The sequence below is a fragment of the Phyllobates terribilis genome, unplaced genomic scaffold, assembly GCF_046119375.1.
Source record: "Phyllobates terribilis strain yellow unplaced genomic scaffold, ASM4611937v1 Scaffold_3__8_contigs__length_932513732, whole genome shotgun sequence".
Classification (NCBI taxonomy): domain Eukaryota; kingdom Metazoa; phylum Chordata; class Amphibia; order Anura; family Dendrobatidae; genus Phyllobates; species Phyllobates terribilis.
The window spans coordinates 25,551,061-25,623,149 of NW_027362763.1; the positions used below are offsets into that span (position 1 = coordinate 25,551,061).

Below are 72,089 nucleotides of genomic sequence, written 5' to 3' on the forward strand. Positions count from 1 at the left end.
TTGTTATGTGGGGGCACAGTGGTGAAATTATTATGTGAGGGCACAGTGGTGACATTATGTGGGGGCACAGTGGTAGCATTATTATGTGGGGGCACAGTGGTGACATTATTATGTGGGGCATAGAGGTGGTCATTATTATGTGGAGGCACAGTGGTGACATTATTATGTGGGGGCACAGTGGTGAAATTATGTATGGCACTGTGGGGGCATTATTATGTGGGGGCGCAGTGGTGACATTATGTGGTGGCACAGTGGTGACATTATTATGTGGGGGCACAGTGATGGCATTATTATGTGGGGGGAACAGTGGTGGCATTATTATGTGGGGGGCACAGTGGTGACATTATTATGTGGGAGCACAGTGGGGACATTATGTGGGGGCACAGTGATGGCATTATTATGTGGGGACACAGTGGTGGCATTATTATGTGGGGGCACAGTGGGGACATTATTATGTGGGGGCACAGTGGTAGCATTACTATTTGGGGGGCACAGTGGGGGCATTATTATGTGGGGCACAGTGGTGACATTATTATGTGGGGGCACAGTGGTGAAATTATGTTGGGGCACAATGGTGACATTATTATGTGGGGGCACAGTGGTGAAATTATTATGTGGGGGGCACAGTGGGGGCATTATTATGTGGGGGTACAGTGGAGTCATTATTATGTGGAGGCACAGTGGTGACATTATTATGTGGGGGCACAGTGGTGACATTATTATGTGGGGGGCACAGTGGTAACATTATTATGTGGGGGCACAGTGGTGACATTATTATGTGGGAGCGCAGTGGTGAAATTATTATGTGGGGGCATAGTGGTGACATTATTGTGTGGGAGCACAGTGGTGACATTATGTGGGGGCACAGTGGTGAAATTATTATGTGGGGGCACAGTGGTGGCATTATTATGTGGGGGCACAGTGGTGGCATTATTATGTGGGGGGCACAGTGGTGAAATTATTATGTGGGGGGCACAGTGTTGAAATTGTTATGTGGGGGCACAGTGGTGAAATTATTATGTGAGGGCACAGTGGTGACATTATGTGGGGGCACAGTGGTAGCATTATTATGTGGGGGCACAGTGGTGACATTATTATGTGGGGCATAGAGGTGGTCATTATTATGTGGAGGCACAGTGGTGACATTATTATGTGGGGGCACAGTGGTGAAATTATGTATGGCACTGTGGGGGCATTATTATGTGGGGGCGCAGTGGTGACATTATGTGGTGGCACAGTGGTGACATTATTATGTGGGGGCACAGTGATGGCATTATTATGTGGGGGGAACAGTGGTGGCATTATTATGTGGGGGGCACAGTGGTGACATTATTATGTGGGAGCACAGTGGGGACATTATTATGTGGGGGCACAGTGATGGCATTATTATGTGGGGACACAGTGGTGGCATTATTATGTGGGGGCACAGTGGGAACATTATTATGTGGGGGCACAGTGGTAGCATTACTATTTGGGGGGCACAGTGGGGGCATTATTATGTGGGGGCACAGTGGTGACATTATTATGTGGGGGCACAATGGTGGCATTATTATGTGGGGGTACAGTGGTGACATTATTATGTGGGGGCACAGTGGTGACATTATTATGTGGGAGCACAGTTGTGGCATTATTATGTGGGGGGCACAGTGGTGGCATTATGTGGGAGCACATTGGTGACATTATTATGTGGGGGCACAGTGGTGACATTATGTGGGGGCACAGTGGTGACATTATTATGTGGGGGCACAGTGGTGACATTATGTGGGGGCACAGTGGGGGCATTACTATGTGGGGGTACAGTGGTGACATTATTATGTGGGGGCACAGTGGTGACATTATGTGGGGGCACAGTGGGGGCATTACTATGTGGGGGCACAGTGGGGGCATTATGTGGGAGCACATTGGTGACATTATGTGGGTGCACAGTGGGGGCATTACTATGTGGGGGCACAGTGGGGGCATTACTATGTGGGGGCACAGTGGGGACATTATTATGTGGGGGGCACAGTGGTGGCATAATGTGGGAGCACATTGTTGACATTATTATGTGGGGGCACAGTGGTGACATTATGTGGTGGCACAGTGGTGACATTATGTGGGGGCACAGTGGGGTCATTATTATGTGGGGGCATTATTATGTGGGGGCACAGTGGTGACATTATTATGTGGGGGCACAGTGGTGGCATTATTATGTGGGGGCACAGTGGTGACATTATTATGTGGGAGCACAGTGGTGGCATTATTATGTGGGGGGCACAGTGGTGGCATTATGTGGGAGCACATTGGTGACATTATTATGTGGGGGCACAGTGGTGACATTATGTGGGGGCACAGTGGTGACATTATTATGTGGGGGCACAGTGGTGACATTATGTGGGGGCACAGTGGGGGCATTACTATGTGGGGGCACAGTGGTGACATTATTATGTGGGGGCACAGTGGTGACATTATGTGGGGGCACAGTGGGGGCATTACTATGTGGGGGCACAGTGGGGGCATTACTATGTGGGGGCACAGTGGGGACATTATTATGTGGGGGCACAGTGGTGGCATTATGTGGGAGCACATTGGTGACATTATGTGGGTGCACAGTGGGGGCATTACTATGTGGGGGCACAGTGGGGGCATTACTATGTGGGGGCACAGTGGTGGCATTATGTGGGAGCACATTGTTGACATTATTATGCGGGGGCACAGTGGGGACATTATTATGTGGTGGCACAGTGGGGACATTATTATGCGGGGGCACAGTGGGGACATTATTATGTGGGGGCACAGTGGGGACATTACTATGTGGGGGCACAGTGGGGACATTATTATGTGGAGGCACAGTGGTGGCATTATTATGTGGGGGCATAGTGGTGACATTATGTGGGGGCACAGTGGGGGCATTACTATGTGGGGGCACAGTGGGGGCATTACTATGTGGGGGCACAGTGGGGACATTATTATGTGGGGGCACAGTGGTGGCATTATGTGGGAGCACATTGGTGACATTATGTGGGTGCACAGTGGGGGCATTACTATGTGGGGGCACAGTGGGGGCATTACTATGTGGGGGCACAGTGGTGGCATTATGTGGGAGCACATTGTTGACATTATTATGCGGGGGCACAGTGGGGACATTATTATGTGGTGGCACAGTGGGGACATTATTATGCGGGGGCACAGTGGGGACATTATTATGTGGGGGCACAGTGGGGACATTATTATGTGGGGGCACAGTGGGGACATTACTATGTGGGGGCACAGTGGGGACATTATTATGTGGAGGCACAGTGGTGGCATTATTATGTGGGGGCACAGTGGGGACATTATTATGTGGGGGCACAGTGGGGACATTACTATGTGGGGGCACAGTGGGGACATTATTATGTGGGGGCACAGTGGGGACATTATTATGCGGGGGCACAGTGGGGACATTATTATGTGGTGGCACAGTGGGGACATTATTATGTGGAGGCACAGTGGTGACATTATTATGTGGAGGCACAGTGGGGACATTATTATGTGGTGGCACAGTGGGGACATTATTATGTGGTGGCACAGTGGGGACATTATTATGTGGAGGCACAGTGGGGACATTATTATGTGGGGGCACAGTGGGGACATTATTATGTGGTGGCACAGTGGGGACATTATTATGTGGAGGCACAGTGGTGACAGTATTATGTGGTGGCACAGTGGTGACATTATTATGTGGAGGCACAGTGGGGACATTATTATGTGGTGGCACAGTGGGGACATTATTATGTGGTGGCACAGTGGGGACATTATTATGTGGAGGCACAGTGGGGACATTATTATGTGGGGGCACAGTGGGGACATTATTATGTGGGGGCACAGTGGTGACATTATTATGTGGTGGCACAGTGGTGACATTATTATGTGGAGGCACAGTGGGGACATTATTATGTGGTGGCACAGTGGGGACATTATTATGTGGAGGCACAGTGGTGACATTATTATGTGGTGGCACAGTGGGGACATTATTATGTGGAGGCACAGTGGTGACATTATTATGTGGGGGGCACAGTGGTGACAGTATTATGTGGTGGCACAGTGGTGACATTATTATGTGGGGGCACAGTGGGGACATTATTATGTGGAGGCACAGTGGGGACATTATTATGTGGGGGCACAGTGGTGACATTATTATGTGGTGGCACAGTGGTGACATTATTATGTGGGGGCACAGTGGGGACATTATTATGTGGAGGCACAGTGGGGACATTATTATGTGGGGGCACAGTGGGGACATTATTATGTGGGGGCACAGTGGGGACATTATTATGTGGAGGCACAGTGGTGACATTATTATGTGGGGGCACAGTGGTGACAGTATTATGTGGAGGCACAGTGGGGACATTATTATGTGGGGGCACAGTGGGGACATTATTATGTGGAGGCACAGTGGGGACATTATTATGTGGAGGCACAGTGGGGACATTATTATGTGTGGGCACAGTGGGGACATTATTATGTGGGGGCACAGTGGGGACATTATTATGTGGTGGCACAGTGGGGACATTATTATGTGGAGGCACAGTGGTGATATCACTATGTGGGGCAGTTATTGTACCACACAGTATACAGCAGGTGCAGTTATATGGGCACATACGGCAGCGGCGGCTCAGTATCGGGGTGTCAGTAGGTTCCCATATACCCGTCACTAGGCTGCACCCTGGTAGTTGTGCACACGTTTAGCCTTTACTTGTTTCCCGTTAATGACTGAATAAATCCAGCTGCCCAGCACAGAGATGTAATGACTCCCAATATAAAGATGGCGCCTCACAGCGTTAATTCTTACTGCGCCTGCGCAATTCTAGTTCCCCTCGTTACATAGGTTGTTTAATTTCGAGCTCGCTGATTGGCTGTCGTGCCTGGTACCATGAATGGATATGCACATGCGCATTCATCCTCTACGCTATATTGTCATTACACGGCGCGTGTAGTAGCCGGAGCTCGGTGATTGGCTGGCTGGGTGACATGTTTCCGCCCCTTTTAGCGGCTTCATGCTCATGGACGGTGACGCAAGAGAGAAGCCGCTTGTCCTTGTGTGAGGAGGATCGTCGGCGGCGGTCAGGAGAGCACACGTGCGGGGACCCAGGCAGGTAACTTCTGCGTGCCGCCCCGACTGCATGTCCCAGCATTCTCTGCGCGGTCATACGTGTGCTGCAGCCATAGGAACTCCGCGTGTGATGAACTCCAGGGGTCGAGCGACTCGGGGCAGGCTGGGAGTTGTAGTTCCCGGCTCTGTAGAAGTCACTTGTGTATAAAAATGTGTCAGAGATACAGTGTGAGCTGTTAGCCCCGGGGTGATACAGGGGGGTGCAAAGACCGGCCGAATACCGGGGGTCAGAGGGGCAGAGACCGGCCAGATACAGGGGGCACGGGGGCAGAGACCGGCCAGATACCAGGGGGCACGGGGGCAGGGACCGGCCAGATACCAGGGGGCACGGGGGCAGGGACCGGCCGCATACAGGGGGCACGGGGGCAGGGACCGGCCAGATACAGGGGGCACGGGGGCAGAGACCGGCCGCATACAGGGGGCAGGGACTGGCCGGATACAGGGGGCAGGGACCGGCCGCATACAGGGGGCACGGGGGCAGGGACCGGCCGCATACAGGGGGCACGGGGGCAGGGACCGGCCGCATACAGGGGGCACGGGGGCAGGGACCGGCCGGATACAGGGGGCACGGGGGCAGGGACCGGCCAGATACAGGGGGCACGGGGGCAGAGACCGGCCAGATACAGGGGGCACGGGGGCAGAGACCGGCCGCATACAGGGGGCAGGGACTGGCCGGATACAGGGGGCAGGGACCGGCCGCATACAGGGGGCACGGGGGCAGGGACCGGCCGCATACAGGGGGCACGGGGGCAGAGACCGGCCGCATACAGGGGGCAGGGACTGGCCGGATACAGGGGGCAGGGACCGGCCGCATACAGGGGGCACGAGGGCAGGGACCGGCCGGATACAGGGGGCACGGGGGCAGGGACCGGCCGGATACAGGGGGCACGGGGGCAGATACCAGGGGGCACGGGGGCAGGGACCGGCTGCATACAGGGGGCACGGGGGCAGGGATCGGCTGCATACAGGGGGCACGGGGGCAGAGACCAGCCAGATACCAGGGGGCACGGGGGCAGGGATCGGCCGCATACAGGGGGCACGGGGGCAGAGACCAGCCAGATACCAGGGGGCACGGGGGCAGGGACCGGCCGCATACAGGGGGCACGGGGGCAGGGATCGGCCGGATACAAGGGGCAGGGACCGGCCAGATACAGGGGGCACGGGGGCAGAGACCGGCCAGATACCGGGGGTCAGAGGGGCAGAGACCGGCCGCATACAGGGGGCACGGGGGCAGGGACCGGCCACATACGGGGGGCAGAGGCCGGCCGGAGGCACGGGGGGCAGAGGGGCAGGGACCGGCCGGATGAGGAAAGGGGGGGTGGGGCAGAGGGGCTGGGTCCTCCCAGTATATACCATATATTGCCCCGATCCTGGAGTTACTGTGCAGTGATAGATGACGGATGTGTGTATACTGCAGGACCACCGGACTATATCTGTGCACTCAGCGATGCCCCCTAGCAGTCTCCTGTCTTTCTGCTCTGATGGCCTGCAGGTGGCGCTGTCCTGCTCTTTCTTTGCTGCCCGGATCTTCTCATTTTCATAATTTCTGTTTTTTGTATAAAATCTAATTAACTCGTGATTAATCCTCGGAGCAGCTCAGCGCATCATGTGACCGCGGAGTTAACCCTTTATGTTCCGCCCTCGTGAGGCCGTATAGTAAGGAAACCTCAGAGCTGCAGGCTTGTTACTGCTTGTTATGTAATGTGTGATCCAGAGCCAGGGCAGAGTGCAGAAGTCCCCACCCCTGACCTCGCCCCGACCTGAACTTTACCCCCCAAACATCAGCCGCCACGACCTGTAAACCTACCGCAGCACTGCAGTCCTATGTAACACCACTGATACTACAGCGATAGCGATCTGTGGTGTTACATAGGACTGCGGGTGACATCTACTTTATCTGTGGTGTTACATAGGACTGCGGGTGACAGCTACCTTATCTGTGGTGTTACACAGGACTGCGGGTGACAGCTACCTTATCTGTGGTGTTACACAGGACTGCGGGTGACAGCTACCTTATCTGTGGTGTTACACAGGACTGCGGGTGACAGCTACCTTATCTGTGGTGTTACACAGGACTGCGGGTGACAGCTACCTTATCTGTGGTGTTACACAGGACTGCGGGTGACAGCTACCTTATCTGTGGTGTTACATAGGACTGCGGGTGACAGCTACCTTATCTGTGGTGTTACACAGGACTGCGGGTGACAGCTACCTTATCTGTGGTGTGACATAGGACTGCGGGTGACATCTACTTTATCTGTGGTGTGACATAGGACTGCGGGTGACAGCTACCTTATCTGTGGTGTTACATAGGACTGCGGGTGACAGCTACCTTATCTGCGGTGTTACATAGGACTGCGGGTGACATTTACTATTGTTTCTCCTCCAGGACCTGTGTGCTCCTCCTCTCCGGGGGTCCGTCTCCGCTGTAGCTCGGGGGTCTCTGCCGGGATGCGCGGCTGGTGACAGGTGAGAGCTGCTGCCTTTCTCGCACTTCTTGCTCTCAGTGAATGAGGTTTCTGTTTCCTGCAGCGTCCAGTCTGTGAGCTGCAGCCCGACACATTGTAACAAACCCTCAGCAGTGATGGGTATGCGATTTTTTTTTTTTTTGCTGACGGCCAGCAGCGCTATTACACTGGTGAGCCCCTGGCTGTGCCCCCCCCCGGCTGTGCCCGCCGCTGCACTACACCCCGCTGCTCCTGGAGCTCAGCTCTGCTTCATCTGCGTACCGCAGCTCTGATGATGATTACCCCTTGTGGGTTTCCCTGGTAACAGCCGGCTGGGGGGTCTCGTCAGTCGGGGGGACGCTGTGGTTTCTCTGCGGCACATGATGGCAGCGCTGTCACTGTAATGATGGCGGTGACGCAGCGGCGCTCTGCTCTCCTCCATTGTACGGCGTCTCCTCGGCCCCCGTGTACAGCCGCCATGCTCGGGGCACACAGGGTGACGCCCCACAGGGCAGGGCCGGTATTGCAGCCCGGTGTCTGGAGCAGAGCCGCCATGTGTCTCCCCCCTCAGGGGCGGATGTTTCTTCGTCCTGTCCCTTTAATGCCCCATCGTGCGGTGCGTTAATGAATACGGGAGCTGTTGGGGTCCTGGCTGTACATTGACCACCATATAACCATCGGCGTTAATGAGTGATCACGGGCGGCGCTGCGGAGGTGACGATACCGGGGGATGGGTCGCCGGGTTCAGGGCGTATTATCCTGGCAGGGCCCCGAGCAGTGAGCTGCCCCATATATATCGCTGCTCGCTCAGGGCCCCTTTATGGCTGCTGGGGCTCTGCAGACTATCGCACTTCACAGCGGGGTTTTGCTTCGCTTGCAGAGTATTGGATTCCAGCGCTAATCCTGGATTATATGATATTAAGGGGATTATCGCCCCCGGTTTTATCTACGCTCCATAGAATTCCTCATATCTCAGATGGGCGGTGGCGCCCCCCTCTGGCCGTGTGTGGAGGGTGTCAGAGGTCTGCTGTCCATTCCTGTAGGAAATCGCTGAACAGGTAACTGCGAGGACGGAAACTTTATATCCAGGTGGACACGACCGTCCATTGTGGCCGTATAGCGGACCGGACGCACTCAGACCCGGTGTCTGCTCAGGGATGTCTGATGATAAGCGGCTCCAGGGGGCGGTAGCTGGAGGTTTCTCAATGTGCTGGGATGATGGGGATCGCAGTGATTGGTGGAAGTGGTGGGCCGGGGAGATCGGAGACTGTCTATCACTTTCTTCTCTGACTTCTTGGACTTCGCTCCTCACTGGGGTGAAGCATTAACTCTTAACGGCCCTCCGGTTACATCCAGACTTGTCTTCCCAGGTTTCCGTTTGGCAGTGAGGGCTCGGACCCCCCACATCCATGGAGAGCTGCGCGCAGACCCCCACCATGACAGGTCTGGGGCGACGGAGCGATCTGTGAGTGTCAGCACCCCGCCGTCCGGCCGCCATGCGCTTCTCTACGGTGGACTACGTCATCTTCGCGCTGCTGCTTGTCCTGTCCTCGGCCATCGGTCTGTACTATGCCCTGAGCGGGGGGAAGCAGCGCACCACCCAGGAGTTCCTGCTGGCTAATCGCAGCATGGGCTTCTTCCCTGTGGCACTCTCCCTCCTGGCCACCTTCCAGTCGGCAGTGGCCATCTTGGGCGTCCCTTCGGAGATATACCGGTTTGGCACGGAGTACTGGTTCCTGGGCTGCTCCTACATCATCGGGCTGCTGGTCCCGGCGTACATCTTCATACCAGTCTTCTACCGGCTGCGGCTCACCAGCACCTACGAGGTCAGTCACTAACCGGCGTGTGTCCTGCTGCTACCGGGAAAGCTGGGTGATGAGCCGCTCCTGCACAGGCCGTCGCCCAGCTTTCCCAGTCTCAGATATCACCTGCAGGATGGGATCTGATTATAGGCTCTGCAGGTTATTACGCTCGGCCTCCAGTCGAGGAGCGGAGCTGTCTCTTGCCGTTATCAGCCCCACGTGGCGTCAGGGTCTAGAGACGGAGCAGAGTCTACAGTAATCACCTGATCAGCTCTGATCGCAGGGTAAAGGGCTGCTCTCTGCTGCCCCACATGGAGGCTGGGGTAACTGCGCTCTGATGTCCGTTTTACCCTTCTAATCGTTTCCTCTCTTTCGCAGTACCTGGAGTTGCGGTTTAGTAAAACAGTGAGGATCTGTGGCACCATTACCTTCATATTCCAGATGGTAAGTTCAGACCTCCGCCACAGGAGGCGCCATCATCTGTCTCCAAATACACTGGAAAGATGTGAGCAGCAGGGTTCACACGGGTCTCATTGAGATCCTCTGATACAATTGCAACAAACCTGCACCTGTGAAAGGTATTAGACAACTACAGTATCTCCTGCCCCTGTGTTCCCTTTGTCGGAGCTGGTGCAGTCCTGGCTCCTCATCGCCTCTGCACGTTGTCTGTGAGGCTCTGCAACGTTCTGCTGCAGTTCCGATCTCGCCATTAGCCAATGTTTCCCTTTCCTCAGTTGCCTGCCGCTTTTTTTTCCACTTTTGGAAGTCAGCGCCTCTATATACAGCCCCATCCTCCAGTTCATTGTTCCTCTCAGCCTCATCTATGTAGAGCCCCATCCCCCAGTACATGGCTGCTCTCAGCCACATCCTACAGCATATCACTCCTCTCTTTATCCAGTTCTGGGGTGAGCACACGGCTATTTTCAACCCCCTATACACAACTTCATTCTGCAGTACAGCTCTCTTCTCAGCCCCTGTATTTACACCGTTCTATTCTGCAGCACATTGCGTCTCTCGACCACTGTATACACAGTTCTATTCTGCAGCACATTGCTCCTCTCGGCCCCTTTATATACAGCCCCATTTTGCACTACAATTCTCCTACTGCAGTGTATCGCTCTTCCCAGCCCACTGTATATACTGCCCCATCCTGCGGTACAGCTCTCCTCTCAGCCCCTCTATACACTGCCCCATCCTGCGGTACAGCTCTCCTCTCAGCCTCTCTATACACTGCCCCCTCTTGCAGTACAGCTCTCCTCTCGGCCCCTCTATACACTGCCCCCTCTTGCAGTACAGCTCTCCTCTCAGCCTCTCTATACACTGCCCCATCCTGCGGTACAGCTCTCCTCTCAGCCTCTCTATACACTGCCCCCTCTTGCAGTACAGCTCTCCTCTCGGCCCCTCTATACACTGCCCCCTCTTGCAGTACAGCTCTCCTCTGTCCTCTCTATACACTGCCCCCTCTTGCAGTACAGCTCTCCTCTCGGCCCCTCTATACACTGCCCCCTCTTGCGGTACAGCTCTCCTCTCGGCCCCTCTATACACTGCCCCCTCTTGCGGTACAGCTCTCCTCTCAGCCCCTCTATACACGGGGCCCCATCCTGCGGTACAGCTCTCCTCTCGGCCCCTCTATACACTGCCCCCTCTTGCGGTACAGCTCTCCTCTCAGCCCCTCTATACACGGGGCCCCATCCTGCAGTACAGCTCTCCTCTCGGCCCCTCTATACACGGGGCCCCATCCTGCGGTACAGCTCTCCTCTCAGCCCCTCTATACACGGGGCCCCATCCTGCGGTACAGCTCTCCTCTATACACGGGCCCATCCTGCGGTACAGCTCTCCTCTCAGCTCCTCTATACACGGGCCCATCCTGCGGTACAGCTCTCCTCTCGGCCCCTCTATACACTGCCCCCTCTTGCAGTACAGCTCTCCTCTCGGCCCCTCTATACACGGGGCCCCATCCTGCGGTACAGCTCTCCTCTCAGCCCCTCTATACACGGGGCCCCATCCTGCGGTACAGCTCTCCTCTCGGCCCCTCCATACACTGCCCCCTCTTGCGGTACAGCTCTCCTCTCGGCCCCTCTATACACGGGGCCCCATCCTGCGGTACAGCTCTCCTCTCGGCCCCTCCATACACTGCCCCCTCTTGCGGTACAGCTCTCCTCTCGGCCCCTCCATACACTGCCCCCTCTTGCGGTACAGCTCTCCTCTCGGCCCCTCTATACACGGGGCCTCATCCTGCGGTACAGCTCTCCTCTCGGCCCCTCTATACACGGGGCCCCATCCTGCGGTACAGCTCTCCTCTCGGCCCCTCCATACACTGCCCCCTCTTGCGGTACAGCTCTCCTTTCAGCCCCTCCATACACTGCCCCCTCTTGCGGTACAGCTCTCCTCTCAGCCCCTCTATACACGGGGCCCCATCCTGCGGTACAGCTCTCCTCTCGGCCCCTCTATACACGGGGCCCCATCCTGCGGTACAGCTCTCCTCTCGGCCCCTCTATACACGGGGCCCCATCCTGCGGTACAGCTCTCCTCTCGGCCCCTCTATACACGGGGCCCCATCCCGCGGTACAGCTCTCCTCTCGGCCCCTCTATACACGGGGCCCCATCCCGCGGTACAGCTCTCCTCTCGGCCCCTCTATACACGGGGCCCCATCCTGCGGTACAGCTCTCCTCTCGGCCCCTCTATACACGGGGCCCCATCCTGCGGTACAGCTCTCCTCTCGGCCCCTCTATACACGGGGCCCCATCCTGCGGTACAGCTCTCCTCTCGGCCCCTCTATACACGGGGCCCCATCCTGCGGTACAGCTCTCCTCTCGGCCCCTCTATACACGGGGCCCCATCCTGCGGTACAGCTCTCCTCTCGGCCCCTCTATACACGGGGCCCCATCCTGCGGTACAGCTCTCCTCTCGGCCCCTCTATACACGGGGCCCCATCCTGCGGTACAGCTCTCCTCTCGGCCCCTCTATACACGGGGCCCCATCCTGCGGTACAGCTCTCCTCTCGGCCCCTCTATACACGGGGCCCCATCCTGCGGTACAGCTCTCCTCGGGGCCCCATCCTGCGGTACAGCTCTCCTCTCGGCCCCTCTATACACGGGGCCCCATCCTGCGGTACAGCTCTCCTCTCGGCCCCTCTATACACGGGGCCCCATCCTGCGGTACAGCTCTCCTCTCGGCCCCTCTATACACGGGGCCCCATCCTGCGGTACAGCTCTCCTCTCGGCCCCTCTATACACGGGGCCCCATCCTGCGGTACAGCTCTCCTCTCGGCCCCTCTATACACGGGGCCCCATCCTGCGGTACAGCTCTCCTCTCGGCCCCTCTATACACGGGGCCCCATCCTGCGGTACAGCTCTCCTCTCGGCCCCTCTATACACGGGGCCCCATCCTGCGGTACAGCTCTCCTCTCGGCCCCTCTATACACGGGGCCCCATCCTGCGGTACAGCTCTCCTCTCGGCCCCTCTATACACGGGGCCCCATCCTGCGGTACAGCTCTCCTCTCGGCCCCTCTATACACGGGGCCCCATCCTGCGGTACAGCTCTCCTCTCGGCCCCTCTATACACGGGGCCCCATCCTGCGGTACAGCTCTCCTCTCGGCCCCTCCATACACTGCCCCCTCTTGCGGTACAGCTCTCCTCTCGGCCCCTCCATACACTGCCCCCTCTTGCGGTACAGCTCTCCTTTCAGCCCCTCCATACACTGCCCCCTCTTGCGGTACAGCTCTCCTCTCGGCCCCTCTATACACGGGGCCCCATCCTGCGGTACAGCTCTCCTCTCGGCCCCTCTATACACGGGGCCCCATCCTGCGGTACAGCTCTCCTCTCGGCCCCTCTATACACGGGGCCCCATCCTGCGGTACAGCTCTCCTCTCGGCCCCTCTATACACGGGGCCCCATCCTGCGGTACAGCTCTCCTCTCGGCCCCTCTATACACGGGGCCCCATCCTGCGGTACAGCTCTCCTCTCGGCCCCTCTATACACGGGGCCCCATCCTGCGGTACAGCTCTCCTCTCGGCCCCTCTATACACGGGGCCCCATCCTGCGGTACAGCTCTCCTCTCGGCCCCTCTATACACGGGGCCCCATCCTGCGGTACAGCTCTCCTCTCGGCCCCTCTATACACGGGGCCCCATCCTGCGGTACAGCTCTCCTCGGGGCCCCATCCTGCGGTACAGCTCTCCTCTCGGCCCCTCTATACACGGGGCCCCATCCTGCGGTACAGCTCTCCTCTCGGCCCCTCTATACACGGGGCCCCATCCTGCGGTACAGCTCTCCTCTCGGCCCCTCTATACACGGGGCCCCATCCTGCGGTACAGCTCTCCTCTCGGCCCCTCTATACACGGGGCCCCATCCTGCGGTACAGCTCTCCTCTCGGCCCCTCTATACACGGGGCCCCATCCTGCGGTACAGCTCTCCTCTCGGCCCCTCTATACACGGGGCCCCATCCTGCGGTACAGCTCTCCTCTCGGCCCCTCTATACACGGGGCCCCATCCTGCGGTACAGCTCTCCTCTCGGCCCCTCTATACACGGGGCCCCATCCTGCGGTACAGCTCTCCTCTCGGCCCCTCTATACACGGGGCCCCATCCTGCGGTACAGCTCTCCTCTCGGCCCCTCTATACACGGGGCCCCATCCTGCGGTACAGCTCTCCTCTCGGCCCCTCTATACACGGGGCCCCATCCTGCGGTACAGCTCTCCTCTCGGCCCCTCTATACACGGGGCCCCATCCTGCGGTACAGCTCTCCTCTCGGCCCCTCCATACACTGCCCCCTCTTGCGGTACAGCTCTCCTTTCAGCCCCTCCATACACTGCCCCCTCTTGCGGTACAGCTCTCCTCTCGGCCCCTCTATACACGGGGCCCCATCCTGCGGTACAGCTCTCCTCTCGGCCCCTCTATACACGGGGCCCCATCCTGCGGTACAGCTCTCCTCTCGGCCCCTCTATACACGGGGCCCCATCCTGCGGTACAGCTCTCCTCTCGGCCCCTCTATACACGGGGCCCCATCCTGCGGTACAGCTCTCCTCTCGGCCCCTCTATACACGGGGCCCCATCCTGCGGTACAGCTCTCCTCTCGGCCCCTCTATACACGGGGCCCCATCCTGCGGTACAGCTCTCCTCTCGGCCCCTCTATACACGGGGCCCCATCCTGCGGTACAGCTCTCCTCTCGGCCCCTCTATACACGGGGCCCCATCCTGCGGTACAGCTCTCCTCTCGGCCCCTCTATACACGGGGCCCCATCCTGCGGTACAGCTCTCCTCTCGGCCCCTCTATACACGGGGCCCCATCCTGCGGTACAGCTCTCCTCTCGGCCCCTCTATACACGGGGCCCCATCCTGCGGTACAGCTCTCCTCTCGGCCCCTCTATACACGGGGCCCCATCCTGCGGTACAGCTCTCCTCTCGGCCCCTCTATACACGGGGCCCCATCCTGCGGTACAGCTCTCCTCTCGGCCCCTCTATACACGGGGCCCCATCCTGCGGTACAGCTCTCCTCTCGGCCCCTCTATACACGGGGCCCCATCCTGCGGTACAGCTCTCCTCTCGGCCCCTCTATACACGGGGCCCCATCCTGCGGTACAGCTCTCCTCTCGGCCCCTCTATACACGGGGCCCCATCCTGCGGTACAGCTCTCCTCTCGGCCCCTCTATACACGGGGCCCCATCCTGCGGTACAGCTCTCCTCTCGGCCCCTCTATACACGGGGCCCCATCCTGCGGTACAGCTCTCCTCTCGGCCCCTCTATACACGGGGCCCCATCCTGCGGTACAGCTCTCCTCTCGGCCCCTCTATACACGGGGCCCCATCCTGCGGTACAGCTCTCCTCTCGGCCCCTCTATACACGGGGCCCCATCCTGCGGTACAGCTCTCCTCTCGGCCCCTCTATACACGGGGCCCCATCCTGCGGTACAGCTCTCCTCTCGGCCCCTCTATACACGGGGCCCCATCCTGCGGTACAGCTCTCCTCTCGGCCCCTCTATACACGGGGCCCCATCCTGCGGTACAGCTCTCCTCTCGGCCCCTCTATACACGGGGCCCCATCCTGCGGTACAGCTCTCCTCTCGGCCCCTCTATACACGGGGCCCCATCCTGCGGTACAGCTCTCCTCTCGGCCCCTCTATACACGGGGCCCCATCCTGCGGTACAGCTCTCCTCTCGGCCCCTCTATACACGGGGCCCCATCCTGCGGTACAGCTCTCCTCTCGGCCCCTCTATACACGGGGCCCCATCCCGCGGTACAGCTCTCCTCTCGGCCCCTCTATACACGGGGCCCCATCCCGCGGTACAGCTCTCCTCTCGGCCCCTCTATACACGGGGCCCCATCCCGCGGTACAGCTCTCCTCTCGGCCCCTCTATACACGGGGCCCCATCCCGCGGTACAGCTCTCCTCTCGGCCCCTCTATACACGGGGCCCCATCCCGCGGTACAGCTCTCCTCTCGGCCCCTCTATACACGGGGCCCCATCCCGCGGTACAGCTCTCCTCTCGGCCCCTCTATACACGGGGCCCCATCCCGCGGTACAGCTCTCCTCTCGGCCCCTCTATACACGGGGCCCCATCCCGCGGTACAGCTCTCCTCTCGGCCCCTCTATACACGGGGCCCCATCCCGCGGTACAGCTCTCCTCTCGGCCCCTCTATACACGGGGCCCCATCCCGCGGTACAGCTCTCCTCTCGGCCCCTCTATACACGGGGCCCCATCCCGCGGTACAGCTCTCCTCTCGGCCCCTCTATACACGGGGCCCCATCCCGCGGTACAGCTCTCCTCTCGGCCCCTCTATACACGGGGCCCCATCCCGCGGTACAGCTCTCCTCTCGGCCCCTCTATACACGGGGCCCCATCCCGCGGTACAGCTCTCCTCTCGGCCCCTCTATACACGGGGCCCCATCCCGCGGTACAGCTCTCCTCTCGGCCCCTCTATACACGGGGCCCCATCCCGCGGTACAGCTCTCCTCTCGGCCCCTCTATACACGGGGCCCCATCCCGCGGTACAGCTCTCCTCTCGGCCCCTCTATACATGGGGCCCCATCCTATAAGTCTGTATAACTTGAGGAGAAATAATAAAATCTGGACAAACCCTTTAATATCACTGTAGGTTATTGTCTCATCTCCAGGTTGCGGTGAGATCATGACAACACTTCCTGTTCAGTGTTCATTGAGACAATGGGGGAGGGGATATGGAGCAGATCATCCCGACTATTAGACATCTCTCCAGTCTATGCAGGAGCTTCAGTACGCTAAACGGAGGGGTCAGTGCTGTCTCCAACCGACATTAACCTGTTACATGCTGTAGATTATTGTGCAGAGGATGCACGCAGAGCACAAACCTCAGACGTGGCTGACCTGTCGTCCTCCGCTCTCCACAGGTGATCTACATGGGGGTGGTCCTGTACGCGCCGGCGCTGGCCTTCAATGCAGGTAAGTATTCCATAGTGCCGTATCCATCTACAGACCAATTAGTGGCCCGGGCCCCGGCAGACACCGGGCTGTATGGCGCTCACCGCCGATCCTCTAATGGGCGATCACAGGAGCTGCTTTCTCCCGTATGTGTCGGCCATCACTGGTCACCCAGGGCAAGGGCCTGGCACGTGCATGGTCACATGGAGGGGAAGGACGAGGATACCAGGACCTTTGACCTCCGGCACGTACAGGAGGGGGGACGTGCGGTGGCTCCTGACAGTCCAGGACCACGTGACCACCCTGCGATCAGGGCGTCTCTGTGGGATTACGCCTCTGGAGAATCCCTTTAAATCAGCGGCTTATCCCTAGGCTATGCCGTCAGCTTATGATTGGGGGTCTGGTCTCTGAGAATAAGGGTCTGCAGTGGTCGTTCAGGGCTGTGCCCCCTTCACTGCTGTGCATATGCCCCTTTCTATAACTGTTTTCTTCTTGTGGTTGCAGTGACCGGATTCAGCCTCTGGGGGGTGGTACTGACCATGGGCCTGGTCTGCACCTTGTACACCACGCTGGTAAGCTCTGCAGGTTTGCGCTCGTTGCACCGGTGACCTTTGTGCGCTATATTGGCTCACGCCGTACGTGTGCCGGGATATTTTGGCTGTAGATAAAGCCGCCGTTTAACCCTTTGGCGACCATGCACCCCAGTGTGACAGGTGGGGTCCTCTGCTGTCAGAGATGATGCACCTACTAGAGCCGCCAATCACGTGATCACCTGGTGTCTGCGCGGAGTAACAGCTACGGGATCCTAGAAGGCCCAGATCTGTTCGTGCCCCCCTCTCTTCTGGCAGCGCCCCCTATCGGTCACCATTACCTCCCCTTCTCTCCGTGCAGGGTGGGCTGAAGGCGGTCATCTGGACAGACGTCATCCAGACCCTGGTGATGTTCGCGGGGCAGCTGGCGGTCATCATTGTCGGCACGGTGAAGGTGGGCAGCATCCAGGAGGTGTGGGACGTCGCCCTGCAGAATAACAAGATCTCCGGGATAAAGTGAGTTCTGCAATCTGCACTGACACACTGTAACGAGACGCCCGGGGGTCACTGCCAGGTGGGTGTGCGTGCTGCTGTCAGGAGGGACAAGGTGGATGGACAAGACACCGATGTGCCCACCCTACAGCCCCCGACCGTCACATGGAGGGTGTGTGTGTATATATAGGAAAGGTGGGATAGCGACCCCTAGAGGCTGCGGTCAGGACCGGGGCTCACACCTCGGAGTACTGACCAGTGGGGTAACACATCTTTTATGAGACAATGAGGTAGAAGTCAATATCCAAAGCTCCGATCTGGTAGGAAGGTCCATAGCATCGGGGGGTCTGACAACCCAGGTGGGCAGAGGTTGTCAGCAGACCCTCTGGGTGCAGACTGGAGGAGTTCACCAGCCCGATTCTCACTGCTTCTTCCGTTCTTATTGCAGCTTTAACCCCGATCCTTTTGTGCGTCATTCTATATGGTCTCTGGGGATCGGGGGCATTTTCCTAATGTTGTCCTTGTACGGAGTGAACCAGGCGCAAGTGCAGAGATACCTCAGCTCCCGAACAGAGAAGGAAGCCATACTGTAAGTAGGGAAGGCTCGGAGGAAGCTCCAGAGCTGCACTCACTGTTCTGCTGCTGCAGTCACTGTGTACATACATTACATTACTGATCCTGAGTTACATCCTGTACTATACTCCAGAGCTGCGCTCACTATTCTGCTGGTGCAGTCACTGTGTACATACATTACATTACTGATCCTGAGTTACATCCAATATTATACTCCAGAGCTGCACTCACTATTCTGCTGGTGCAGTCACTGTGTACATACATTACATTACTGATCCTGAGTTACATCCTGTATTATACTCCAGAGCTGCACTCCCTATTCTGCTGGTGCAGTCACTGTGTACATACATTACATTACTGATCCTGAGTTACATCCTGTATTATACTCCAGAGCTGCACTCACTATTCTGCTGGTGCAGTCACTGTGTACATACATTACATTACTGATCCTGAGTTACATCCTGTATTATACTCCAGAGCTGCACTCACTATTCTGCTGGTGCAGTCACTGTGTACATACATTACAGTACTGATCCTGAGTTACATCCTGTATTATACTCCAGAGCTGCGCTCACTATTCTGCTGCTGTAGTCACTGTGTACATACATTACAGTACTGATCCTGAGTTACATCCTGTATTATACTCCAGAGCTGCACTCACTATTCTGCTGGTGCAGTCACTGTGTACATACATTACATTACTGATCCTGAGTTACATCCTGTATTATACTCCAGAGCTGCACTCACTATTCTGCTGGTGCAGTCACTGTGTACATACATTACTGATCCTGAGTTACATCCTGTACTATACTCCAGAGCTGCACTCACTATTCTGCTGGTGCAGTCACTGTGTACATACATTACATTACTGATCCTGAGTTACCTCCTGTATTATACTCCAGAGCTGCACTCACTATTCTGCTGGTGCAGTCACTGTGTACATACATTACATTACTGATCCTGAGTTACCTCCTGTATTATACTCCAGAGCTGCGCTCGCTGTTCTGCCGGTCATGTAGGGTCTGGCTTCCTCCCTCAGGTCCTGTTACGTGGTGTTCCCCTGCCAGCAGTTGGTCTTGGCTCTGGGTTGTCTCACCGGTCTGGTGATGTTCGCCTATTACCAGAAGCACGAGATCCAGGACCCAGAGATGATCGCCAATCCTGACCAGGTGAGCCGCCTCCCTGCCGCTCCGTCCAAGTGAGGGACAGCGTGGCTTCCCAGGTGGTGATCGGCTCGCTGACTGGTTTTGTGCTCTCCCTGGTGTAGATGGTGCTGTACTTTGTCATGGACATCCTGCACGACTTCCCCGGTCTTCCGGGACTGTTTGTGGCCTGTCTGTTCAGCGGAGCCCTCAGGTGAGTGCAGCTGGATGCGGCAGTGCCAAGTGTGGCGGGATGTAGTGGTATGTTTTTCTGCTGGATCCGGGTGTGGCGGGATGTAGCGGTGTGGCGGGATGTAGCGGTATGTTTTTCTGCTGGATCCGGGTGTGGCGGGATGTGGCGCTGCCGGATTGGAATATTTTTCTGCTTGGTGTGGCGGCACTAACCATGGCTCGTTCTGCTCTCCTCCTCCTCCTCTTCATCAGCACAATCTCCTCCGCTTTTAACTCTCTGGCGACGGTGACGATGGAGGACCTGATAAAACCGCACTTCCCCAACATTACCGAGTCACGGGCAACGCTGCTCTCCAAGTGTCTGGGTGAGTACGGAGCGGGCCGGCGGCCCGACCATCAGGTCACAGATGAATGAACACGCGCCTTAGTTTTTTAGTTACTTGCTGTGAAGTGCATAAAGCCGATGCTTGGAAACCATCAGCAAGTAGGCCGACTGTAGTTCATGGATCGGCCGTATATTATCCGTCGTTTTCAGTGTGTAGGTGTCATACACTATTTTGAGTTGCTCAGATCTGTGAACAGCATCTATCCTGCTTGTTGATGGTTTCCAGGTTGTAAAAGATTTATTCAAAGAATAGGAAAAGAAGGGAGAGAAAAAAAAAAATTAAGGGCCCCTACCCATCAGCGTGAATAAAATCACTCCGATGTGGCTCCTATAAATTCAGACGAGTGTCATGCGGGCACAATGCGGTTTTTAACATCGACTTTTACTTACAGGAGTTCTGTCGTTTAAGGATATTCTTCATAGTAAATATTATTAAAGACCTGTGGAGATAGAAATATGTGAGAGATATCATCATTGCTTGTTTGTATCTTACTGTACATGGTTTTAAAGTAATAAATTAACATAGGATCCTTCATAATTTTAATAACCAGCTGAGGGAAAGCCGACAGCTGGAGGCCGATGTCTGTAGTGTGGGAACATCAAGCTTCCCAAGTTATTATCAGCGCACAGCTGTATACTTGACCTTTTAATGGTTATTAAAATAGGGAACCCCCCCCCCCCCCCCAAAAAAAATGAGGTCCCCCTATAATAACCAGCAAAGGCTAAACAGACAGCTGCAGACTGATATTAATGGGCTACGAAAGAGCCATGGATATTGGCCCAAATCTCAGCGGCCCCAGAAATGGCGCATCGATAAAATGTGCCCTGGTGCCGTGGCAGTGGTGTTATAGGGTTGGGGTTGATGTCAGCCTTGTATTGGGGTTAATAATGGAGAGCCGTCTATAAGACGCCCCCACTACTAACCCCATAATCAGATTGTAAGTAATAAAGTCCCATATTTGAAATAATGACACAGACTCCTTTATTGAAAAGAACACTCCTCGTCTCTTTTACCCATTTATTATGGAAAAATAAAAAAGAAACACCACCTGTCCGAGAAGATAATCCATTAGTCCCACGACTTAAATCCACCTCTGCTCCATTACTAATCTGGGCCAGTGCAAGGCTGCCATCAACCCCAATACTATTACCCCACTGTCCAGGGCAAGTGGGAAGCGCAATGCGCTAGTTCTGAGGCAGCTGAGAGCTGATGTTTTTAGTCTGGAAGAGGGTCAATAAACATGGTCCCTTCCCTGGTTATTAATATCAGCCCGCAGCTGTCTGTTTAGCCTTTGCTGGTTATTGAATATAGGGGGGGGGACGCCATTTCATTATTTTTTTTTCTGGGGGGGAGGGTGTTACCCTCTGTAGTAACCAGTAAAGTCTTAAGTATACAGCTGTGTGCTGGTATTAGAAGCTCCATGGATATTCCTCCCTTTCCAGGCTGTAGACCTCAGCCGCAGCTGTCTGCTTTCCCTCGGCTTGTTAATAAAATTCAGGGGACCCCTCGCATGCTTCATGTGGTGGTTTTTTTTTTTTCTTATGGGATTGCACTTTTTTTCCTCACAGATGAGTATGAGCCCTAAGATGCAGAAACTGACAATCCCCCAACATAGGAGTGCGAGGTGGTCTGTCCCTTTTGGGGTCTGTTGGGGGACAGTGGTTGCCTAGTAGCCGGTGTTACATGTCGGCTCTCCACGTTCTGCCCACTTGGTGGCGCTCTTCCGTTGCACTCCAGCTCCTTGTTCTCCATATTTTGGTGGCACCCCGCTGGACCCTGCTGTGTGCGGATCCCTTGCATCGTGTGTGATCCATCCCCTCCCCCCATGTGTCGGTCGCGCTCTTCTCCGCCCCCCGCCCATCCCGCGTGATGTAACGTACAGCGCATACTTTACAACTGTGCGGTAAACGCTCATGTCCTGCGCAGGTGCCCCGCCCACCGCGGACATGGCCACCACACACAGTTTGAGGTATCCTGACTGACGCCCCACTGGATTCTGGGTATGAGAGCTCCATGTGGCGCCTGATGTCACTGTTACGTTTCCACCATTCATAGTCTCCATCACTGCACCCTCAGACCAGCGTCTCCCGCACGTATCTGCCCTCTGTCACCAAGGTCATCGGGCCATCCTGCTTGTGGGGCAATAGAGGTTGGATGCTGGGGGTTGTAGTGCTCCTGTAGCTCCCCCCCCCCCCCCCCCCCCTGCCCTCTCCATCCCGTTATCCATCCTTATCCTATATTCTGGTGACGGCGCCCCCCACAGCCGGGTCTAACATCCCCTCTCATTACAGCCCTGATGTACGGCCTCCTCTGCCTGGGCATGGCCTACCTCTCCTCTCTGATGGGCTCCGTCCTGCAGGTGAGTGCCTCGTCCACCCCCGGGGCAGGGCCCCCAGCAGCACAGAGGACTTCAGGAGAGCACGGAGGACCTTGTAGGGGTGTGACATTAGAAAGGAGCGCGGCCCCCAGCAGCACAGAGGACTTCAGGAGAGCACGGAGGACCTTGTAGGGGTGTGACATTAGAAAGGAGAGCGGCCCCCAGCAGCACAGAGGACTTCAGGAGAGCACGGAGGACCTTGTAGGGGTGTGACATTAGAAAGGAGCGCGGCCCCCAGCAGCACAGAGGACTTCAGGAGAGCACGGAGGACCTTGTAGGGGTGTGACATTAGAAAGGAGCGCGGCCCCCAGCAGCACAGAGGACTTCAGGAGAGCACGGAGGACCTTGTAGGGGTGTGACATTAGAAAGGAGAGCGGCCCCCAGCAGCACAGAGGACTTCAGGAGAGCACGGAGGACCTTGTAGGGGTGTGACATTAGAAAGGAGAGCGGCCCCCAGCAGCACAGAGGACTTCAGGAGAGCACGGAGGACCTTGTAGGGGTGTGACATTAGAAAGGAGCGGGGCCTCCAGCAGCACAGAGGACTTCAGGAGAGCACGGAGGACCTTGTAGGGGTGTGACATTAGAAAGGAGCGCGGCCCCCAGCAGCACAGAGGACTTCAGGAGAGCACGGAGGACCTTGTAGGGGTGTGACATTAGAAAGGAGCGCGGCCCCCAGCAGCACAGAGGACTTCAGGAGAGCACGGAGGACCTTGTAGGGGTGTGACATTAGAAAGGAGAGCGGCCCCCAGCAGCACAGAGGACTTCAGGAGAGCACGGAGGACCTTGTAGGGGTGTGACATTAGAAAGGAGCGCGGCCCCCAGCAGCACAGAGGACTTCAGGAGAGCACGGAGGACCTTGTAGGGGTGTGACATTAGAAAGGAGAGCGGCCCCCAGCAGCACAGAGGACTTCAGGAGAGCACGGAGGACCTTGTAGGGGTGTGACATTAGAAAGGAGCACGGCCCCCAGCAGCACAGAGGACTTCAGGAGAGCACGGAGGACCTTGTAGGGGTGTGACATTAGAAAGGAGAGCGGCCCCCAGCAGCACAGAGGACTTCAGGAGAGCACGGAGGACCTTGTAGGGGTGTGACATTAGAAAGGAGCGGGGCCCCCAGCAGCACAGAGGACTTCAGGAGAGCACGGAGGACCTTGTAGGGGTGTGACATTAGAAAGGAGAGCGGCCCCCAGCAGCACAGAGGACTTCAGGAGAGCACGGAGGACCTTGTAGGGGTGTGACATTAGAAAGGAGTGGGGCCTCCAGCAGCACAGAGGACTTCAGGAGAGCACGGAGGACCTTGTAGGGCTGTGACATTAGAAAGGAGCGCGGCCCCCAGCAGCACAGAGGACTTCAGGAGAGCACGGAGGACCTTGTAGGGGTGTGACATTAGAAAGGAGTGGGGCCTCCAGCAGCACAGAGGACTTCAGGAGAGCACGGAGGACCTTGTAGGGGTGTGACATTAGAAAGGAGCGCGGCCCCCAGCAGCACAGAGGACTTCAGGAGAGCACGGAGGACCTTGTAGGGGTGTGACATTAGAAAGGAGAGCGGCCCCCAGCAGCACAGAGGACTTCAGGAGAGCACGGAGGACCTTGTAGGGGTGTGACATTAGAAAGGAGCGCGGCCCCCAGCAGCACAGAGGACTTCAGGAGAGCACGGAGGACCTTGTAGGGGTGTGACATTAGAAAGGAGAGCGGCCCCCAGCAGCACAGAGGACTTCAGGAGAGCACGGAGGACCTTGTAGGGGTGTGACATTAGAAAGGAGCGCGGCCCCCAGCAGCACAGAGGACTTCAGGAGAGCACGGAGGACCTTGTAGGGGTGTGACATTAGAAAGGAGAGCGGCCCCCAGCAGCACAGAGGACTTCAGGAGAGCACGGAGGACCTTGTAGGGGTGTGACATTAGAAAGGAGCGGGGCCCCCAGCAGCACAGAGGACTTCAGGAGAGCACGGAGGACCTTGTAGGGGTGTGACATTAGAAAGGAGAGCGGCCCCCAGCAGCACAGAGGACTTCAGGAGAGCACGGAGGACCTTGTAGGGGTGTGACATTAGAAAGGAGTGGGGCCTCCAGCAGCACAGAGGACTTCAGGAGAGCACGTAGGACCTTGTAGGGCTGTGACATTAGAAAGGAGCGCGGCCCCCAGCAGCACAGAGGACTTCAGGAGAGCACGGAGGACCTTGTAGGGGTGTGACATTAGAAAGGAGTGGGGCCTCCAGCAGCACAGAGGACTTCAGGAGAGCACGGAGGACCTTGTAGGGCTGTGACATTAGAAAGGAGCGCGGCCCCCAGCAGCACAGAGGACTTCAGGAGAGCACGGAGGACCTTGTAGGGGTGTGACATTAGAAAGGAGCGGGGCCCCCAGCAGCACAGAGGAGTTCAGGAGAGCACGGAGGACCTTGTAGGGGTGTGACATTAGAAAGGAGCGGGGCCCCCAGCAGCACAGAGGACTTCAGGAGAGCATGGAGGACCTTGTAGGGGTGTGACATTAGAAAGGAGCGGGGCCTCCAGCAGCACAGAGGACTTCAGGAGAGCACGGAGGACCTTGTAGGGGTGTGACATTAGAAAGGAGCGCGGCCCCCAGCAGCACAGAGGACTTCAGGAGAGGGGTGCTCTGGTCTTGTGGGAGGTCAGACAGGGTTGCATAGTGGATGAAGCTGGGTCAGCAGTGCAGAGTATTTCAGTAAGTGAGGATGGGTCATAGCGCTGAAAACCCTTGTTACTGTGACTTCTCGCAGCTGAGGCTTTGTATGTTCCCTCCAGGATGATAGATTGTGGTGGTGGTGGTGCAGATGATGGGAGTTCTTCTTTTCCTCTCCCCCGCAGGCTGCCCTCAGTATCTTCGGCATTGTCGGAGGACCGCTGCTCGGCATCTTCAGCCTGGGATTCTTCTTCCCCTTCACCAATTCCATTGTGAGTCACACACGGGAGCCCGGGGGGGTCACACATGAGCGCACAGGGGCGCAGGGGGTCACACATGGGGGCGCGGGACACACGTGAGCACGCAGAGGGTCACCCATGAGCACACACTGTCTGCTGCCTGTGCGCCACTTCCCATCCTCCCCTTCCCGCCTCCGCAGGGCGCCGTCACTGGGCTGCTGGCCGGGCTGGTCATGGCTTTCTGGATCGGCATCGGCAGTTTTGTGGACAGAATGGGGGTCACCCCATCCCCAATACTGAACATCACCAGTGCCCCGGATGTGGGGAACATCACCACGACCGTCGTGACCACACTGCTGACGTCCGCCACGGCCGCCAAGAGGTGAGCGAACCAACTGGGATATATATATATATATATATATATATATATATATATATATATATATATATATATATATATATATATATATATATATATATATATATATATATATATATATATATATATATATATATATATATATATATATATATATATATATATATATATATATATATATATATATATATATATATATAATCACCATGTGCCTACAGTGAATGTATATATTACTAGAGATGAGGAAGCCATTATTTCTACCTGTAGACATGGATTGAGTAGAGCCTCCATTCTTTACACTGCAGGTGGTCTCTAGAGAACCTTTATTTTACTTTATTACAATATTAAAACTTTTTTTTTAATGTTATATCTTTTTGTTCTGTGACCGCGCTCTCTGCTGTTGTATAAAGACTGCTATCGTCTGCCCTCGGCATGCTGGGGGTTGTAGTTCCACCACAGGCAGGTGTGGGGCAGCCGCCGCACGTGGTGAGGTCCCCGTGACTCGGCCGGATCGTGACTCGTCTTCTCTCTCCTTCCAGCCTGACTGGTCTGAAGAAGTTCCACGCCCTGTCCTACATGTGGTACAGCGCCCACAACTCCACCACCGTGGTTATCGTGGGCATCATCGTCAGCCTGCTCACCGGTCAGTGTCACGCTCCGGTCCTGGGCCAGAAAACATTACTCTATTCCCTGACGGCAAGCACCATTGTAACCACAGCTGAGGGTTTGTCACAATGTAGACAGTCCTCTGATACATTGTAACAAATGAGGTAGGAGATAAGATTTATGCTGCTCTGGTGTTTGCCCGGCATTGGACCGAGCGGACTGTAACTCCACCGCCTGCTGTCAATGACTGAAATACATGATCCACATGGGCCGTGTTCCCAGGAGCTGATGATCTATGTATCTGACACTATGGATCCCCCTCCCCATGTATCTGACACTATGGATCCCCCTCCCCATGTATCTGACACTATGGAACCCCCCCCACCCATGTATCTGACACTATGGAACCCCCCCCACCCATGTATCTGACACACTATATCAGTCGCGCTGACCCCACATATGCATTTTTCAGGCCCGATGAAGGGGAGTGATGTGGACCCCCGCACAGTGTACCTCGTCCTGCCCCGGCTGCTGTTCTTCCTGCCGGACAGATACAAGGAGCGGTTGAGGTTCGGGGTGCCGCACATTGCTGAGGTAGGGGAGCGTCACTCCACCAGGCTCCTGAAGGTACACGCCATTCTTTCTTTCTTTTTCCCCTTTCCCTGTCTGTGGAGCGGAGGCACCGCCTCCTCCTGACTCCGTCCCGGGCTCTCTGTGCCGCCGCTTCCTCCCGCCGCCGTCCCGGGCTCTCTGTGCCGCCGCTTCCTCCCGCCGCCGTCCCGGGCTCTCTGTGCCGCCGCTTCCTCCCGCCGCCGTCCGGGGCTCGCTGTGCGCTGTGTCTCTTCTTATTTCTAGTAATTATTTGTGTGAAACAAACTAAATTGTAAGAATTGTGCTGCCATCTAGAGGCACTCAGGCTGCACTTCAGAAGCCCCACCCGCTGAGGGGCTGACCTCCAAATGGGGTGTGGCTACATGCAGGACTGGTGGTGTCACAAGGGGGGCTGGCAGTAGGACTGGTGGTGTCGGTGTGGAGGTGGGGCTGGCTGTAGGACCGGCGGTGGCTCACGGTGAGGAGGCGGGGCTGGCTGTAGGACCGGCGGTGGCTCGCGGTGAGGAGGCGGGGCTGGCAGTAGGACCGGCGGTGGCTCACGGTGAGGAGGCGGGGCTGGCTGTATGCCTGGCGATGACTCACGGTGTGGAGGCGGGGCTGGCTGTAGGACCGGCGGTGGCTCACGGTGAGGAAGCGGGGCTGGCTGTAGGACCGGCGGTGGCTCACGGTGAGGAGGCGGGGCTGGCTGTAGGACCGGCGGTGGCTCACGGTGAGGAGGCGGGGCTGGCTGTAGGACCGGCGGTGGCTCACGGTGAGGAGGCGGGGCTGGCTGTAGGACCGGCGGTGGCTCACGGTGAGGAGGCGGGGCTGGCTGTAGGACCGGCGGTGGCTCACGGTGAGGAGGCGGGGCTGGCTGTAGGACCGGCGGTGGCTCACGGTGAGGAGGCGGGGCTGGCTGTAGGACCGGCGGTGGCTCACGGTGAGGAGGCGGGGCTGGCTGTAGGACTGGCGGTGGCTCACGGTGAGGAGGCGGGGCTGGCTGTAGGACCGGCGGTGGCTCACGGTGTGGAGGCGGGGCTGGCTGTAGGACCGGCGGTGGCTCACGGTGTGGAGGCGGGGCTGGCTGTAGGACTGGTGATGACTCACGGTGAGGGGACAGGTTCGCAGTTCCTTTTCTACGATCACAGCTGAAGTCACTTCTCTAGTATCGCACCATTATCCAGATGTGGACAAACCCTTTAGGCAAAAATTATAATGCTGAATCCTGTCCTGTCCTCCAGTCGCACCCAGAGCTGCACACCCTTCATGGTTTGGCTCTGGTACAAGTGCCGTCTGTGATGTTCCTCTGCTCCTCACACTTTCTTTCCTCCCCAGGATACGTCGGACCCCAGCCCGGAGGAGAAACCCTGCAATGGCTTCCTGAACGGAAAGGCGAATGGTCTGGATAAGGACGACCTGGAGGAGACCTTGTCCGGCTGCTCTCGTCCGGACGTCGGACATTCATACGTTGTCCAGGAGACCTCCCTGTGACTGTCGAGGCGTCTGGGAGCGGCCGGTCCGTCCCCCGAGGAGCTTCATGTCCTACCCCGATATGTGTGGCCTCCAGGACCTCGGAGTGGAGGATGCCGGGTGTTATTCTGACCCCCATCCATCCATTACACCCGGTGTCCTCCTTGTGCTCCTCATCCTGAATCTTTAAGACTTGGAGCCATGATGTGATGGGGAGACTTCTTGAGTCGGTCCGATCTTGGCCTTGCTGCTAGAGGTCAGGTGGTTTAGAGATGGTCTTACAGATCGCGGCATCGCCTTAAAGGGAACGTGTCAACTGATCGGACCTATTAAAGGGCTTCTCCACCTTCAGGATAGGTCGGTACAGTTGTGTCCTCTACTCCCTCAGTGCTGAGGTTAATAGTTCAGCCTGGTGTCATGTTCCCTCATAAAGGGATACCGTCTGATCTCAATCGATCATGCCGTGACCGTGCCGATCAATGACCTTGCTCTCGAGCTGGACTTGGGGTTTTCTCTTGTGACTTTCTACTGTTATTCTAGACGGTGCCATAATCATAGTCTACAGGTTCATGATTCCTCCTTAAAGGGGCTCTCCAGTCTGCGATGGGTTGGCTTTACTGGTTCATGTACCTCCTGGTTTTCCCTCCATACTTCCCATTGCATTCATGGGACACTCCTGCCTTGCTCTGACCCTCCAGGGAGCGCCCACTTCTTGTGGCTTAGTTTAGGCCCCACCCACTTAGTGACCCGTCTACTAAGACCCTCCCATGAGGAACGGAAGTGGTGGAAGATCTGCTTTTTTCAATCTGTCACCCTTTTGTTTTGGCTTTCTTGCTAATCATTTGTACCAAACCCTCAGCTGTGAGAAGTCAGCACAGGATCTGGGTGTAAATACTTTCCCCCCCTAAACTGACAGCAAGTAGAGGGTCCAGAACGATCAGAAGTATGAGTTCAGCTCTGGAAGTGCCTGGAGCAGAACGTGGGATCCCTTTAATCACTCATCTCATGGCCTTCAGTGGTGGTTGAGCTGTGTGATGTGGCCGGATCTGCTGACTCGTCTTATTTTATGGGTCAGGACTTCGGTGCCAAATATGAGCGGGTCAGAACCCGAAGCTGTGAGGATTTTCCAGATCTGCCCTTTGCCTTATGGAATAAGCTTCAATGAGGTGGAGGGAGACTTCTGCCGCTTCTCCACCACGTGGTCTACAAGGTCCAGTCGTGGTCCAATCTCCTCTTTTCATGGACTTTTTTTGCTATTTTCCAGAACTTCGACCAATGTTTCTCCGGTGAATCGCCTCGTCTTCGGACCAACTCCAATATTTCAAGAAAGTAGAGCTTGGTCTTGACTCTCCATAAAGGGCTGATGAGTCCGTTTCAGTCGAACGCTCTGCTACAAAAACTCCTTTCCAGCTGAATAGAAGTCAGTAGACAAATCTCAGAAGACATCTTGGTGTGAATCTTCTAACTAAAAGAACTTGGCCGAGACCTGAAAAATCCACTTCTGGTTGTGTTGTTCATGGAGGTTTGGTCCTGGGACCGTAAGAAGTTTATCCAAAAAAAAAAAAAAAAAAAGTATCAGCCAAAACGTCCCCCCACCCCGCCCCTGATAAAATAGCGCAGCGTCGTTACATTTCATCTACATATCGTGGTCGGTTCTTATTGAAAATATCTTTCCATGTCTTATATCTCAACTTCTATCAAGTCGTCACCTCCAAAGCGAGAGCGATGTATCTGGCCGCAGTTTATCCAGCCATTGCCTTGTCATGACACCCTAGAGCCGACCCTCTTCAGCAAGTTCCTGCGTAGTTTTGAGTGCAGCTCTGGCTGTGACTGGAGAAGAAGACGTAAAGTGACACAATCTTGCCAAAAAAAAGTTTTAATTTTTTCTTTGCTTTTTGTTGTAATTTTTGACTTTCGTCGGTGACTTTTTCCTGTGGATGCCTCCCCCCTGCTTCTGTGTAGAACTGTGAACCTCGACCAATGAACATGTAATTTATTTGCGGTTTATTGTCAGAATTTGGATTTTTTTTTTATTTTATTTTTTTTTCCTAGTGTTTTTATTTGGAAAGTTTTTTTTTTTTTCTCTTCCGGGGGAAGGATTGAGGAACAGTCCTGTGATCATTATATAATATAATGGACGTTGTCTCTTGTTGCGGAATATTGAGATTGTGGTCCGGGAAAAGTGAAAAATTCATAGTAAAAAAAAGTTATTGATTATCTTCTCCTCCAGTCACACCCAAAGCTGCATTCAAAGTTCCGCAAGGATGCAGGATATCTTCTCCATTTTCTATGCTGTCCCCCCTGCTGAGGCAGTACGGGTACGATGCCGGCTCTGCTGCATTGATGATGTAGTGTACACATGGGTGGAGAAGGCTCAATCGACCACAATGCAGGATCCTGGGATCCCAGATCCGCTCTCTGTCAGTATATAGAGCTTATACATAGCGCATGGTTGCAGCTTTGGATGTGACTGGAGAATACGCCGTCCGATGTGGAGATTTTCCCTGTGACCTATAAAAAGGCTTCGGTTTCTGGATCACTTTCCTGTCTGTAAATTGCCCGGCCGCTGTGACCCCCAGATTCATCAGATTTTTACTCCAGAGTCCTCCGTATGAAACTTTGAAAAGTAGCAAAAAGTTTTCCCAACTTGAGGCTGCGCAGAAACAGCGGCACTTTTGTAGTTTTATAGCTCATTTTCACCCGGCTCTAACCTTGTGTCATGGTAGCAGGAAGTTTTACCTGCTGTATAGGGGACTGTCTGTCTGTCCAGCACAGACTTGTTTCAGGTTCCTCCCACAAGAAGTAGGAGATGATGTAAAGGTGCAGGAACATTAATGCCTCCAGCCCTGAGCGATTGGTACTGAAGGACGCCAGCGGATTCCTGCTTCCATCACTGATACAAATGTGTCCTTTCCTATAAATTATATATTTATATATCTATGTATATCTATATCGGTTAGCGGCGGGTCGTCATGTCACAGCCGCAGCTCTTCCCCATAGGTTGGAAGGGCCATGGAAGACCAACACGTGCACAGACCCCATTGATCCTGTGTATACAGTATATACCCGTACATCAACGCGTTTCACATGCGCACAGACCCCCATTGATCCTGTGTATACCGTATATACCCGTACACAACGTGTTTCACGTATGCACAGACCTCATTGATCCTGTGTATACAGTATATACCCGTACACAACGCGTTTCATGTGCGCACAGACCCCATTGATCCTGTGTATACCGTATATACCCGTTCACAACGCGTTTCACGTGTGCACAGACCTCATTGATCCTGTGTATACAGTATATACCCGTACACAACGCGTTTCACATGCGCACATACCCCATTGATCCTGTGTATACGGTATATACCCGTACACAACGCGTTTCACGTGCGCACAGACCCCATTGATCCTGTGTATACAGTATATACCCGTACATCAACGCGTTTCACGTGCGCACAGACCCCATTGATCCTGTGTATACAGTATACACCCGTACACAGCGCGTTTCACGTGCGCACAGACCCCATTGATCCTGTGTATACAGTATACACCCGTACACAGCGCGTTTCACGTGCGCACAGACCCCATTGATCCTGTGTATACAGTATACACCCGTACACAGCGCGTTTCATGATCTTGTATCATATGGAATCACTCTCTTCTGTAACCCTACGATTACTATGTGTTGTACGCTGATGATTCTGACTGGAACCCCCCCCGTCCGCCCCAGCGCCTCCCCCCCGACCTCTGACTGTGCCATAGTGACGCCTGCCTCGTCTTCGGGGGTGTTTGTCGCACTGAATTCTGCAGATGTCGTCGTATTTTCGTAAGTTTATGATTTGAGGTTTTCTTTTCTTTATTTTTTTTTTGTAAACTCTCAGTCTGTGATGTCATTCCAGGATCTGATGATGTAATAAAGTCGTCTTTACAGTCCGTGCTGTGCGGCGTCTTATGTGAATACTGTAGATCTGTAGCGTCCATTATGTAGTGCCGAGCGACATCCGGCAGCCAGGACTCTTCCCAGCTTTCTACAGACCCGGAATGGTTCCTTTCTAGAGCTCCATGGCCGTCTGTATCTTCATCATCACAGAAGCTCGCAGTCTAATCCCCCCCCCCCCCCCGGGGTGACGCACCATCTATTGATCGTTATCCCAGCAGAGCTCGACTCGGTAGAGAGGAGCAGAAAGCTTTACGGGACCCCCGGTCCGGTGCTCACGTCGGTCGGCTGTGGTCCGCAGCACCGGATTAGTCGGCTCGGTGGACATGTCAGGTCGGAGGGGCTTGGTGCTTGGGATGCCGGCAGGTAGACGGGCACGGCTTCCGGTCCGGTGGCCAACACTGGTCTTTTTTGCTGAACTCTTGCACTTTGGCTTTTTTCTTCTGGCCGTCCCGTAGGTGGAGTTTCTGTGCAGGTCCGACCGGTGGCGAGACCCTCAGCGCTCAGTGACGTAACTACATCATGATCCGGAAGGTGTACAGTGACGTCACGGAAGACGAGGTGACCGGGTGAAGATGGCTGCTGTCCTCATGGCCGATCTGACCGGCCGATCGCAGCATTGTCAATACATTTCCAAATAAAAGTTCCCGAATCAACCAAAACGGCCCCCCGACCAATCACTGTGCGAGAAGTCCGTTCAACCTCTTGATAAGCCGCTCCGCGCCACATAGTAACCTAGGTTGAATAAAGACCTAGGTCCATCAAGTTGAACCTTCGTGGTCATTGTGCCGATCTGCTGGGACTTGTGGTGTGCCATTGCTGCTACTGATTGGAGTCTTCCCTCAACCTGACTTTTTTATAATCTAATCCCCCCCCCCCCCCAATCCATCCTCCCCGACCTCCTTTCTGCCATCGCTCGCTGATCAATGGTGTAAATCCCTGATTGTATTCATGCTCAATTTTTGGCAATTTTTGTGTGTGTCCTGTTAGCTGTAATAATCACTGATGAAGTTTCCCAAGTTCCCAAATTTTTCGTTATTTGCTCTCCTTGTTCCCAGAGCCGTAACTTTTTTTTTTTTTTTTTTTATTATTATTATTATTATTTTTTGGTCAATATGGCCGTGTCGGGGCTTATTTTTTGCGGGACAAGTTGTACTTTTGAACGACATTACTGGTTTTACCATATCGTGTACGGGAAAACGGGGGGGGGGGGAAATTCCAAGTGCGGTGAAATGGCGAAAAAAAAAAAAAAAAAGTGCAATTCCACAATTGTCTTTTTGTTTTTTTACCACGTTCACTGAATGCTAAAACTGACCTGCCATTATTATTCTCCAGGTCATTACGAGTTCGTAGACACCAAACATCTATAGGTTATTTTTTTATATAAATGGTGAAAAAAAAATTCTAATTTTGCTTTAAAAAAAAAAAAAGAAAAAACTGCGCCATTTTCCAAGACCTGTAGCTTCTCCATTTTTCTGGATCTGTGGCCGGGTGAGGGCTTATTTTTTGCGCGCTGAGATGACGTTTTTATTGATACCATTTTGGCGTAGATCTGATGTTTTGATCGCCCGTTATTGCATTTTATTGCAATGTTTCAGCGACCAAAAAAACAGAATTGTGGCATTTTTAGAATTTTTTTTTTTTTCTCGTTATGCCGTTTATTAATCTGATTAATTCTTTCTTTTTTTTTTTTATAGTGATAGATCGGGCGATTCTGAACTCTGCGATACCAAATGTGTATGCGGGGTTTTATTTTTTTGTTTGTTTTATTTTGAATGGAGAGAAAGGGGGGTGATAAACTTTTATATATATTTTATTTTTTTTTTTTATATTTTTAAAAACTTTTTTTTTTTTTTTTTTTTTTTTTTACATTTTTGCTCGCTTCAATAGTCTCTATAGGAGACTAGAAGCGGCACTTGTCTGATCTTCTGTCCTACATACAGGCGATCAGCAGATAGATATATCTGTATAGATCAGCAGCCATGCACCCGGTTTAGTGCGGGCTCAGCACCGGAGCCTGCGCTGAACAGGGGCTGCCAACGTGGAGCATACCATTACGTCATAAAGGGGTTTTTTTGTTTGTTTTTTTTCTCATAAAACCACATTTCATCATTTACTACCTGGACGCCATAGACGCAGTAGAAATGATGGTTTTGGAGCCTTCTGCTTCACATGGGGATAGCGAAGAAGCCACAACCTGATGATATTTTATGTAACGCTCCACTTTTCTGCCAGACGATGATCCGGAGAGACTTTGAGGCCATTCACAAGTTTTTGCATTAGGGCTCGTTCACACTGGCGTATATCACGGCCGAGGACTATATGATGTTTTATCGGAGAGCGCTCGGCCCAGTGTTATACTATGGATCAGTGCAAATTTCCTCATGTGCATGCTGCGAATGCATCCCAGAATCGGATCCCGTGCACCCGTACAAGTCTGTGTGTGTGAAACATCGGACAGCACTCAGATGTCATCCGAGCGCAGTCGCACAGAATCAATGGAGAAATTACCTTCTCCGCACCTGTGCTGCGGTTCTATCATGCGAGAAAATTGGATGAAGCTCTGCGTTTGAGCTGAGTGTCGTTGGCATAATCGAGCCTGTTCTCTCGCAAGATAAATTATACCTCAGTGTGAGTGAGTCCTTATAACGATCATGCACAGTGTTGGTCCCAACTTTGACCAACTTTTACAAAGTTTGGCCGGTCATTGATCATTTCAACAACAGATTCACTGGGGTGTACGTTCCCCCAAAGGGACCTCTGCGTAGACTAGACCCTAATCCACTGCAAGAAGAGGCTTACACTGCGGAAATACCTGCCCAGTGCGAGGGCCAGGTACGGAGTAACAATGTACCAACTGCGAGAGAACCTCAGGGTTCACCCACATAAGGGATTGCACCCCCTGAATACCGCCCTATCCTGAGAGTGAGTTGGAACATTGTGTAGGGATTGGTGCCCTCATTGTCGGATCAGGGTCACCACCTCGACGTGGAGAACGTCTACACCAGCGTCCCACTCTTCACGAGCTACCGCAGACGGCCGTACTGTGCGTAGACACCAAAGAGGCCTCGCTAGGTCACTAATTGGGCAACTGCTAAACGGTGAGCGAAGAGCCCAATGTAGGGACTACATGCTGGCGGTCCAAGGACTAGAGGGATGTCCTTTATCTTGACCACCACATATGGTGATGGCAGCTGTATGAGGCCCCACTACACAGGTGCCCAAACCAAACTGTGTACTGGGGTACAATGAGAACATGGGGAGGGAGATGATCTCTGATCCAGCCGTGCAGCACCATGAGGAAAGCCAAAGTGTGGTCCAGGCAGCTGGCCGTGCCCATGGTACAGATGGCAATGTACAATGCTGATCGGCCACCACCATTTCCCGGCCGGGACCTTCCTTCAGTTCCGAGAGGTAGTGACCAAGGCCCTAATATTTGGAAGGGAAGGCCCCATTACTTCTGGAACTGATGGTGCCCATGTTCTTCCAGGGCAACATTTCTCCACTTCGATCCCTAATCCGGAAAGAAAATAAGATTGCAAAAAAAAGGTGCAGAGTGTGTTACAGAAGGGGGATAAGAAAGGACACCCGTGACGCTTGCCCCAACAAACCTGGCCTGTGCATAAGGGAATGATACGGTTACCACACGGCTATGGAGTACCTTAATTTCCAGGATGTCCCTCCTGACAGCACCATCAGGAAGTTGTCCTTCATATACTTGAGAAGGCGAGGAACACACAAGAGGTTGAAAGACCCTCCTCTCCCCCACCCACCAGTGATTTTCCCGTCCCTATCAGCGACAGACGAACAGGAGGTGTGATCGTGGAGCAAAGGATTTTTTTTTACCAGGAACGCCTGAGGCCGGGTGCTGGAGGATCGCTCTCCTTCCTCGTGGTGGTGCCTGCTGAACGAGGGGTCCCTCAGCCTGGCCAGTAGAGCTGAGGCTCCTGGAGTCAACTGCTCCCCCCTTAGGGGGCTCTCGGCTCACACTGCCCATCCCTGCGTGCGACTGAAGTGAGTAACCTGGGAGTTTCATACTTACTAGGGGGTTATTTTATCCCTTTTAGGATAAGGATATCCCTTTAAAGGTCTATGGCTCCTTCAGCATCTAAGAAAAAGGGGGGGAAAAATGTGCCCCATGCAACACGAAACTGCCTGACACATAGGGGAAACAATTATGCTCCGAGTGTATTGCCAAAGTCTTAAAAGAACATTCCTCCTTCATGACCGCCACGAGGACCATAATAAGGGAAGAGGTCCAGAATTCCTTTACGGAGTTAGTTTCGTCTCGTTCCTCCTAGGCCAAAAAAGACCGTGGTGGGAGATGGAGTCAAATTCAGAGGAGGAGGAATTGTCATACTATACTCACCCTGAACAGGAGGAAGGGGAAGATTTTTATCCCAACCTTACCGGAGAAGAAAAAGAAATATATTGTCTCTTGGGGAAAACACCGATACGCTCCTACAGGCAGTAAGGAATACGATGAAAGTGGAGGAGACTCGCCAACCCCCTTCAATACAAAATGAGATGTTTGGGGGGGTTTAAGTTACTGAATGAACAGAGTATTCCCTGTCAATAAGCACGTAAACGCCATGATCTTAGAGGAGCGGGAAGACGTAGAAAAGAGACCTGATTTATATCAAGGAGATTCAGATCTAGTCTACCACTTGGGCCGTAAGAGATAAAATTACGGGAAGTAATTCCTAAGATAGACATCCCCGTAGCCAAAACGACATCTATTCCCGTTGGGGATTCATCATGTTTTGAAGGATCCTATGGACAGGAAAGCAGATGGGCTACTCGAGAGAACTTGGGAAACTTCATCAGCGAAGTCCCGCAAAAAATAAGCCCTCACAAGGCCACATTGACCAAAAAGAAAAAAAAGTTACGGCTCTGGGAACAAGGGGAAAAAATAACGAAAATCTTGGGAAACGTCATCAGCGATTATTAAAGCTAAACATAACTGCTACCTCTGTTGGAAGATCCATGACTATGGATAGAGGAACTGGAGGATCACCTTGGGTAAAAGACACCCAGAGATGAGATCCTGGAATCCATTCCCTTACTCAAAATGGCAACAGGGTTTATGACGGACGCCTCAGCTGAATCGATCAGGTTTGCCGCGAGGAATGGGGCACCCTCATACTGTAAGGCTTACAACATGGTTGGGGGGGGTAGTCACTCAAAGAACAAGTTATGTTCAATACTTTTTTCCGGTCTCCCGAGCGTTTAGTCCAGTATTGGACGATATACTAGAAAGAGCCTCAGATGAGGAAAAAAGGGTTCCCAGATAAGAAATAAAAAAGGACCCCATTCCCATCAGAAACTAGATTATACAGGTAAAGTGAAAACTGGTAGATGGCGCTACCCGAAGGGAGGAACGGGAAGGAATACCTTTCTCAATCCAACAACTAACAGTGGGAGACAATGATGCTAAGGATGTGGAAGGAAGACTCCAATCCTTTCAACCGGCCACGACAGAAGTATCCCAGAATCCGTGGACACTTCAATAATATCAGAAGGATACAGAATAGAGTTTGTGAAGATCCCCAAAGGAAGGTTCCACCTCACAAAGTTTCCAGTCCCCACAAGTCTCAAAAAGGCTACTAAAGGATGTAAAGAAATTGGTGAGTTCAGGAGTGGCAATACCAGTACCAGAAGAAGAAGAATCGTTTCTCGAATTCTACTCAAATCTGTTTTCAATAAAGCAACCCGGAGGTGATTTCCGCACAATCCTAAAATGCCATGAACAAATGGGTGGCATACGAAAAGTTCTAAATGGAATCGATAGCAGAATCATTGATCTTAATCAGGAAGGATATGGATATGTGCACGTTGGATCTCAAAGAAGCCTATTACCATGTTGCCTATTCATCCTCGCAATCAAATGTATCTGAATTCACAGTGACGGAAGCGGAAGTGATTCAGCATTACCAACTTCATTGTCTTTCGTTTGGTCTTTCCTCAGCCCCACGCATCTTTACCAAACTAGTGGAAGAAGTTATGGAACAAGGGATATTACTCATTCAGTACTTGGGACAATTTCCTGTTAATTGCCGAATCACCACCAACCATTGACCTCAACCATCCTAGTCCTAAAAAAAACTGATAAACTGGAAAAAATGGGATCTCTTTTTCCGGAAAACAAAAAAATCTTCCTAGGAGTCCTCTTGGATTCGGAGCGACCGACATCCTAACTACCGGAGAAGAAACAAAACGAACTCTGTGACAAAGTTCTTGCCTTCAGTAAAAGATCACAGGCCTCGATCGGAGAAAAAAAATGAAGATCCTGGGATAGATGACCGCCTCTAAACCATATGTTTGGTGGAGCCAGTTCCACTCAAGACAGTTACAGCAGCAGATCTTGGCATCATGGAATAGACGACTGGAAGGATTGGACCAGAAAATGAATCTGTCCATAATGTCAAAAAAAGTAATTAATTTGGTGGACTTCTATGACCAACCCACAGAACAGGATTATGTGGAGTCTAACCCGGTTCGTAACAGTCACCACAGATTCACGCAACAGCGGATGGGGGAACCCATGTACAGCGTCAGTACCGATTGGGCACCTGGCAAAAGCCAGATTGTCTCATAGCATCAAATCTCAAGAGAACTTCAAGCGGTCTGGGAGACATTGAAAAGATGTCGGTTAATATTAAAAGATCAACACGTCAGGATTCTGTCAGACAATATCACGACAGTAGCCTTCCTCTGCCATCAAGGTGGCCCAAGACATCGCCATCTTTAGCCAGAAAGATTTTTTTCATTGGGCACAGGAGACAGTCATTTCAGTGACCGCTATACACCTAAGGATCTCAGAATTTAGTGGCACACTTTCTCAGTCGGAAAGAAATTCCGCAATCAGAATGGGAACTGAATTGGGAGAAATTCCACCTCTTAACCCATCGCTGGGGTACCCCTCAGATAGACTTGTTGGCCACAAAAGGAAACTCAAATTGTTTTCCCTGAATCAAAGAAACGACCCTAATGGAATAGATGACTTGTCCTACATATGGGACATGGACTTGGCATATGCGCCTTTCCTCCCTTGCCCCTAATTCCGGCAGTACTGAGGAAGATCCAAGAGGATGAGGCCCAAGTAAGTGATACTACCATTTTCACCCAAGAGAAGCTGGTTTACCCCTGCTGAGGAAGATTGCTTTGGAAGACCCCCATCTTCTTTCCAGAAAGGCACAATCTTTTTTTTGAGGCCGATAGTCCATTCCAATGTGAAGTTCCTGCAATTGTCTGGATCTTAAGATCTGCCTTTCAGGATCCAGGCAGAGGGCTTTCAGACTCCGTCATATCCACTATCCGGAGGAGTAGGAAACCAGTGACGTCTGCAATATACACGAAGATCTGGAAGAAGTTTTGTGCACAGTATCCGGACACAAGAGTGGATATCTCTAGCCCTAATATTTCAAGAATATTCGATTTTCTCCAAAACGGGATTTGAGAAAGGGCCTGAGACCTAGCACATCAAAGGTACAAATTTCAGCTCTGAGTGCCTTGATGGATTATCCATTAGCAAATCATCCCTGGATTGTGAGATTTATTAAGGCCACAAGTAGGATTAGACCCAGAGTCGGGGTCTCTATTCCCCCATTGGACCTGAATCTTGTGTTGTACGGCTTATGCAAGAAATTGTCCTGCCTTCCTTCTGCCAAAACCATAAGGATAGTCGGGAGCTCATATTTCATTCTCTAGATGTCAGAAGAACAGTCCTCCAGTACCCGGAGACCACAAAAAGCTGGCGGATAGATTCCAATCTGTTAATTCAGTTTGCTGGAAGAAATAAAGGGAAGAAGACGTCAAAAGCGACCTTGGCAAGATCGATTTAGGTCCTTAATCAGCTTGACCTATTCGGCAGAAGAAGGAAAATTTTCCTCCGGACAACATCAGAGCCCATTCTACTATTGCAGTAGCCACATCATGGCGAGAATGAGCAGGGACGTCGGTGGACCAGATCTGCCGAGCTACAATATGAACAAGGCTTAACACCTTTTTTGCAGATATTATAAGCTGGATATTTTATCAGGCCTTCGGAAGGAAAGTCTTCAAGCAGAAGTCCCACCATGAATGTATCCTCTGGTATTCTCTTGATGGTGCTGTCAAGAGAGACGTCCTAGAAAGTAGGCATTAGTCCTACCGGTAATTGGTTTTCCAGTAGTCCATCATGACGGCACCCATTACATTCCCTCCCTTAAATTTCCTGCCTGTTAGGTGAAGGTAACGTATGTAGAAGGAAACTCAATAAAATTAGAGTTGCATCCATCCTGGTATGGTCCTTGGAAAATCACTGGTGGGTGATGGAGAGAGGCGTTTTAATCTCTTGTGTGTTCCAGTCCCTATCAAGAATATGAAGGACGACCTCCTGATGGTGCTGTGATGGTGGACTCCTGGAAAACCAATTTACCGGTAGGACTAATGCCTAATTTCTGATTTGCCCCTTTATTACCCCCTGATGTACTCTGCAGAACCTACATCTGCCACTACATTAATAATTGAAATACCAGTAAAATCTCAATCTATCCAGAGATCAGTTCCAAAATGTGGCCATTTGTGGGGGGTTACTGCTCTTCTGGCAGTACATGGACTCGACAAACGCGGCATGGTGCCAGCAAACCGTAAGAGCAAAGTCTGCCTTCTATTGATGAGCGAGTATGTTCTGTTAACCCTTTCGCCGAGTATGCTCCGCCGAGCTCCGAGTATTTACAGCTGCTCGGTGATATGGTTGAATCGCTCCCGTGTGCATAATTTGAGACTGTTTGACAGCTTTAATACATGTGGGGAATGTCTGCTTCTTACACATTCCTCACATGTAATAAAGCTGTCAAACCGTCGCAAATCATGCACACAGGAGCGATTTAACCATATCACCGAGCAGCTATGAATACTCGGTGCTCGTCCGAGCATACTCGGCGAAAGGGTTAACAAGACATACTCGCTCATCACTACTGCCTTCCAAAATGGCACTCCTGTCTTTTGGAGCCTTGCCGTGCGCCCAAATAGTAGTTTCCCACCACATAAAGGGGTATCTTTGTACTCAGGAGAAATTGTACAACTTCTTATGAGGTCCGATTTCTCCAGTTCCATTTGTGAAAATGAAAAATATAGGGCTAAAGCAACATATTTTATGGAAAAAAAACTGTAATTTTTCATTATTTTCTTCCATTTTGCTAATAATCCTATGAAGCCCCTGAAGGGTTAACAAACTTCCTGAATGTGGTTTTGAATAGCGCGAGGGGTTGAGTTTTTACAATGGGGTCTTGTTTGCAGGTTTTCTGATACATAAGACCCTCAAAGTCTCTTCAAAAGTGAATTTGTCCCTAAAAAAAAAAAAAAAAATCAACTTTGTAAATTTTGTTGGAAAAGATGCAAAAAATTGCCGCGAAACCTTTTTAACACTTCTAACTTCCTAAAAAATAAAAATAATGTTTCAATAATGACGCTGACGTTAAGTGGACATGTGGAAAATGTGATTTATTATTTGGCGCGGTTGTGACTATTTTTGTTTTGAAGGCACAAAAATTCCAAATTTAGAAAATTGCAATTTTTTATTTTTTTTTTCTAAAATTTTCATTAAATGTCCAATATTTATTTATTTATTTTTTTTTTATATAAATAAACGTCAAATCGTATCGAACCTAAATGTACCACTAATATAAAATACAGCGTGTCCGGAAAAGACCATCTCAGAATCACTGGGATACGTGGACGTTCCAGAGTTATTGCCCCATAAAGTGAAAATGGTCAAAAATTGAAAAATTTGATCTAGTCAGGAAGGTGAAACCAGGCTCCAGCGGGAAGGGGCGCTGGTCTATTAGTTTTGCTGTCAGTGCATATGGTGGCTTCCTGAGAAGTGCAGGTTAATTGAGGATATAAGCCTCCTAGCAAGTGAGCGCAGCTCTGGGTGTGATGCATAAGGGGATTTCAATGCTGGAGGCAGAGGAGCCTGTTCTCACTAGCTGCTCCACCTTGGCTCGATGTGTCCTCTGGAGGCAGCTTGAGTTATGACGAACCTGTAGCTGCGATGGCGAAGAGTAGACGTGCGCCCTGACCTCCTCCATCTACGTAGAGGGGGTTGTTTCCAGATTTTAGTTGTTGAAGTTTTTCCTGATCCATTTATTACGATGTGATTTTTAGCCTCTTTTTAAAGGGGCTTCTAGAGACGCTGCTCACCTTCCGATGAAGAGTTGAGGGGCGCCAAACGACCCCAGATACGGACACTGGGGCAGGATACTCTTCACAGCTACAGGATCGTCAAAACACAAGACTCCACCACAGGACACATTGATGCTAGGTGGAGCAGGCTCCTCTGCCTCCAGCAATGAAATCACCTGCTTGAATTACATTATACATCACACCCAGAGCTGCGCTCGCTTATTAGGTGGCAAATGTCCTCAATTTACCTTCACTTCACAGGAAGCCATGATATGCACTGACAGTGAAACAAATAGACCAGCGGATGCAGCTCTGGATGTGACTGGAGACATATGTACAATTTACAAAGATATCAAGATATATGTGGTGAGCTCCCTCTAGTGGTGGCTGTATAAATCTGTATGTAGTGAGCTCCCTCTAGTGGTGGCTGTATAAATCTGTATGTAGTGAGCTCCCCCTAGTGGTGACTGTATAAATCTGTATGTAGTGAGGTCCCTCTAGTGGTGTCTGTATAAATCTGTATGTAGTGAGCTCCCCCTAGTGGTGGCTGTATAAATCTGTATGTAGTGAACTCCCTCTAGTGGTGGCTGTATAAATCTGTATGTAGTGAACTCCCTCTAGTGGTGGCTGCATAAATCTGTATGCAGTGAGCTCCCCCTAGTGGTGACTGTATAAATCTGTATTTAGTGAGCTCCCTCTAGTGGTGACTGTATAAATCTGTATTTAGTGAGCTCCCTCTAGTGGTGGCTGTATAAATCTGTATGCAGTGAGCTCCCCCTAGTGGTGACTGTATAAATCTGTATGCAGTGAGCTCCCTCTAGTGGTGGCTGTATAAATCTGTATGTAGTGAGCTCCCCCTATTGGTGACTGTATAAATCTGTATGTAGTGAGGTCCCCCTACTGGTGGCTGTATAAATCTGTATGTAGTGAGCTCCCTCTAGTGGTGACTGTATAAATCTGTATGTAGTGAGCTCCCCCTAGTGGTGGCTGTATAAATCTGTATGTAGTGAAGTCCCTCTAGTGGTGACTGTATAAATCTATATGTACTGAGCTCCCCCTTAGTGGTGGCTGTATAAATCTGTATGTAGTGAGCTCTCTCTAGTGGTGGCTGTATAAATCTGTATGTAGTGAGCTCCCTCTAGTGGTGGCTGTATAAATCTGTATGTAGTGAACTCCCTCTAGTGGTGGCTGTATAAATCTGTATGTAGTGAGCGCCTCCTACTGGTGGGTGGCTGACTGGCTGTATAAATCTATTTATTCCTGTACCGCAGCACTCCGGCCACCATGCAGAGACCTCACCTGGCATCCCCTCAATCTTATGGTCAGCAGGGATCCAAGAACTTCCGCCATCATGAAGTGCTCTGGCAGTTAGTTAGGAAAACCCTTTGCACAAGATGATTAATGCAACATTTGTGTCCACAGCCGTAAGCAGTGTATCGGGGACGTCTTCTAGGTGGGGGGCACTCAGTCTGACGTCTGTCTCATTGAGCTCAGTTTGTAGGGAGATCTGTTGCCTTTTTTAGTCCTCACTGGGTGCAGATCTGCCGGACGCCTCGTACTCCAGGGCTTCAGCGTACAGCCGAGACCTCATCGGCCACTTCTATAGGACAGAGGAGGACAAGAATGAAGATCTTTGGGTAATATGCCACCTGGTGGCTATCACAAGAATTACACACACTGAGACCTTCACCTGCACTATTGTATAGTTGTGAAAGTCATACAGACTCTTATCTCTGCATATAATGTCACTCTGCCATATAGAAGTCTCCTGCAATGAGATGACCCCACCCTCTAAGGATAATGAGATGACTCTGCTGACCCCACCCTCTAAGGATAATGAGATGACTCTGCTGACCCCACCCTCTAAGGATAATGAGATGACTCTGCTGACCCCACCCTCTAAGGATAATGAGATGACTCTGCTGACCCCACCCTCTAAGGATAATGAGATGACTCTGCTGACCCCACCCTCTAAGGATAATGAGATGACTCTGCTGACCCCACCCTCTAAGGATAATGAGATGACTCTGCTGACCCCACCCTCTAAGGATAATGAGATGATGACAAACCAGAAGATTTAGGAAGTCTCTGTAGGCACGAGTGTGTATATATTCAAGATTAGGACAATATTGGTGGTGCAGTGCTAACAAACCGTGCGAACAATGATGACAATGAATAGAACAGCAGCACTCACCATGTCTACTGATAATGAGATGACTCTGCTGACCCTCCCTCTACTGGTAATGAGATGACCCTGCCCCTAATGATAATGAGATGACTCATCTGACCTGCCCACTAATGATAATGAGATGACTCATCTGACCCTGCCCACTAAGGATAATGAGAAGACTCTCCTGACCCCGCCCTCTACTGATAATGAGATGACCCTGCCCCCTAATGATGAGATGACTGCTGACCCCGCCTCTAATGATAATGAGATGACTCTCCTGACCCCACCCACTACTGATGATGAGATGACCCTGCCCCCTAATGATGAGATGACTGCTGACCCCGCCTCTAATGATAATGAGATGACTCTGCTGACCCCGCTCTCTATTGATATTGAGATTACACTGCTGACCCTGCCCCTAATGATAATGAAGTCCTTTATTCAAGCATACTTGGACATCTTGATATAGCGGTACTTCATAAAAGCAGGGGAGACAATCTTGGAGATTGTCCACTCACCTCTCCCTGCATGTCTCCCCTGCTTTTAGGAAGTACTGCTATATCAAGATGTCCAAGTATGCTTGAATAAAGGACGTTTACCCTATGGACATGGTGAGTGCTGTTGTTCTATTCATTCTCTTCATTGTAATAATGAGAGGATTCTGCTGACCTCGCCCCCTAATAATAATGAGATGATTCTGCTGACCCCGCCCCCTAATGATAATGAGATGACTCTGCTGACCCTCCCACTAATTATGAGATTACCCTGCTGACCCTGCCCCCTATTGCTAATGAGATGACTCTGCTGACCCCCCTCTACTAATAATGAGATAACTCTGCTGACCCTCCCTCGTCAGACCCTGCCCCTATTGCTAATGAGATGACTCTGCTGACCTCCTCTAATGATAATTAGATGACTCTGCTGACCCCGCTCTCTATTGATAATGAGATTACACTGCTGACCCTGCTCCTAATGATAATGAGATTACCCTGCTGACCCTGTTCCCCTATTGCTAATGAGATGACTCTGCTGACCCCCTCTACTGATAATGAGATAACTCTGCTGACCTTCCTTCGTCTGACCCTGCCCCTACTGATAATGAGATGACTCTGCTGACCTCCTCTAATGATAATTAGATGACTCTGCTGATCCCGCTCTCTATTGATAATGAGATTACACTGCTGACCCTGCCCCTAATGATAATGAGATGACTTGTCTGACTCTGCCCTCTAATGATAATGAGATGACTCTGCTGCCCCCCCTCTAATGATAATGAGATGATTCTGCTGACCCCGCCTCTAATGATGATTAGATGACTCTGCTGACCCCGTTCTCTATTGATAATGAGATTACACTGCTGACCCTGCCCCCTAATGATAATGAGATGACTCTGCTTACCCTCCCTCTACTGATAATGAGATGACTCTGCTGACCCTCCCTATACTGGTAATGAGATGACCCTGCCCCTAATGATAATGAGATGACTCATCTGACCCTGCCCACTAATGATAATGAGATGACTCATCTGACTCTGCCCACTAATGATAATGAGATGACTCATCTGACCCTGCCCACTAATGATAATGAGATGACTCTCCTGACCCCACCCTCTACTGATAATGAGATGACCCTGTCCCCTAATGATGAGATGACTGCTGACCCCGCCTCTAATGATAATGAGATGACTCTGCTGACCCCGCTCTCTATTGATATTGAGATTACACTGCTAACCCTGCCCCTAATGATGAGATGACTCTGCTGACCCTCCCTCTACTGATAATGAGATGACTCTGCTGACCCTCCCTCTATTGATAATGAGATGACTCTGCTGACCCTGCCCACTAATGATAATGAGATGACTCTGCTGACCCTGCCTTCTACTGATAATATGACCCTGCCCCCTAATGATAATGAGATGACTCTGCTGACCCTACCCTCTACTGATAATGAGATGACCCTGGCCTCTAATGATAATGAGATGACTCTACTGACCCCGCCTCTAATGATAGAGATGACTCTGCTGATCCCGCTCTCTATTGATATTGAGATTACACTGCTGACCCTGCCCTCTAATGATAATGAGATGACTCTGCTTACCCTCCCTCTACTGATAATGAGATGAGTCTGCTGACCCTACCCTCTAATGATAATGAGATGACTCATCTGACCCTGCCCACTAATGATAATGAGATGACTCTGCTGACCTTGTCCTCTACTGATGAGATGACCCTGTCCTCCAATGATAATGAGATGACTCTGCTGACCCTGCCTTCTACTGATGATATGACCCTGCCCCCTAATGATAATGAGATGACTCTGCTGACCCCACCCTCTACTGATAATGATATGACCCTGCCCTCTGATAATGAGATGACTCTGCTGACCCCGCCTCTAATGATAATGAGATGACTCTGCTGACCCTCCCTCTATTGATAATGAGATGACTCTGCTGACCCTCCCTCTACTGATAATGAGATGACTCATCTGACCCTGCCCACTAATTATAATGAGATGACTCATCTGACCATGCCCACTAATGATAATGAGATGACTCTGCTGATCCCCCCTCTAATGACAATGAGATGACTGCTGACCCTGCCCTCTACTGATGAGATGACCCTGCCCTCCAATGATAATGAGATGACTGATGACCCTGCCTTCTACTGATAATGATATGATCCTGCCCCTAATGATAATGAAATGACTCTGCTGACCCTACCCTCTACTGATAATGAGATGACCCTGCCCTCTAATGATAATGAGATGACTCTGCTGACCCCGCCTCTAATGATAATGAGATTACACTGCTGAGCCTGCCCCCTAATGATAATGAGATGACTCTGCTGACCCCGCTCTCTATTGATATTGAGATTACACTACTGACCCTGCCCCCTAATGATAATGAGATGACTGCTGACCCTCCCTCTATTGATAATGAGATGACTCTGCTGACCCTCCCTCTACTGATAATGAGATGACTCATCTGACCCTGCCCTCTAATGATAATGAGATGACTCATCTGACCCTGCTCACTAATGATAATGAGATGACTCTGCTGACCCTGCTCACTAATGATAATGAGATGACTCATCTGACCCTGCCCTCTAATGATAATGAGATGACTCATCTGACCCTGCCCTCTAATGATAATGAGATGACTCATCTGACCCTGCTCACTAATGATAATGAGATGACTCTGCTGATCCCCCCTCTAATGATAATGAGATGACTCTGCTGATCCCCCCTCTAATGACAATGAGATGACTCTGCTGACCCCACCCTCTACTGATGAGATGACCCTGCCCTCCAATGATAATGAGATGACTCTGCTGACCCCACCCTCTACTGATAATGATATGACCCTGCCCTCTAATGATAATGAGATGACTCTGCTGACCCTACCCTCTACTGATGAGATTACACTGCTGACCCTGCCCCCTAATGATAATGAGATGACTCTGCTTACCCTCCCTCTACTGATAATGAGATGACTCATCTGACCCTGCCCACTAATGATAATGAGATGACTCATCTGACCCTGCCCACTAATGATAATGAGAAGACTCTGCTGATCCCCCCCTCTAATGACAATGAGATGACTCTGCTGACCCCACCCTCTACTGAAGAGATGACCCTGCCCTCTAATGATAATGACATGACTCTGCTGACCCTTCCTTCTACTGATAATGATTTGACCCTGCCACCTAATGATAATGAGATGACTCTGCTGACTATTAATGTGCATGTGGCCTCTTCACAGCATTATACATAATTAGAATTTTTGGGTTTCTTGGATCTCAGACCAGTATGTGAATGGGCATGGGTGCATTGCTCAATTCTGGGGTCAGTAGGGGTTCCCCAGTTAAAGGGAACTTGTCAGCTGATTTGTGCTGCCCAAACCGTGGGCAGCGTGTATCTGGCCCTTTCTGTAAGATCACAGCCCTATGTGTTTTCTCTCTGAAACACTGCAGCGTTTCAGAGAAGAAAATATATATTTTTTTATTGTAATTTTTTATCGAAAGATTTTTATGTTTTACAAGATATAGACTTGAAAATATTTAAAAAAAGACATATATACACAGATTACGATGAAAACAGATGAAACCGGATACGTAATAGATGTGCAGTAAAATATGATAATATTCAAATTTCTGATATATCTAACAATCTGAAACGGAGGAAGGACCTACAAGACTTACAATACACAGGAGGCGAAAGGATAAGTATAGGTATTGGAAAATGAAGAGGAAGGGAACGAATTAATCAACCAGTAAATAAGGCTCTTAGATATTCAGGAGTATCCAAAAAGTATCTCAAGGAGACCAAACAAGACTGAATCTGTCAACCGTTTCATCATTCAATGCGGTGTGATATTCGAAATTTCTAATGTCTTTGATCCTGGTGTATAGGTCAAATTAAGACGGGGGAGAAGTTTGTTTCCAGAGAGAAGCTATTAAACATCTTGTAGCCATCAATATGTGTAAGAGAAGTCTAATAGTCCTCTGGGATATAGTCTTACTTAAGTAAGAAGACCTGAGGTTCTAAAGCTAGCGTCATATCAAAGACATGTTTAATTAGGGTTTGTACATTAGTCCAGAACAGAATTATCAGGGAAAAGTCCCAGAATAGGTGGTAGATCCTCTCAACGAGGCACATCTCCAACACATGGGAGAAATAGATGGGTCTAAGTTTATGTAGAAGCTCTGAAGTGTGGCACCAGAAATGGAGGATCTTCTATTGGTTCTGACCAAACAAGTCTCCAGTCATCATCACTTAGCGTTCTACCCAAATAGCTTTCCCCCTTGAGCATATATGGATGTCTAATCGTAGATTTATCATCAGGGTTTTGTAAAATATTATATACATCAGAGGTTAAGCCTTTCGGTGAAGGTCCGATTCTACAGAGTCTTCAAAGTATGTTGGAATAGAATCCTGTAAGTTATGGAATACGGATGAGGCATAATGCCTAATCTCAATGTATTGGAATAACGAGAGATTATGAACGGATAGTTTAGGTTTCATCTCATCATACGCGAGCAAAGTCCTTGTTATATAGTTATATCTGCACAATTAAACAAGGCCCAAATACCTGATCAAGCGGAAGTCAAGCTTTCAGGGAAATTTGGGTGAAATAGGAAGAATGTGAGGGGGGCGCTTGTGGATGGCCATTTTGAATTTTTAGAGCAAGTCCTCCAGATGTCTCATTGGGCCTAGGAGTTTATTGAAGGGGGATTATATAAACCATTCCATATGAGAGAGTTAGGGTGGGCCGGTGCAAGCCAAAGTTTTTCAATTTCCATCCATTTAGTAAGGCAGGGTTGGATGACCATGCTGGGATTCTGGGAAAATGAGTAGCCCAATACAAAGTGAGGGGCTCCCAGACCATCAGCCGGATTGACTTGTCCATATGAACTTCAAAGTGGCTGCTTGGAGTGACCTTCATGTATGGGTAGAGTTTCAACCAAATCTAATAAGTTTGGAAGAATGGTCATTGTTACTGCTGAAATAGGTCCAAATAAAGATAAGGGAAGAGACATCCATCTTGTCAAGTGTGGTGGAAAATTATTCTCGTAGAGAGCTGAAGATGAGGGTGTGAGATTAATTCCTTAATATTTTAAGAATGGTGTCTTTCCAATAGTATTTGAAGTTAATACGGAGGAGACTCAGTTGGGGTCCGGTATGCTTATTGGGAGGGCTGTTATTTTTAGTTCTGTTTGTTTTGTAGCCTGACAAGATACCAAATGTGTAAAGAAAAGCCTGTATGACTAGTCACCCTCGCGACTCGGTCCCTGGCAGCTATTAAAAGCATTTTCTTCTCTGAAACAATGCGCCATTTCAGAGACAAACACATATGGCTGAGATCATACAGACAGCGGCTGATACACGCTGCTCACGGATTGGGCAGCTTGTATCAGCTGACAGGTTCCCTTTAATGTGCCAGTCTAATATAATAATAAAAATAATAATAATCTAAGATTAAAAAGTTGAAGGACATCTAAAATATTCCATTACGTACAGGAACCCAGACCTGAGTCTCCCCGATATCCGTTACCTTCATAGGGTGCAGGTATCCCGGGCCTCTTCCAGTCTGATGGCCGACAGGTAGGGGTCTCTCTTGGTGCAGGGTTTGGGTGAGGTGGGCGATGTAACTGGTGGCCAAGACAAGGACATCTAACTTGGATAATTTGGTACCAGGTGGAACCGAGGGCAGCGCTGCCTGTAGGGATAGGAAGGCTTGTCTTAGGGTCCGGACGCGGTTCCTCTCTCGAGCATTATTCTCTGGCGACTGCTTTCCTTGAATCAATTTGTTGGTTTTGTCGACATATGGAACCTGCAAAAGACAAAAATTATCATAGAGACCTATGCTGGGCGGGAGAAGGGACGAGGGGCCACAAACTAATCAGTACTTATATGATCTGGGGAGATAAGTGGAGAAGACAATTTGGATGTCACTGTTATTACGAGGGCTTTTATTTATACACTGATGAGCAAAAGGGTAACAATGTTTTGACCTTTTTCCTTTTGGGCTCCATATCTCACCATCCACTACAGCTTTGAACGTGAGATACCATCATTTTATAGACCATCATCTTGGCTAACTCCTACATAAATGTGACTTGCAGCTATTTAGCATATGATTAGTTCTGCAGATTCTTCTCAGGTCACTGCATTGTTACTGTTTTGCTCCTGATGGTGGAAAAATCTTTTTCTTCCTGTATATTACAAATTACAACCTGTTCTCACATTCCCTAATATCTCAGTATTTATTAGGTTGATTCCCAAGGGAAAGGTCACTGGTTCGGATCGAGGAACAGCCATGAAGAAGATTTCCCAAGAAAAGAGACACCACATCCATCCAGCTCATCAATAGCCCTCACTTGGCCAAGAAAATTGCCAAACTGCATCATGTGAGTGCCAAGACAGTGGGAAGAATACGGAATGAAGTCCGTCCATCCATTCAGATGCCAAGAGGTGGACGTCCAGGCAAAATATTAGGGTCAACAAGTCAACTCATCACAAGGTCTATCAGTTTTGGAGCCACAAACATGGCAGTGGAGGCGGCTCGTAAGCTTCGTAATAGTGCGATCACAGAAGTCCACACAAGCACCGGGCGACGTGCATTACGCAAGTCTGGAATGGTTGCCCGAAGAAAGGTGAAGAAGCCTCAACTTCAATGCCATCATAAGAAGCATCGGCTCGAGTTTACAAAAAAAGCACGAAAAATGGAAGAAGAAGATTGGAAACGGGGGATTTGGAGCGATGAGATGAAAGTCAATAGACGAGGCTCTGATGGGGCAAATGGGTCTGAAAGAAACCAGGGAAAAAGGGGCTAAAGGATCGAGAAAGTGAAGGAACTGTTGAGTTTGGTGAAGGAAGCCTGATGATATAGGGTTGTTTCACATCCAAAGGTGTTGGATACTTGACCAGGATCAATGGTGGTCTCAATGCTGAGCTATATGTGAGTATCCTACAAGACGAGTTACTTCATACACTCAAGTACTATGGGTATGAAATGGACGACATGGTGTTCCAGCAGGACAACGACCCAAAGCAGATTTTGAGATTGACGACGAAGAAGAAATGGTTTAATGACAATGAAGTAGAAGAGCTGGATCGGCCCCACAGTCCCCAGACATCAACCTAATCCAACACTTGTGGGTAGAGTTGAAGAAAAAGCTGTATCCATACCCAAGTGAGGCGTCCAGTGTGCACCAACATTGGGAACGTGTAGAAGAGATCTGGGATCAGACACATGCTCGAGTCTGATGGAGAGCATGCCCAGGAGGATTCAGGCAGTGTTCAAAGCCAAAAGTGGATTTGCAAAATAATAAAAAATACAATTTTAGATTTTTAGGAGCAAAACAGTAACAATTCAGTGACATGCCGAGAATCTACATAACTAATGATATGCTAAATAGCTGGAAGTCAAATCTATGTATGAGATGGCCAAGATGATTGTCTATGAAATGATGGTAGTCTCACGATGGAAGCTCTAGTGGATGGTGAGATATGGAGCCTGGAAGCCAAAAGCTCAAAACATTGTTACCCTTATGCTTGTCACTGTGTGTATGTGTATGTGTATGTGTGTGTGTATATATATATATATATATGTATATATATGTATATATATATATATATATATATATATATATATATATATATATATATATATATATATATATATAATATATATATTATAAACGTGGAACGCGCAGGAAACACACATACTGTATGATAAGACAAGCTCATCTCTGCATATGGAGAACCTACTCACAGCTTTGATGCCCCTCCGTCTACTGCTCTTCCACGTGGTGGGCAGCTGCTCTTCACGTCCCTGCAGCGCCTCTTCCTTAGTTCCCCCTTCTGTAGCGGTGACCGGTCCTGGGACACGGACATGCCACCCTGTTAGGGCCACCTCTCCTGGTTCCGTCCGCTCCATGTCCCCTCTTAGCTAGGACTGAAGTTTCATCGTCCTCCATTCACTCCTCTGCCAAGAGTCTCCTTCTGATGAAATGAGAGGAATCTGGGGGGGTTGATGTGGATGAGGCTCTGCATCCCCCGAGCGGAGCAGATAATGAGGGGATCACAGTGTAATACTCCGCTCATTATCTGCACCAGACGTGTAATGAGGGGAGTGAATATTTGTTTGGATTTTGGTCTTATCTAAGTATCCACCTCATGATGTTCTCCTCCAACGCTCACCGGAAAGCTGGACGCCCAGTAACAGTGTCCTCCATGACACGCGGGGGTCAATATCAGGAGAGTGGCACAACTGCACTTAAAGAGGGCCTCTTACTTCAGGAGACTTTTCAGAAAAGGCCGCCATGTGTGCACAGGGGAAACAACATTATCTCTGGCCATTATATGACTTGTTTTCTGTATTTTCACCAGTTTTCCCCTCTGCAGGGTCTATCTGTAATTTTCAGTTGTCTCTGAGCTACTGGGTGGAGGCTCAGTGAGATGATCTCTCCCATACACAGCACACACAGGATGAGGGATTCCTCCTTTACTGACATTATGTAGTACATGTTCAGGATCTGCAGCAGCATGGAGGAGATTATAACCGCTGTACTGAACAGTGTAACTGTGAATCCAGCACTGGAGTGAGATAAAACATTTACTAGAAAACCACAGAAGCGTCGATGGCATTATACAGCAGTGTAGCTGTGAATCCAGCTCCTTTTTATTACAGCAGTAATGTAAATGCTTACAAGAAAGCCGCAGCACAGAGGACTTTATACCTCAGTATGGAACAGTGTATTTATAATTCCTGATTGAGATAAAACTCTTACTATAAAGCAGCAGCAGGGAGCACATTATACTGCAGTACTAAGCAATGAGGCTGTGATTTAAGCACTTGGGAGAAATAAAAAACTTACTAGAAAGCAGGAGCCTGATTTGTGGGCTTGTGGGGGTCTCTATGCCCCTCCCTCCTATCTCCTCTTCCCTCTCCATAGACTTCAATGGGCAGCTGTAATCAGATCCCTTGTTTTTATCAAGGTGAAGTTTAGCAATATTTCATAGTGGGTGATGAATTCACCAGGCCGAGGAGAAGTGGCTCATATGTGGAGAAAGAAGATGATTGCCCTGATGTAGAGTTTGTAGAAATGACCGTGACCATTTGTCCTGGTACTGTCATGTCACTCTTCTGCTGTGGTAGAAACCTTTATCACTTCTTTCTGTCAAGTCGGATAGTGATGTGGGTATGATGAGTCCAGCCTGGCACATATTCAGGTGTTGGAGGGGGTTGTGGTCAGGCACTGATGCTGATTATGAGCCCAGCACAAAATCGGGTATTGGAGGTCGTTGAGGTCGATCACTGCTTTTAGTGATGAGCCCAGCACACATTTAGGTATTGGGCGAGATTGAGGTCTGGCAATGATGTTGGTGATGAGCTTGTGCTCATGGTCTAGCGTTGGAGGAGGCTGAGGTCGGGCACTGATGTTAGTGATGAGCCCATCATACAGGTGTTGGAGGAGGTTCAGGTCGGGCACTGATGTTAGTGATGAGCCCATCATACAGGTGTTGGAGGAGGCTGAGGTCGGGCACTGATGTTCGCGATGAGCCCGGCATACAGGTGTTGGAGGAGGTTGAGGTCGGGCACTGATGTTAGCGATGAGCCCGGCATACAGGTGTTGGAGGAGGTTGAGGTCGGGCATTTATGTTGGTGATAAGCCTGGGCACACAGGTGTTGGAGGAGGTTGAGGTCGGGCATTTATGTTGGTGATAAGCCTGGGCACACAGGTGTTGGAGGAGGTTGAGGTCGGGCACTGATGTTAGTGATGAGCCCATCACACAGGTGTTGGAGGAGGTTGAGGTCGGGCATTTATGTTGGTGAGAAGCCTGGACACACAGGTGTTGGAGGAGGTTGAGGGCGGGCATTTATGTTGTTGATAAGCCTGGGCACACAAGTGTTGGAGGAGGTTGAGGTTGGGCATTTATGTTGGTGATAAGCCTGGGCACACAGGTGTTGGAGTGAGTTGAGGTCGGGCATTTATGTTGGTGATAAGCCTGGGCACACAGGTGTTGGAGGAGGTTGAGGTCGGGCATTTATGTTGGTGAGAAGCCTGGACACACAGGTGTTGGAGGAGGTTGAGGGCGGGCATTTATGTTGTTGATAAGCCTGGGCACACAAGTGTTGGAGGAGGTTGAGGTTGGGCATTTATGTTGGTGATAAGCCTGGGCACACAAGTGTTGGAGGAGGTTGAGGTTGGGCATTTATGTTGGTGATAAGCCTGGGCACACAGGTGTTGGAGTGAGTTGAGGTCGGGCATTTATGTTGGTGATAAGCCTGGACACACAGGTGTTGGAGGAGGTTGAGGTCGGGCTTTTATGTTGGTGATAAGCCTGGGCACACAGGTGTTGGAGGAGGTTGAGGACGGGCATTTATGTTGGTGATAAGCCTGGGCACACAGGTGTTGGAGGGAGTTGAGGTTGGCACTGATGCTAGTGATGAGTCCAGGCTCATGGACTGGTGTTGGAGGGAATTGATGTAGAGCATTTTTGACGCCCTCCCTGAGCGGTGGGAACCCGGAGCCGGGCCTCTTGCTGATGTTGAGGGGATGCAGTCATGGTCTAGACCCGTTCAGTGCCCAGGGCTGTCACATAAAAATAATGGGCTTCTTTTAGGATGAGTGGTATTTCGACTACGCCATCTGTGGTGTCTGCTGAGGGCCACCAGTGCTGCAAGAGTCCCCTGAGGCTGGTGATATGGGCAGCTAAGATGGGACGGCTCCCCGCAGGCGGAGCAGGCCTCAGGGCAGTGTGAGAAGGGATGGTGGGTGCAGTGCCGCGCGGGAAATAACAGGCTGAAGCGGGGTCTGAAGTCATCCGGGGTTTTTACTCACATTAAGATGAACTTTAGCCGCAAAGCTTCCTTCTGCTCCTCGCGGCGTACTGCGGCCACCAGGAAGGGGATTCAGCACTTCCCAGGTAGATCAGGAGCACCTGTCGAGACCCCTCTGGTGTGTGTTCCTCTCCTTGGTGAGTTCTCCCACTAAGTCTTCACTCCACTGTTTGTGTGGTTAGAGCAAGGTGTAAGGACGGATCCCACTGGATAAACGCAGGTAGAGAGATACAGGTGGCGTATGCCGCTCCGTCCGTATCCCCCTGGGATCCACTAAGCCTCCGGTCTTTTCTGACTGAGACGTGAAGCAACAGAATCAGATATCGGGGGCCGGTCACCCCTCTTGCAGCAGGAGTCCCTCTGACTAGGCCAGAATAAAGAATACAGGTGGCGTATGCCGCTCCGCCCGTATCCCCCTCGGATCCTTTTGCCTGTGGAGCTTGTCTCCTCTGCTCCCCTCCAGGCCTTCTTAGGTCAGGACCTTGACCGGGTAGAGACAGCCGTTAACTCTAACCCGCTCCTCGTCTGAAGGCCAGAGAACGAGGACCGTGTATCTTCAGTCGGATGAGGCCTGTAGATGAACTCTGGTGGGAGACCACAATCAGAGACGGAGACCACTATCACTGATGAAGATCACAATCAAAGACCTTGAACCTAAGATGGCCGTTGGTTAAATACGATGCTATTAGTGCATCCTAAAAGTGTGTCCTCCACCCTCACCCACTACATGGTTCCCCCCATCTCCTCTATCCCGGGCCGGGGCAGCACCCTGGTGCATTTAGGCCCCCTGCAGGACAGAAGTGGTGTAGTGTTGAGTGGAAAGTAGGGTCCTGAGAGATGCTCCATCCTTACCTGGAAGAGGAGATACCACACCTCTATCTGAGGTGCAGTAACCCTGTGCAACTGAACCCTCAGGGGCGCCACACATTGATGTTAGTGATGAGCCCAGAACACATGTGTTGGAGGCTTTGAGGTTGGGTACTGATGTTGGTGATGAGCCCAGGCACACAGGTGTTTGAGGTGGTTAAGGTTGGGTACTAATTTTAGTGGTGAGTCTGGGCACACATTTAGGTGTTGGAGGGAGTTGAGGTTGACACTGGTGTTCGTGATGAACCCGGGTTCATGGTCTGGTGGTAGATGGAGTTGAGATTGGGCACTGATGTTGCTGAAGAGCCCATTCACACAGTCATATGTTGGAGCGGGTGGAGGTTGGCACTGATGCTGGTGATGAGCCTGGCACACAGCTGTTAGAGAGGGATGAGGTTGGGCACTGATTCTGGTGATGAGCCTGGGGACACATTTCGGGGTTAAGGTTGGCGCTGATGTTGGTAATGAGCCTGAGAACACATTTAGGTGTTGGAGGGGTTTGAGCTCGGCACTGATATTGGTGATGAGTCAAGATGGGAAGAACATACCTGTGGAATCACTGTCCCCATTTTATGTAGTGTCAGTTCTCCTCTGACATGACACAGACATGAGCCATGGACATGGTGTTCATGTTGTGATTCCTGGGCAGACTGTGCACAATCTGTTGCTGTAGACAGTGCATTCTCCGGCCGGATTATATCAGGATGCAGCACAGCCGCAGAATGGGTATTCAAAGAATCCCAAACAAGACGCTTTCATGTGGCCAAAGAATGAAAAGAGCCAAGAAAATCCAGGAAAAAATATCAAAACCCTGAGTTGTCCTCATATCCTGCTGCTATGTATCTAGAAAATGCCAGCTCATTTTTAATTTTATCTGCCTCTAGAAAAGTTGTGTGACACCAATGTGGTTGCCATCCTGTCTGTTCTTCTGGACAGGCAGAAGATTTGCAACTGTCTATTCTATCGACAATGGCAGCAGGAGCAACAGCTCAGTATAGGATATGATGGACAGGCAGAAGTCAAGCTGTTATGGGGCAGTACTGGCAGCCCCAGCAGCAGTATAGATATAAAACATAATGCCCATGCAGGAGACATGTGTCTATCTATACTGTACTGCTGCTGGGGCTGCCAGTACTGCCCCTAAACAGCTGGACAACTTCTGCCTGTCCATCATTTTCTATACTGAGCTGTTGCTGCCACTACAACTGCCAGTACGGACATAAAACATAATGCCCATGCAGGAGACATGTTGTTCTCAGTACTGGCAGTTGTAGTGGCAGCAACAGCTCAGTATAGAATATGATGGGCAGGCAGGAGATGTCCGGCTGTGTAGGGCCAGCACTAGCAGCCCTGGCAGCAGTATAGATAGTTTTATGAGCTCACTTGGTGAGGTGGATTCTGTAAGTCGTATGTCGGGGTGAACAGCACAGGCCAGAGGTGATGCAACCAGAGCCTGACTTGCTGGATGGCACACGAAACAGTGACCATCATTATAGCTGCATGGCTGGTGGAGAAGAGGAGCTAGAAACAATAGCTGTAGAGACCTGATTGTAGCAGAGTCAGGTGTAAAGTGTGGCTGGATTCAAGGAAAGCACATGGTAGGGTAGCAGAGTGCACTACCACCTGAATACTCAGGTGGCGCACAGTTGCCTGAGCCGGCCTTACAAAGCGTTGGATGATGCCATCTTCGGTGCTTGCCGGATTACCAAAGTAACCTATCATGGACTAGCACAGAGGGAGCTTGTGAAGAAAACAAAGCCCGAGGCAGGAGCTGGGACAGATGAGTAACAGAAATAATAGGTCCTACCATCTGCCAATCCATCTAATCATTGGCATGAGCCACAGGTGAATGACAGTCCTCACTGATCTATGCCTGGTTCGTTTTAACAAATATAAGGTTTTACAGACTCGTGGACAACAATGTGGTCAGTTCAGCATACTGGAGACAGGCAGGACAGCATGTCCATAGCAAAATCCCCAAATTCTTGACACTGGTCCAATCTGCTGACCCTGATGCAGAAGTCCATTAAATCAGAGCTTGGGGTATCTGCCGGAGAGAGCGCACAGTCGAGGTGTGACTGAATCTGGCTGCTCAGATGGTGTGACTCTGTTGTAGTGCGTCAGGTTGGCACAGCGGCAGATAAAACGTCTGGTCCATCATGTCCTATATCCCACTGCTGCTGCCTCCGCTGATTGTTGTGACATTAACACTGGTCCAGGCTGGGGGAGCGTTGGTTAATCGTTCAGATTCCACCATTTGTCCTGGTGGTCGTGCATCAAAACCTGGTGGTAGTGGTGCCGCTCACACCTTCATGGGCCGAGAAAGACACGTCCTGTGTGACTGACTATAATTGCTGCTCCATGTGTCCAAGTGATGCAGTGTACTTTAAAGCTCAATGACACGACCAGGGTACGGATGTATGTAGAAATCCCAGTGCCCCATAGCAAAAGTTCTAATTGGGCCCACTTCTCCTAACCCCCCAAAAAGTTTTCAGCTGAGTCGATGGGGTCATATCTCACAACTTTTATAAACAGGGAGAGGGACATGAATTGTTGCACGTACACAGAAAATATGCCCCTTACTGCTCTCACCCACAATAGGCCTTTCATGGCCATTATGGAATATAATATCCCCACAGTGAATTCCCACTGACAATTTCACCCCCCCCCCCTCCCCCCACACACACGTACAGTTTGTTAATTCCAAAAAGTCTCCATCAAATCCCCACAGTGGCCCCAACACCATACTTTACCCCCCAATGTGATGTTCCCATCATTCCCCCACACACAATACCATGGCCAGCACTCACTATGATGGCGCCCACAGCCCATACTCCGTATGATGGCTCCTCACTCAATATGATGGCCCCTACAGGACCTCACTCAGTCACCTGGCCCCCACATCCCTCTACCCAGTATTATGTTATGTCCCGCACAGTCCTCACTCAGTATAATGACCCCCGGAGCCCCTAGCTTAGTACTACACCCATGGCCAAAAGTTTTGGCACCCTTGAAATTGTTCCAGAAAATGAAATCCCAGGGCCCCAGAAAATTATCACAATTTCACATGTTTTGTTATACACATGTTTTATTGCCTTTGTGTGTGTTGGAACAACACAAAAAAACAGAGAAAAAAGGAAATTTGGACATAATTTCACACACAATCCCAAAAATGGGCTGGAAAAAATAGTTGGCACCTTTCCAAATTGTGGGTAAACAATTTTGTTTCAAGCATGTGATGCTCATTCACACTCAGCTGTGGCAAGTAACAGGTGTGGTCCATATGAAAATCACACCTGAAACCAGATAAAAAAAAAAGGGGAGAAGTTGACTCAATCTTTACATTGGGTGTCTGTGTGTGCTACACTAAACGGAGAACAGAAAGAGGAGACGAGAACTGTCTGAGGACAAAAATATCAACAATCTCAAGGTTACAAGTCCATCTCCAGAGATCTTGATGTTCCTTTGTCCACTATGCGCAACATAATCAAGAAGTTTACAACCCATAGCTCTGTAGCTAATCTCCCTGGACGGCAGAGAAAAATTGATGAAAGTTTGCAACGCAGGATAGTCTGGATGGTGGATAAGCAGCCCCAATCAAGTTCCAAAGAAATTCAAGCTGTCCTGCAGGCTCAGAGTGCATCAGTGTCAGCATGAACTATCCATCGACAATTGAATGAAATGAAACCCTATGGCAGGAGACCCTGGAGGACCTCACTGCTGACACCGAGATATAAAAAAGCAGGGCTATGGTTTGTTAAAATGTATGTGAGTAGCCAAAATCCTTCTGGGAAAGCGTCTCGAGGACAGATGAGACCAAGATAAAGCTTTTTGGTAAAGCACATCATTCTACTGCTTACTGAAAACGGAATGAGGCCTACAAAGAAAAGAACACAGTACCTACAGTCAAATATGGTGGAGGGTTACATATTTTTTGGGGTTGTTTTGCTGCCTCTGGCACTGGGTACCTTCACTGTGTGCAAGGTATCATGAAATGTGAAGATTACCAAAGGATTTTGGGTGGCAATGTAGTGCCCAGAGTCAAAAATCTGGGTTTGCGTCCTAGGTCATGGGTCTTCCAGCAGGACAATGACACCAAACATACTTCAAGAAGCCCCAAGAAAAGGATGGAAACAAATCGCTGGAGAGTTCTGAAGTGGCAGTAATGAGTCCGGATCTAAATCCCATTGATCACCTGTGGGGAGATCTTACAATTGCTGTTAGGAGAAGACGTCTTCACATATGAGAGACCTGGAGATGATTGTAAGAAGAGTCCAAGATCCCAGCTGAGGAGTAAGAAGCTGATGGTTATAGGAAGCGACTGACTGCAGCTATTTATTCCAAAGGGTGCAACCAAATATGAAGTTTAGGGTGCCAACAATTGTGTCCAGCCCATTTTTGGGGGTTTGTGTGAAATATGTCCCTTTTGTCTTTTTTTCCTCTTTGTTTTTTTTTGTCTTGTTCCAATACACACAAAGGAAATAAACGTGTGTATAACAAAACATGTGGAATTGCAATAATTTTCTGGGAGAAGTACTTTATTTTCTGGAACAATTTCAAGGATGCCAAAACTTTCAGCCATGATTGTGTGGCCCCCACACAGTATGATGGCCCCCACAGTCTCCACTCAGCATGATGACCACTTCAGCCCTTAACTTAGTAATATGACCCCCACAGCCCCCATATAATATGATTGCCCCCACAGCCCCCACACAGTATGATGGCCCCCACAGTCTCCACTCTACAGTGTCTATTTTAGGACATGATCAGATATCAAAATCAAACATCAGAATGATGTCAGTTTGAGGCTAAATACCCTGTCTGAGAACTGATTCTGACGAATGATTCTGACAACTGTAATAATAATAATAATAAAAAAAATGTAACTGTTCGCTGATGGGACTTGAACCCAAAATTCTGTGTCCCAAAGCCAGTGCACTAACCACTGAGCTATAAACTCAGTTGTAAAAACCTTGGAGTTCTATTTGGTTATATGATTTTCAGTGCAAACCAACTCATTGGGACTTATGCACAGACTGCAAGCAAGCCAAATTCAAATGATGTTTGATTTTGATGTGTGAGTCTGATGTGTGACTTTCTTTAAACATCAGAATGAGAATCACAATGACTTTTAGTCACCCTGAGTATTTTCATGATTGATCTCATAAGACAAGAAAAGCTATCAGTTAGTATCACTTGACTGGATAGCGCAATGGTAAGGCATCAGCCTCTGAAACTACAGTGTTAAGAGTTCAAATCCTGATATGTATATAAAAAAAAATAATAATAATTTTAATTATGACTGTTTAGCACTAGTGTTGAGCAAGTATGTTCTATTAACCCTTGGGCCGAGCTCCGAGTATTTACAGCTGCTCGGTGATAAGGTTAAATCGCTCCCGTGTGCATGATTTGCAACTGTTTGACAGTTTTATTACATGGGAGGAATGTCTATTTCTTACACATTCCTCACATGTAATAAAGCTGTCAAACAGTTGCAAATCATGCACACGGGAGCGACCCAACCTTATTACCGAGCAGCTATAAATACTCGGAGCTCGGCCCGAGCATACTCGGACAGAACCTACTCGCTCAACACTAATCCTGATGTGTTAAGAGTTTCAGACACGCAGTCTATTTGCATGGTAAATTACATAGACAAAGTAAATTGGGAGGCAATCATTTACTACATATCTATTTCCAAGTGACTTTATATTTACATAATTTCTTAAAGGGGTCTAATGATAAAATGTCTTTATTGTAAATTTTTATTTCCATCCACCCAAGTACTGGCTGCAAACTCCCAATTTACTTTTGCTATGTAATTTACCATGCAAATAGACAGCGTGTCTGAAACTCTTAACACGTCAGGATGACAATCAGTGTGTCAGATATTAAAAGTAAAACACCCCTGTAGTTTGTGTGCTTAATAGCCATAATAAAAAAAAATAAAAAAAACTTATTCCTATCAGGATTTGAACTCTAACACTGTAGTTTCAGAGACAGATGCCTTACCATTAAGCTATCTTACTTGTCAGAATCACTCATCAAAATCACTCGTCAGAATCACTCATCAAAACCACTTGTCAGAATCACTCGTCAAAATCACTCGTCAGAATCACTCGTCAGAATCACTCTTCAGAATCACTCGTCAGAATCATTTGTCAGGATCACTCGTCAGAATCACTCATCAAAACCACTTGTCAGAATCACTCGTCAAAATCACTCGTCAGAATCACTCGTCAGAATCACTCATCAGAATCACTCGTCAGAATCATTTGTCAGAATCACTCGTCAGAATCACTCGTCAGAATCACTTATTAAAATCAGTTCTCAGACAGGGTATTTAGCCTCAAACTGACATCATTCTGATGTTTGATTTTAATATCTGATCATGTCCTAAAATGGACACTGTACCCACTCAGCATGATGACCCCTTCAGCCCCTAACTTAGTATTATGACCCCCACAGCCCCCACACAGTATGGTGGCCCCCACAGTCTCCACTCAGCATGATGACCCCTTCAGTCCCTAGCTTAGTAATATGACCCCCACAGCCCCCATACAGTATGATGGCCCTCACAGCCCCCATACAGTATGATGGCCCCCACACAGTATGATGTCCCCCACAGTCTCCACTAATCATGATGACCCCTTCAGCCCGTAACTTAGTAATATGACCCCCACACAGTATGATGGCCCCCACAGCCCCTCCATAAGTAATGATATAAAAAAAATATATATCCACTCCTTGCTTACCCCCGTTCCCCTGGCGAGCTGCTGGGGTTTGTGTAGTGTGAACACTGCAGATCTGCTCAGCAGGTGCGATGTAGTGACGTCATCGCGCCTGCAATGATGGGATCCTGCAAGAGCATGCACACTACAAAAATTTAAACATGGAATAAAATTCCCATACCTGAGATGTCCGCAAGTAAGACCTGCCACCCCATGACCAGAGCTTCCAGGCTCTGTTGAGCTTCATCTACCAACAGTAGTTGCAGCATCACCTGCTCTGGAACTAACCCCAGAAGAAGCTGAGTTGCACCAGGTAGATCTTTTGGCCAAACATCAGAGCTCTACTCATTTTAGCCAAAGCCACCACCCTTCTCCTGTTCTAACATCACGTCCTCATCATCTTGTTCCCAGGTCCTGTCTATCACACAATCAATATTATCCCCATGATGCCCCCTGACTGCATCAATGCGAGCGTCTTCTGGGAATACTGATCACGCCCTTGAAGAAGCCTTTATTGTGGGCGAAACACTGGGTTATGCTCTTTGATCAGTGTTACCACGAGGTGGGCGTCTATGCAAGTATGAATCCATTGTTTTTAATTAAAGCGCTTTTTATTTTGTGTTTTTATGAGTATAGTAAATAAGCTGCTCTAGTTCTACTCTCAATGTTGGTGTTGGTGGATCTGCACCTTTCCTCTTTTCACCAGGTCGGTGTCTGTTACTGGACTGGCATGACAGATGAATTATCGACCACCACAATCAGCTCATGCGGGTGCCTAATGAGACTGTTTTCCAAAAAGGACTGTCAAAGAAATGGTAGGAACAAGTTAAAAAAAAAAACAGCAGCAGCAACAATTCGCAGTAATGGTGTGGTGTGTATTGGGCTCCAATTAAACTAATATAACAAAAGTACAAAAAAAAAACCAGTAATTTTGTGCACACTTTGTAAAGCAGTCAGTTGTGACACGCACACTTTGTAAAGCAGTCAGTTGTGACACGTACACTTTGTAAAGCAGTCAGTTGTGACACGTACACTTTGTAAAGCAGTGAGTTGTGACACGCACACTTTGTAAAGCAGTGAGTTGTGACACGCACACTTTGTAAAGCAGTCAGTTGTGACACGTACACTTTGTAAAGCAGTGAGTTGTGACACGCACACTTTGTAAAGCAGTCAGTTGTGACACGCACACTTTGTAAAGCAGTGAGTTGTGACACGCACACTTTGTAAAGCAGTGAGTTGTGACACGCACACTTTGTAAAGCAGTCAGTTGTGACACGCACACTTTGTAAAGCAGTGAGTTGTGACACGCACACTTTGTAAAGCAGTGAGTTGTGACACGCACACTTTGTAAAGCAGTCAGTTGTGACACGTACACTTTGTAAAGCAGTGAGTTGTGACACGCACACTTTGTAAAGCAGTGAGTTGTGACACGCACACTTTGTAAAGCAGTCAGTTGTGACACGTACACTTTGTAAAGCAGTGAGTTGTGACACGCACACTTTGTAAAGCAGTGAGTTGTGACACGCACACTTTGTAAAGCAGTCAGTTGTGACACGCACACTTTGTAAAGCAGTGAGTTGTGACACGCACACTTTGTAAAGCAGTGAGTTGTGACACGCACACTTTGTAAAGCAGTCAGTTGTGACACGCACACTTTGTAAAGCAGTGAGTTGTGACACGCACACTTTGTAAAGCAGTCAGTTGTGACACGCACACTTTGTAAAGCAGTCAGTTGTGACACGTACACTTTGTAAAGCAGTGAGTTGTGACACGCACACTTTGTAAAGCAGTGAGTTGTGACACGCACACTTTGTAAAGCAGTCAGTTGTGACACGCACACTTTGTAAAGCAGTCAGTTGTGACACGTACACTTTGTAAAGCAGTGAGTTGTGACACGCACACTTTGTAAAGCAGTGAGTTGTGACACGCACACTTTGTAAAGCAGTCAGTTGTGACACGTACACTTTGTAAAGCAGTGAGTTGTGACACGCACACTTTGTAAAGCAGTCAGTTGTGACACGCACACTTTGTAAAGCAGTCAGTGTTGTGTTTCATTTTTACTTTTCAGGATATAGGTGACATGCTTCCACATGAAAGCAAAAAAAATCTATAATGCAGAAGCAGCAGCAGCACCACTATGTCCACTGTCATAAACCACTGTCTGCTCTCCTCTCTCTTGTTATCCACTGAATCTCTGTAATATTCTCTTGGCCTCACACACTAATTTTTTTCACTCTTGTGCTGTCTCACACTGTACAGTTTTTTAATGTTTTATGGCTTTCTTTCCTTATTTCTATACTGAGTTGTGATGTCCTTTACCTATCTAGAGTCACCATAAAATTGCTGCTGCATTCCCTGCACCAACTTTTATACAGTCTATGATGGTCCTCCCTGAGTGGACTATTTCATGTCTCATACCTGATATCTCCCACGTACTGTTCGGATACATACACACTGTTCACCACATACAGTGGTGATGGAACCTTTAAGAACCCTTCAGAATTTTCCATATTTCTGCATAAATTTGATCTAAAACTACTAAAAGCAGATAAAGAAATCAAATCAAGCAAAATATTAGAGTTTGTCATTTTTTTAAATGAGTAATATGATCATATAAAACGTCGGTGAGTAGTAAAAGTATGTGACCCTTTGCTCTCAGTTTCTGGTGTAACCCCTTCGATAGCAATAACTGCATCTTAACGGTTTCGGGAACTGCTGATTATTGCTGCACATTGGGGGAATTTTAGCCTGTGCCTCCCTACAATACAGCTTCTCTGTGACATTTGTGGTTTTCTTCATGAACTGCTCACTCCAGGTCCTTCCACAACATTTCCATAGGACTACGGTCAGGACTGTCACTTTGTCATTCCAAAATGATACCTTTCTTCTTCTGTAACCATTCTTGTACAGAATGACTTGTTCTTTGGGTCGTTATTTTGTTGCATGACCAATTTCTCTTGAGAATGCATGGATAGACATCCGGACATTTTCTTTGACAATTTGCTGATATAATTCAGAATTCATTGTTCCATCAATGATAGCAGCCATCCTGGCCCTGATCAAACAAAAGAGCCGAATTCATGATACTACCATCACCGTGATCACTGATGACTGAGGTTTTATGCTATAATGCAGTTTTTCTTTCTCCAAATATAACACTTCTCATTTATACCAAAATGTTCTTTATGGAGATCAATGTCTTTCTCCTTGCAATCCAGCCATGCACACTATTGTTGTTCGGTCTCCTGCTGATAACTAACATTATCTAATGTAAGAGAGGCCTTTAGTTGCTTAGAGGTGACCTTTGGTTCCTTTGTGACTTCACAGACTATAATTCACCTTGTTCTTGGACAGTGGCTTACCGCTAATAATGGCAGACCACACTGCCGCTATGAGGCACTTGGTCCCCCTTTAACTCCAGTGCCAGCGCCAGCACAGCCCCCGCCACCCGGCGTCACTCTTTTAATTGTATCCGCATCCTGGAAGCAGATACAGTTGATAATAATGATGGAACAGCCTCCATCATTCTCCCTCTGCGCCCAAGATCTAATGTCTTAGCGCAGCGGGTGACTGAAGCTGTGGGATAACAGGGTGAGGTGAGTATATATTTTTTTTAAATCAATGAGTACATTGTAGGGGCCATTATCGAATTTAGAGGGCTTTGTGGGGGCCATTATAGAATTTGGAGAGCTATATCGGGGCCATTATAGAATTTAGAGGGCTATGTGGGGACCATTATACTGTTGTGAGGGCCATAATAGAATTTGGAGGGCTATGTGGGGATCATTATAGAATTTGGAGGGATATGTGGGGGGGCATTATACTGTTTGAAGGGCTATTAAGGGGCCATTATACTGTAAGGAGATTTATGTGAGGGGCCATTAAACTGTTGGGAAGGCTATGTGGGAAGGTCATTTATACTGTATAAGATTCATTATTAGTGTGGAGGGTTGTATGGGGTCTATCATACTGTGTGGAGGTTGTGGGCCTTACACTGTATGGAGAGCTTTGTGGGGTCAGAGTTCGGGGATGATACTGTGTTGGGGTCACTGTAGGGTACCCTTGTGTGTGGATACTGTGGAGGTATTCACTGTAGGAATTGTCATGAAAACAACACCCACTCTTGGATCAGACCTTGCAGCTCTCTGGCGCCCCCTTATCCTGCTGGTCAAACACGGTATTGACAGAGGATAAGCACGGGTGCAGCTGCTCTAATTTATGTCGACTATTGCGGCACGTGATGTGACAGGACGTATATATACCACCAGTTCCTTCCAGGAACGTATATATACCTCCGACCAGCCACCCTCAAACCACAATATCACATAAATACTGGTATACTGCCACCACCGATCGCTTAACAGGTGGATCAGGTACCTGGTAGGTAACGTGAATTAGCGGGTGAGGAACGTGTTTGCTCGACATAGGACAAGAAGAAAGAAACTGGTAAATAATTAATGATTTACTCCCAAAAGGGGGGCAGTGTTTACAAAATATATACAAGATATTATAAAGGAGACAATTTACATGTATGCATAAACAGTTATTAAAATAAAAGGGATAAGTAATAGCAAAACCTGCTTCACAAGGTGATGGTCTCAGATTCTGTGGGGGGGACGGCTCCCCGGAAATTAGAGGTGATTCTTCTTACGCCGCGTGATGTGCGTGCGTTCGACGTCCCTGAGAAGAATGACCTGAAAATGGCCGATTTGCTTTTTAGTAAGCAGCCAAAACTCTGGGGAACACCCCTTATTTACCTTACAAGGGGGGCTCGGCTTTGCGAGCCCACCCAGCTGCAGAAGACCTAAAAAATCCTTCAGATTCCATATCTTGGTGTGGGGGGGTCCCACATCCAAGAGGGAGACATCATCTTGACCGTCACCAATATTCATGAAGATAGATATTAAATATGAAACCTCTATGACGCTCAGAAGCTCAGAATCCATTATCTCAGTTCCCGGTCATTCCTCAGTTATGCAAGTTATACTATTGTAATGGGAAAAAGGTGAGCATTCAAAAAACGTGGTTCCGATGTTTCTGTCAGACCTGTGCGTGATTAAAATTGGCATAAAACGTTTGTACAATTAAACAATGGGATTTTTTGGAGGGATTTTCCGGTTTGTACCAGCGCTTGCCCTGGACTGAGGTTTTATGGCGGGTCATAAAAATTCCTGGTTTGGGGAAAAGCAAAAGTGAGTTCTATGTCTTCACTTACAAACAGATAGGGGGTGGGTTTTTTTTTTCCTTTTTTAAAACATCTCTCATTTTTAAAAACTCGGGCAAAAATACCTTTTGCCTGACACCTCCCCCTTTTTGACTGCGCTATGGAGGTAGGACCTTCTGGTACTCCTCCAAGCGTATGTCTGGAGGCTCCCCTCGCCGGGACAACCCATCGGCATTGCCATGCTCGCTGCCCCTGCGGTGTTGAACGGTAAAGTCGTACTGCTGGAGGGTGAGGCTCCAGCGTAACAACCTTCCGTTGGCACCTGACATGGTGTGCAGCCAACTCAGGGGGTTGTGGTCAGTCACGACAGTGAAGGGGCGCCCGTACAAGTAAGGCTGTAAGCGGTTGAGGGCCCATACAATGGCCAGGCACTCCTTCTCTATGGTGGAATAGGCCACTTCCCTCGGCAGCAGTTTCCGGCTTAGGTACAACACGGGGTGTTCTTGGTTCCCCGAGTCGACCTGGCTGAGTACAGCACCGAGGCCAAATTCACTGGCGTCGGTCTGTACTAAGAGTGGCCGTGTGCCGTCGACCGCCTTTAGTACAGGAGAGCTGCTCAGGGCAGTCTTCAAAGCCCTAAAGGCCACCTCGCATTCATCCGTCCATTTGACGGAATGGGGTAGGCTCTTCCTGGTGAGGTCTGTCAAGGGCTTCGCAAGGCTACTATAGTCCTGCACAAAGCGTCTATAGTACCCTGCGGTGCCCAAGAAGGACTGCACCTGCTTCTTGGTCCTGGGGGTGGGCCAGGACACGATAGCGTCCACCTTCCCAGGCTCTGGCTTCAGAGTACCCCCACCTACCCGGTGCCCCAGGTAGTGGACCTCGTTCATGCCCATCTGGCACTTTCCCGGCTTGATGGTCAAGCCCGCCTGGTGAATGCGCCCGAGCACCTGCTGCAGATGCTCGAGGTGATCCTCCCAGGTGGGACTGAAGATGGCAATGTCATCCAGGTACGCTACTGCGTACCTCTCCAGTCCCTGGAGCAGGTGGTTGACCATTCGCTGGAACGTGGCAGGGGCATTTTTCATGCCGAAGGGCATGACCGTGGATTCATACAATCCGAAGGGGGTGATAAAGGCGGACTTCTCCTGGGCCCCGGGGCTCAAGGGAATCTGCCAAAATCCCCGACTCAAATCCATAATGGAGAGATAGCTCGCGCTGGCTAACCGCTCCAGCAGCTCCTCAATGCGTGGCATTGGTTGTGCGTCAGAGGCGGTGATAGCGTTGAGCCCCCTGTAGTCCACACAGAACCGGGTGGTCCGGTCCTTCTTAGGCACCAGGACTACAGGTGAGGCCCACGCGCTCTTGGACCGCTTAATCACCCCCAACTGCAGCATCTCCTCGACCTCCTGGCGCATGACATGCTGCACCTCGTCGGAGATTCGATAGGCTGTCCGCCGGAGTGGGGCATGATTCCCGGTGTCCACTTCATGGACCGCCACTTCAGTCCTGCCAGGCAGGTTGGTGAACACTGCTTGGAAGGGTTTCAGCACTGCTTGCATCTGAGACCTCTGGTCTGCGGATAGCAAGTCGCTTAGCTCTACATCCTCTAGGGACCCGCTGGCCTTCGCTTGGGCGAGCATGTCCAAGAGGGGGTCATCCTCCCCATCCTCGGGCAGGTTGCAGACCGGTAGGACGCAGGTTCCACGTTCTTGATGAGCCTTCATCATATTAACGTGAAACGCCTTCCGCCTACCCCGCTCGTGGTCAAGTGTGATCACGTAGGTGACCGGGTTGAGCTGTTGGTGAATGACGTACGGGCCTTCCCAGGCCGCCTGAAGCTTGTCCTTTGGTACGGGGACCAGCACCCACACCTTCTGACCCACCTGGTAGGTCCGTTCTCGGGCGTTCTGGTCGTACCAATGCTTCTGGTCAGCCTGGGCTTGCGCCATGTTGTCATGCACCAACTGCGTCAAGGTCTGCATCTTGTCACGGAAGCGCATGACATACTCCACGATGGACACTCCTGGGGAGCTCGGCTCTTCTTCCCAGAATTCCCTTATCAACCCAAGGGGTCCTCGGACACGCCTGCCATACAGGAGCTCAAAGGGGGAGAACCCCGTCGAGGCCTGTGGAACCTCTCTGTAAGCAAATAGCAGGTGTGGGAGGTAACGCTCCCAGTCGCGACCCTGGGTCTCAACCAGCATTTTTAACATCTGTTTGAGGGTACCGTTGAATCGCTCACACAAACCATTGGTCTGTGGGTGATACGCACTCGATACCAGATGCTGCACCTGCATTTTCTTACATAGGGCCTCCATTAAGCGTGACATGAACTGAGTCCCCTGGTCGGTAAGCATCTCCCTGGGAAATCCTACTCGCGAAAAGATGGCCAAGAGGGCGTCCGCCACCTTATCCGCCCTAATTGAGGACAGGGCTACTGCCTCCGGATACCGGGTAGCATAGTCTACCATGGTAAGGATGAAACGTTTTCCAGAGCTGCTGGGTGTGGCCAGTGGTCCCACAATGTCCACAGCAATCCTCTGGAAAGGCTCCTCTATCACTGGCAAAGAGATCAGGGGGGCTTTGGGGGCCGGCCCTGACTTTCCCACTCTTTGACACGTGGTACAGGAGCGACAGTAGTTCACCACATCTGTCCTCATTTTGGGCCAATAAAAGTGATGAGACAGCCGGGCCTTAGTTTTGCTAACCCCCAAGTGTCCAGCGAGTGGAATTTCATGGGCGATCCGCAACAACTCGTCCCTGAATGGGTAGGGGACGACCAGCTGTCTTTCCCTCAGCCACTCCTGTTGGGGTGTACAGGGAACTGTCTCCCGGTACAACCTCCCTTGGTCCCAGAATACCCTCTCCTTATCCGACTCGGAGGTGGGTTTCTCCGCGAGGCTCCTTAACGTCTCCAGGCTAGCATCTGAGTGCAGAGCTGCCTGAAACTCCTGGCTGGAGGAAGCCAGAAGTGAGGTTAAGGCCACGTCCTCACTGGGACCCTCTGGGACCGGCTCTGGGTCCATACCTGATTCAGTTATTCCTCTGTTCGAGGGGGGTCCAGAAGGCAGGGCGTTACTTGCGTTCTGGGCACTCTGACTGCGGGTAACAGCGGCTATATAGGCCGTCTCCCCAGGGAATAACCCCGTCTCATTAGCCTGCGAGGCCATGAGAACTACTTCTCCATCATCCTCCATTACCTCAGGCACAGTGCTACGTATGGGGCAGCGACTATCAGCCAGGTCACCATCTGTTGTGACACTGGTCACTGGCACAGCACCACCTGCGCCATGGTCCTCGTGCCTCTCCCCATT

General features: G+C 50.3%; 2 protein-coding genes across 6 annotated transcripts; one reads left to right on the forward strand and one right to left on the reverse strand.

The window, feature by feature from the left end:
* The first annotated feature begins 4,937 nt into the window (after positions 1-4,937).
* SLC5A6 (solute carrier family 5 member 6) lies at positions 4,938-32,322 on the forward strand. Of its 5 annotated transcripts, none has more exons than XM_073673776.1 (17): positions 4,938-5,114; positions 7,521-7,600; positions 8,949-9,404; positions 9,759-9,824; positions 16,745-16,796; positions 17,280-17,347; positions 17,667-17,821; positions 18,246-18,386; positions 19,410-19,539; positions 19,638-19,726; positions 19,957-20,069; positions 22,382-22,449; positions 25,284-25,370; positions 25,538-25,719; positions 26,256-26,359; positions 26,795-26,949; positions 28,249-32,322. In XM_073673776.1, exons 3-17 carry the CDS (start codon positions 9,075-9,077, stop codon positions 28,402-28,404), a joined length of 1,896 nt encoding a protein of 631 aa, XP_073529877.1. In that variant the 5' UTR covers positions 4,938-5,114; positions 7,521-7,600; positions 8,949-9,074; the 3' UTR covers positions 28,405-32,322. The 5 variants fall into 5 exon arrangements, with proteins under 5 accessions (XP_073529877.1, XP_073529878.1, XP_073529881.1 ...); XM_073673777.1 differs by having other exon boundaries at positions 4,938-5,110; XM_073673780.1 differs by having other exon boundaries at positions 4,943-5,114; positions 26,795-26,916.
* An 11,138-nt stretch (positions 32,323-43,460) lies between these two features.
* TCF23 (transcription factor 23) lies at positions 43,461-53,234 on the reverse strand. The gene is made up of 3 exons (XM_073672900.1): positions 52,939-53,234; positions 50,716-50,994; positions 43,461-44,093 (listed from the first exon to the last, which is right to left on the reverse strand). Exons 1-3 carry the CDS (start codon positions 53,101-53,103, stop codon positions 44,013-44,015), a joined length of 525 nt encoding a protein of 174 aa, XP_073529001.1. The 5' UTR covers positions 53,104-53,234; the 3' UTR covers positions 43,461-44,012.
* Between the last annotated feature and the right edge of the window lie 18,855 nt (positions 53,235-72,089).

Coding starts and splice junctions, on each gene's coding strand:
- SLC5A6 (XM_073673776.1), top strand. CDS start 9,075: ATGCGCTTCTCTACGGTGGACTACGTCATCTTCGCGCTGCTGCTTGTC. Junction 9,825..16,744: donor TTACCTTCATATTCCAGATG/GTAAGTTCAGAC, acceptor CGCTCTCCACAG/GTGATCTACATGGGGGTGGT. Junction 26,950..28,248: donor ACTCCACCAGGCTCCTGAAG/GTACACGCCATT, acceptor TTTCCTCCCCAG/GATACGTCGGACCCCAGCCC.
- TCF23 (XM_073672900.1), bottom strand. CDS start 53,103: ATGGAGCGGACGGAACCAGGAGAGGTGGCCCTAACAGGGTGGCATGTC. Junction 50,995..52,938: donor GACGGAGGGGCATCAAAGCT/GTGAGTAGGTTC, acceptor TGTCTTTTGCAG/GTTCCATATGTCGACAAAAC. Junction 44,094..50,715: donor GATACCTGCACCCTATGAAG/GTAACGGATATC, acceptor TCTGTCCTATAG/AAGTGGCCGATGAGGTCTCG.